This window comes from Triticum urartu, chromosome 2A, assembly GCF_056163025.1.
Source record: "Triticum urartu cultivar PI428250 chromosome 2A, HENAU_Tu73, whole genome shotgun sequence".
NCBI classification, from domain to species: domain Eukaryota; kingdom Viridiplantae; phylum Streptophyta; class Magnoliopsida; order Poales; family Poaceae; genus Triticum; species Triticum urartu.
In genome coordinates this window covers 10,293,026-10,365,114 of record NC_141874.1, presented here as the reverse complement: position 1 = coordinate 10,365,114, position 72,089 = coordinate 10,293,026, and the positions used below count along the sequence as shown (strand labels likewise).

Below are 72,089 nucleotides of genomic sequence, written 5' to 3'. Positions count from 1 at the left end.
AAAATTTATTTGGAATTTAGAAAATGATCCCATATTAAAAAATTTCATGCACAAATACAAAAAATGTTTGCGGAAATTCAAAATAATTTGGTTCCATATTTTTGTTCATATTTTCCTTTTTTTTTTCAAAAAATGTCTATGTTCAATATTTTGTTCTCTCTTTGTAAAATATGTTTGTGTTATGATATTTGAGCAATTTTGAAAGAAACGAACTGTTTTCTAACATATATAAATTCTTTTAAATGCAGAGATTTGTATATTATTAATAAAATTAAAAAAATTGAACATTTTTTGAAAAAGAAAAAAGAAACTAGAAAAACGAATAGAGAAAATAAAAAAGAAATAGTGATAAAAGGGCCGATTCAACAATGGGCCGGCCCAGCCGCGAACTCAAGTAGAAGAAAACGAAAAAAAAAAGAAATAAGTACGCAAAAGCATTGGATGTCCTAGTTGGTTAGTGTGGTCCTCCTTAGATCAAGATGTCTTGAGCTTAATTCAAATTACCTGCACTATTTTTAAAAAAAAAAGAAAGTGAAAAACAGCTAAGGGCGCCGCGTATCGGCGCAGGTGGAAAGACTATCGTACCATTTAGTATTAAGGGGTATAAGGAGATATCATCGGTCAATGCGTTTAGGGGTTGTACCGAAGCAAAAGTGAACAAACATTAATTACCAGGAACCGATTCTCGCAATCAACCTAGATTGGCACCTCCCCTCCCTCCCTCCTCGAACTTGACATCGGCGACCACTATTGGTCCACATGAGGTGCGGCTGGGAGGCCACGTGATGGGCGTCAGCACAGCATGCCTACGGCCCTGGGCAAGCACGAGGAGCCTCATGGTTTCCGTCATGGTGGTTTGGGGAAGAAGGGAGGTTCAGAAAGGATTCACTGCTGGTAGGCAATGACGACAGGTCCCAGACATCAGTGACACATGAAGTTAGTTCACTATTCTCTCTGGGATGACAGGACGGCTTGTGATGTGCCACCGTGGATTCAGTTTTTGTCGATCGATCTAGATAATTAAAATTTCCTCCAAAATGTTAATGATTTAAATTTGAGGTATAGATGGTGTGGTTACTCGGAGTAACATCAACAACCACCTGACCTGTGGGAACAAGAATCCTAGCACTCATCCTAAAACCAAGAAAAGCTTTCACAAATATACAGGCGGACAAAATCAATTTCATGTAGGCAGATTTGTTGTCACTCAAACTATTTTTGAATCACCACATGAGAATGGGTCCCTGGTGTGACAGGCGCGGAAACAAATAATGGCTGTTGTTAAAGTTAATAGAGTTGATAGGTACTACTCCCTCAGTTCCTAAATATAATCCTAAACTTTTTAGAGATACCAATACGGACTACATATGGACGTATATATATACATGTTTTAGAGTGTTGATTCACTTATTTTGCTTAATATGTAGTCCATATTTAAATTGCTAAAAAAGCTTATACCACTCCCTCCCAAAATAAGTGTGTTAACTTTAGTACAACTTTGGCGTGTTAACTTCAGTACAAGTTTGCACTAAAGTTAGTACAAAGTCAAGACATTAATTTTGAAACGGATGAAGTATTTAAGAATGGAGGGAGTACTATTCTCCAGCTGTGTGGCTGGAAAACCCAGGTCTCTAAGCTTATCTTACTTGTCGAAAATGTAATCATTATGCAATTATGTCCTTCCTGTTAAGAAGCAAGGCGCGTCTATTCAGCTCCCCGTGCATAGGCACAAACCCCTCTTGGCCCTCCCACCACTCCCTACCGCTGCAACGGGACCTCTCCATGTTAGTCCATGCGCAGAAGTTTCTTCTGTTTTATTTGAATTGCTTTTGTTCGTTGGTTCTTTAAAAAAAGGTGGTCCTCGCAGTTTTGTTGTTGTTGTTGTTGTTGTTGTTGTTGTTGTTGTTGTTGTTGTTGTTGTTGTTGTTGTTGTTGTGTTGTTGTTGTTGTTGTTGTACATCAACTTTCTATAGAATGGCAATTTGACTCGCAATGTTGTATGCAGGGCCGGCCCTGGGGCAGGGCGAACGGGGCGGCCGCCCCGGGCCCCCTCCCAGGGTATGCATATGTAGTACTAGGGCCCATGTTTAGAACCATTTTTTTGAAACCCAGCCTTGCGTTTCCCTGTTTGTTCAGATCACGTTCGAAATGTGGAGACCCAGCAGCCTAGCGTACATAGAAGGAAGAAAGAAAAAGGGCTGGCCCATGTTCGCATGTACGCAGAGTAGAACGTGGAAATCAAACCCCCCGTTTCCCTGTTTGTTCGGATCACGGGATCGATCAGACCCTGACCTTGATTCCTATCGATCCTTGACTTCCCTCCCTTTCTTCTTTTCGTTTACCTGTTCGAGTGTTTGTCGTCCCCTGGTTCAACTCTCTTGGTCTTCTCGTCCTGAGGAACGGCGGCGGCGCCGGCACGCAGTGGTATGCGGCTATGGTAGGTACGAGCACGTCTCCTTGCGCAGTCGCGCCCAGCGCCCTATGCCTTCGTCTATACTGTTTTGCTATTCTTCTTGTTTCTTTTCTAATCATAAATTCTCGAATCTCGATTGATCGAACAAGGAAGGGAATTGTCGCATACTCGCATTGTTGGCGCTCGCGCTTGAATCATTGCGCACAACGCACGGAATAAAATTGTAGCCACATTAAATTAGAGAGAAGGTACTATACTATGCGCTAGATTTCTATTATTGATCTTGTATCTAACCTAGCTTTGCACTAATTTTTAAAGCTAATTGTTCCTTTTAATTTCAGCACCATCATGTTAGGCTTAGGCAGAAACTATCCACAAAGAATTGGTTGATGGAATTGATATTCATGCAAATCATTAGCGATTTTGCATCTCGGAACATTAAAAGGAATTTTGAAGGTATTATGTAATATTTTATTCGATATGCACGCTGATTTTGCTTGATTGTTTTCTTTGATACAATTTTATGTCTACATATGTTAATTACTATTAATAATTTACACTAAGGGCCCCGAAGGGCTCCGGATTATTGTTTCGCGGGCCCCTGAATTCTCAGGACCGGCCCTGGTTGTATGACACACAGTGTGTTGACCGATTACAAGGCGACATGTTCAATAATTAGGTGTAACATAGATGCGCTTTGTTGAGATCACTAGTAGAAAAAGGGTCAAACGTGAAGCACATTAGTGCCGGTTTGTATTTGAGCCGGTACTAATGTATACATTAGTGCCAGCCGGCACTAATGTATACATTAGTGCCGGTTCCAACGGCTAGCCGGGCCGCTTTCATTAGTACCAGTTCGTGGCGAACTTTTAGCACCGGTTCGTGCCACGAACCGGTACTAATGAGAGTGGTGGCAGGATGTTGTCAGACTGGGGCCCCTCCAGCCCCTTTAGTACCGGTTCTTGGCACGAACCGGTACTAAAGGTCGTCCTACATAAACCCTTCGTCCGCCCGAGCTCGCTCTGTTCTTCCCCTTTCCCCTCTCCTCTCTGTTCTTCCCCTCTTCCTCTCGAGCTCATCACACATTTTGCCCAAAATTTGTCAAGATTTCAAGGCCCCCACCCATTCAAATGATCACAAAGGTTAGCAACTTTGTCCTTTCATCTCTCATTGCTAGATTAGCTCTTGCAATGCTTTATATAGTGATTAATTTGTGAGTTTACTTAGTGCCTTGTCCATGTGCTAGTATTTGATTTATATGCAATTTGAGGTCAAAAATAACACTTAGTTTGCATATGTAGGTGTGGTTTACTTAGTGCCTTCTAAATCTCCGTCGTAACCACCGTCGATCGCCCGCACCGTCCCGTCGCCGGCACCACCTTGTGGTGAGCCTCTTGTTCATGAAATTTTATATAAAAATTGATGCTTGTGTGATTTGGATATATAGTTACTCGTATAATAATCTTACCCGTACGTTGTTTGTTATACATATAGTGCCATGGTTTTGATATCCGTCCCCGTCGGCCTTCGTCCTTGTTATGATTCGGGTGTGGTATATATATTCTCTTTTAAAACTAGTTGCATTTCGTGTTTATGACAAATTATGCCCATCAAGTTGACATAGAAATTTTTTCTAGGAGGTATGTGAACCGGAAATTCCAACCGACCCTATTATCGAGAGGTTAAATTTAGTTGAAAGAGAAAACGAGTACTTGAAAGAAAAATTGAAAAGAATTGAGGGGGAGAAGATGGAATTGGAGTTGCTTGTTGCCGATGTCGTCGATGATCACAAGATCAAGATGGAGAAAATGCGCTTGAAGATTAGAAAGATTAGAAAATATGCCATCGATAGTGAGGCTTGGTATCATTATGCTGTTGGATCAATTGTTACCTTAGTTGCGATCTTGAACACATTTGTTGTTGCATTTAAATGCTTTAGCTAGAGAGTTATTTGTTTGTTGCATTTAAGTGTTGTATGAACTTTATGTATGAACTTGTATTAATTTGGTCTATTCGGTGTTGTGTAATGAAGATGAGCCGACAATGGATGTACGATGACCGATGCTCTCCCCAGTTCGTCGAGGGCGTGCATATTTTTCTGCTTGCGGCTGAGCAAACAAGCGGGCGGATGGTTTTATGCCTTGTCCATGTGCTGGCTGTAAGAATGGTCACAATTACTCTACGTCAAGAACCATTCACGTTTGAGTCCGGTTTCATGCCCCACTATAATGTTTGGACCAAGCACGGAGAAAGAGGGGTTATGATGGAAGACAATGAAGAAGAAGAGGACGACGACAGCTATCCTGGCCATGGGTTCCCTGAATACGATGATACAACAATGGGGGATGAAGATGAGCCGGTAATGCGGGAAGAAGCTGAGCCGGCAATGCGGGAAGAAGCTGAGCCGGCAATGCGGGAAGAAGCTGAAGAAGAGGCATCAGATGAGCCCGTTGATGATCTAGGTCGGGCCATTGCCGATGCAAAGAGAAACTGCGCAAGTGAATTGGAGAAGAAGAAGTTGCAGCGCATGTTATAGGATCATAAAAAATTGTTGTACCCGAATTGCGTAGGTGACAAGAAAAAGCTGGGCACCACACTGGAATTGCTGCAATGGAAGACAGAGAATGGTGTATCTGACAAGGGATTTGGAAAGTTGCTGGTAATGATAAAGGATATGCTTCCAAAGGATAACGAATTGCCTGAGAGTACGTACGAAGCAAAGAAGGCTGTCTGCCCTCTAGGGTTAGAGGTGCAGAAGATACATGCATGCCCTAACGATTGCATCCTCTACCGCGGTGAGTACGAGGATTTGAACGCTTGCCCGGTATGTGGTGCATTGCGCTATAAGATCAGCCGCGATGACCCTGGTGATGTCGAGGGCGAGCGCTCCAGGAAGAAGATTCCTGCCAAGGTGATGTGGTATGCTCCTATAATACCACGGTTGAAACGTTTGTTCCAAAACAAAGAGCATGCCAAGGCGATGCGATGGCACAGAGAAGACCGTAAGAAAGACGGAAAGTTGAGAGTACCCGTTGAAAGGTCGCAGTGGAGAAAAATCGAAAGAAAATACGGGAAGGAGTTTGCAGATGACGCAAGGAGTGTATGGTTTGGTCTAAGCGCAGATGGCATTAATCCTTTTGGGGAGCAGAGCAGCAACCATAGCACCTGGCCTGTGACTCTATGTTTGTATAACCTTCCTCCTTGGTTGTGCATGAAGCGGAAGTTCATTATGATGCCAGTGCTCATCCAAGGCCCTAAGCAACCCGGCAACGACATTGATGTGTACCTAAGGCCATTAGTTGAAGAACTCTTACAACTGTGGAATGGAACAGGTGTACGTGCGTGGGATGAGCACATGGGGGAAGAATTTGACCTAAAGGCGTTGCTGTTCGTGACCATCAATGATTGGCCTGCTCTCAGTAACCTTTCAGGACAGACAAACAAGGGATACCACGCATGCACGCACTGTTTGGACGATACCGACAGTATATATTTGGCTAATTGTAAGAAGAATGTGTACCTGGGACATCGTCGATTTCTTCCGAGCAGGCATCCCGTAAGAAAGAAAGGCAAGCATTTCAAAGGTGAGGCGGATCACCGGACGAAGCCTCGCAACCGTACTGGTGCTGATGTACATGATATGGTCAAGGATTTGAAGGTGGTCTTTGGAAAGGGTCCTGGTGGACAACCTGTTCCAAATGACGCTGACGGACGCGCACCCATGTGGAAGAAGAAATCTATATTTTGGGACCTGCCCTATTGGAAAGACCTAGAGGTCCGCTCCGCAATCGACGTGATGCACGTGACGAAGAATCTTTGTGTGACCCTGCTTGGCTTCTTGGGCGTGTATGGGAAGACAAAAGATACACCTGAGGCACGGGAGGACCAGCAACGTATGCACGGAAAAGACGGCATACATCAGGGTCATGCAAGCTACGCTCTTACCAAAGAAGAGAAGGAAATCTTCTTTGAATGCCTGCTCAGTATTAAGGTACCGTCTGGCTTCTCGTCTAATATAAAGGGAATAATAAACATGGCAGAGAAAAAGTTCCAGAACCTAAAGTCTCATGACTGCCACGTGATTATGACGCAACTGCTTCCGGTTGTATTGAGGGGGCTTCTACCGGAAAACGTTCGATTAGCCATTGTGAAGCTATGTGCATTTCTCAATGCAATCTCTCAGAAGGTAATCGATCCAGAAATCATACCAAGGTTAGAGAATGATTTGGTGCAATGTCTTGTCAGTTTCGAGTTGGTGTTCCCACCATCCTTCTTCAACATCATGACGCACGTCCTAGTTCACCTATGCGAAGATATTAACGTTTTGGGTCCTGTATTTCTACACAATATGTTCCCCTTTGAGAGGTTCATGGGAGTCTTAAAGAAATATGTTCATAACCGTGCTAGGCCAGAAGGAAGCATCTCCAAGGGTCGTCAAAATGAGGAGGTCATTGAGTTTTGTATTGACTTTATTCCTGACCTTAAGCCGATTGGTGTTCCTGAATTGCGGCATAAGGGCAGACTGGATGGAAAAGGCACGCTAGGAGGGGAACAAATAATATGTATGGACGGACATTCTCTCACTGAAGCACACTACACAGTTCTACAGAATTCCGCCTTGGTGGCTCCGTATATGGATGAACACAAGAATTTGCTACACTCCAAACACCCGGAGCGGTCTGATGACTGGATTACACGTGAACAAACCAGGAGTTTCGCCAGCTGGTTGCAGACACGTACCATGCATGACACCTCTATTGAAGATGACCTGTACTTGCTGTCCCAGTTACCATCTTCGAATATAATGACTTTCAAAGGGTACGAGATAAATGGTAATACATTTTACACGATCGCCCAAGATAAGAAGAGCACCAACCAAAATAGTGGTGTCCGCTTTGATGCAGAAACCAAGACAGGAAAGGAAATATATTATGGTTATATACAGGACATATGAGAACTTGACTATCGACGTGGTTTGAAGGTCCCTTTGTTTCGGTGCAAATGGGTCAATATCACACGAGGCGGGGTAACGGAAGACCCGCAGTTCGGAATGACAACAGTGGATCTCAACAATCTTGCGTATGCAGACGAACCATTCGTCCTAGCCAATGATGTGGCACAGGTTTTCTATGTGAAGGACATGTCTACCAAGCCAAGAAAAAGAAAAGATAAGGAAGCGAATGCATCGTACAATGAGCCAAAGCGGCACATAGTTCTTTTTGGGAAGAGAAACATCGTGGGAGTGGATGACAAGACAGACAAGTCAGAAGGTTATGAAAAGTTTGATGAAATTGCTCCATTCACAGTGAATATTGACCCGAGTATCCCGTTAAATGATGAAGATTTTCCATGGTTACGGCGCAAAGGGACACACGCGAAGAAAAAGTTTCACACCCAAAGATCTGGGATGTGATCGGCTTCACTATCATCAGTTTCTTCTGTGGTTCACACCCAGAAGGGAATCTCTATAATAGTTAGGGTAGTTAATTATGTGTTTTGGCATTTGAAACACGAAGAAATTTTATGTGCAAACAAATTCTTTCATGCCTTTACTGATTTCAAATAATTCAAAATTTAAACTATTCAAATTTGAAAACTACGGGCACTAATAGAAAGTTTGTAATTTTTTGTACCTAAAGCAAAATTATTCACAAAGAAACTCTAAATACACAAAAAAACAACTCAAAAATAAATAAAGCAAAAAAAATAAAAAAGCCCGCCTACTAGGCCAGAGCGGCCTGCATACGACTAGAAACCCAACCTGTTGTTGGGCCAGGATGCAGGCCCGCAAAGGCCGAGTAGGCCCACAGGGCAGGACAGAACATGTAGGCCCAGTAAGCCTGCTTTGGAGAGGAGCTCGAGGGGTTTATAAACCAGTGCGGTCGCCCCTCGGCTAGCGAGGTGGGACTAAACTTGCCGCACCGCACCTGCGCTAGCGCACCCCCTTTAGTACTGGTTCGTGGCACCAACCGGTACTAAATGGGGGGCCTTTAGTACCGGTTGGAGCCACCAACCGGTACTAAAGGGGGTCGCTTCCCGCCGCTTGGCCTGGCCAAAACAGGCCTTTAGTACCGGTTGGTGGCTCCAACCGGTACTAAAGGTGCCTCCTATATAAAAAAACAACACTTACGAAAATTTCAGTTTCTCATCTGCTTCTTCTCCTCTGCACCGTCGACGCCCGCCGCCCCCGTACTCCATCGATCCCTCGTCGCCGCCCCGTCCCCGTCGTCGCCGCCCCGTCGTCCCCGTCCCCGTCGTCACCGCCGCCCCGTCCCGCGTCGCCCCGTCCCCGTCGTCGTTGCCGCCCCGGCCCGTACGTCCCCGTCCCCGTCGTCGCCGCCCCGTCGTCGTCATCCCCGTAATCGCCGCGCCCGTCGCCGTCCCCGTCGCCGCGCGCCCCCCGTCGCCGCCCCCCGTCGCCTCTCGCCTCGCCGGTGAGCACGCGCACACACACACATATACATTTCTGTTTTATAGAAATTGTTAGAAATTTTTCTGTTTTTTAGAAATAGTTAGAAATATTAGAATTGTTAGAATAGTTAGAAATGTTAGAATTGTTAGAAATGTTAGAATTGTTAGAAATTTTTCTGTTTTTTAGTTATAGAAATAGTTATAAAAAAGTTAGAATTGTTAGAAATTTTTCTGTTTTTTAGTTATAGAAAAAGTTATAAAAAAGATAGAAATTTTTCTTTTTTTAGTTATAGAAATATTAGAAATGTTATAGAAATGTTAGTTATATATAGCATTGTTAGAAATGTTATAGAAATGTTAGAAATTTTAGTTATCAAAATCCAATCATTAAAAAATGTTACTTTTTGCGGGCATATAGCTAGTATTTGTTCTCGACGATGCCCGGCCCGCATCCTCGCCGTCGACCCGTCCGCGACGACGTCTTGCTGACCCATGTTCGGGACTGGGCTCCGCCGGGCTGGCACTGGGAGGTGCTGCCTGGAGGGGCGCGCCGCTTGATGAGGAACCCGGCCCCGGGTCCCGTCGTCGACCCTGATCTCGTTTGGTGGCGTTCGCGTGGGCCAGTTTCGGTGCGGAGGGAGCCGGCCCCGCCGGAGGTGGTACCTCGCCGTGTCAGGGAGGAGGACGAGCACGTCCATCGCTACATGGTTGCGTTAGAGGGCGGCAGGTTCTCCAATACCTGGCAGTTTCTTCAGGGATCTCACTTCAGCTATGATCCTGTGAGGGTTCCTTTTCTTTGGGTGTCCACCGCCCGCGCCGCAGGAATCGCCAGTGTCCTAGATTCTTCTGTAGTATTCGATCTTTAATTAGCTACCTAGTCAGTGATGTACTATTCAATATTATATATTATTCGAGACGATGTATTCGAGATTATATCTATTATTCGAGACGATGTATTCGAGATTATATCTATTATTCGAGACGATGTAATTTGAATACTAAATTGTTTTATATTTCTTTTGGATTAGTTAAATAAAAGCTATGGCGGACAATACCGACAAAGAGGGAGAACAGACCATGTTCGATATGATACGCGGGCCAGATGATGATCAGAATGAAGAAGATTATGACGGCTCCGAATTTCTAAACAACACCGGAGAGGGTGATATGATATTCGATCACGACGACCGAATTGATGAAGTCATGAACTACGATTATGACGATGACGAAGAACATGTTGATCCTGAAACAACAAAGACCGGCGAGGTATATATATCTATATAAGCAGGCATCTGGTGATCATCACATGTTTTAAATGAGTTGAAGATATATTAACGAATCGATCTTTCTTCTTTCAGCCATCTGGATCGAGCAAATCTTCAGACAACAGGACGAAACGAGGCCCGAACAAAAAGTTGAAGGAGGGCGTAAAGTACAATATCGAGGCAATCAGACCTAATGGCGAACCATTAGCGCCTAAGAAGATTGCGGACAAGTTCGTTCGTCAGTGCGGAGTTCTTGTGAAGGACCAACTTCCGATCTCCCTTCAAGAATGGAGAGAGCCAGCAAAGCCACGTCCAAATGTTACTTTTGTCGACGACAGACAAAAAAAACTGCTTTGGATACTCTCATGGAACATTTCACCCTACCAGATCATTTCACAGATGCAGATGTGGAGAAAGTCAAGGACGCCGCTCTTAGGAAGATGGCGGTTGCATTCAAGAACCACAAGAACAAAGTATGGGACAAGTACATCAAGGATGGAAGGAAGACTCCAGTATTCGAGGGAACACTAGAGAATCAAAGTGCTCATTGGGACGATTTCGTGAAATTCAAGGATTCAGAATTAGCTAAGGAACGGTCGAGAATAAACAAGAAGAATGCCGAAAAAAAGGATAAGTTCCATAAGCTGGGGCCAGGTGGCTACGCGGTGGCAATGCCTAAGTGGGATAAGTCTGAGAAAGAGATGGAGGATGCAGGTGTCACTCCGGTTACTAAGAGCTGGCCCCCCAGGTGCAGGAGTTGGTTCTATGCGCATGGGGGGAGTTGGACCCGAAGACAGGCAAAGTTTCGACGAAGGCATGTCTGAACGGAGCCGACGATAATATACTTGCTGCAATAGAAGAGGCTCGAACGGGGGTGTTCCAGCCCAACAGAGAGAATGACGAGCTTACGCGTGCCCTGGGAAATCCTGAACACCCGGGAAGAACACGAGGCAAGGGCGCTATTCCGTGGTATGAGGGGTTTTCGGACTGGAACGCCGACTACAGAACCTGTGCGAGAAGGAAGATTGCGGAGGAGAAGTAGAGGAAGATGGAGGAGGAGAAGAGGAAGCTGGACTATGAACGCCTTCAAGGCCTAGAATCAGCGCACGCGGACTTGGCAGTCAAATTCCAGCGGCAGAAGGAGCAGATCGACTCACTTAGCCAGCAAAGGGGGTCTCAGCAGCTGCAGCAGCTAGCGGATGATCCAGCATTGGATACCACCGCCCCATCCATGCCGAGAAGCAGCGTGGGTTCCGCCCCGTTTGACGCAATGCTGGATAGATACCCCGTGGATGACATCACGGATAACACTAACTGCGAGCTACACTTCAAAATTAAGAACATATCCTTGAAGGTGGTGGACGTGGTTGCTTATACAAATTCCCCCGATGCAACCTTCCATTGCAACCCGATTCCAGCAGGCTATACTCGTGTCATGGTTGATGAGGTGGTGGACCAATATTCGGGGCTAGAGCTTGACATTCCTGGAGGTGACGAGGAGCACACACTCGGAGAGGCCAAACATCGTATCATCCTATGGAGAAAGGATTGCATCATCTTTCGAAGGCCACCGACACCGCGTCACCCGACTCCTCGTCGAAAGTCCGCCACCGATTCAGCAGACTCCCGCTCCTCCAAGTCCACCAACGCGTGAGGCCACTCCTCCTCCTCCAAGTCCGGCAAAGTGTCAGGCCACTCCTCCTCCAAGTCCGACACAGCGTCAGACGTCCACTCCTCCTCCAAGTCCGGCACAACCTCAGGCCACTCCTCCTCCAAGTCCGGCACAGCTTCAGGCCACTCCTCCTCGTCCAACTCAGCCTCGTCAGCCGTCTCCGCTGCCTAAGCAATCGCAGAAGAGACACCCCGCAGCTATGGTGCGCAGCGGTATGAGTCGAGGTCATAGTATAGGAAGTACAGGCGGAGGCAAGCGATATAAATATGGTCCAAACCTCAATACTCCTCTTCCTGAGAGGGCTTACGACAGGACCAAGGAGCAAACCAATGCCATAGTGCGGGCAGAAGTTGACGCCCATTTTGGACCGAAACCGCCACCACCGCCAAGGGAGAAAGTGCCTGTGGAAGTAGTTGACCACTTCATTCATATGGCTCAACCACCAGCTCCTAAGCCTGTTGACACAGACTATGAGCGCCACATCAGGAAGTTACATCGACAACGTCTACAGAAGGAGGCGAGCTTGAGCTCGAGCAAACAACAAGCAGCTGTCAAAAAATGCGGGAAATCCGTTGCCCAGCTGGGAGAACAGGCGGCGCAATCGATCGAACCGCTTGTTGTTCCGCCAACAACACGTGACAGTACGCGCGCCCAATATTATTGTGGGCAAACAGTTTACGTTCCCGAGGTGGGCGATGTGGTAATAACCCAGGAGCATATAATGCAGGCTGAAACTCTCAACATCACTGTTGGACAACTCCTCGAGATCGAGGACATACCTGTGCTTACAGAGGAGGAAATAAAATGGAAATATGCCGGGGGCCAACCTTTGGTCAAGCCAGAAGAGGTCAAGAAGCTCCCAACGAGAATGTATGAATTGCATCAATGGTACATGGACATTACCAAGAGATCCGATCGAGAGTCCCTCATGGTGCAAGTCTAGAAGGATCATTACTACCATGAGAAACCTGTGACCGTTGAGTATTCTGAACTGTTTCAGTTATACAATCAAGACGCACTCGACAAATCTATCGTCAGTTGCTATTGTCTGTAAGTGATTTCTTTCTGTAATTTAAGTCTCAAGCTAGCTGTAGTCATCCTTTTGATCAATCATTACCTGTAATATTATCCTCACTATATTCTTTTCTGTGGTATTATGCAGGATGAAGATGTATGAAATGAGAAAAGGTGGACGCTATGGCATTGGGTTCATTGACCCAAACACCGTTAATGAATACACATGGAAAATAAACAAGCATCATGAAAAGCAGGTAGAGGACAGCATGCTAGAGTTCTTGAAGCGCTTCAAATACAATGAAGATATACTACTTCCTTACAACTTCGAGTGAGTCACACTTTCTTGTACTACAAATTCTCTGTTTTTGCCTACTAGCTAGCTACATGTTTTTGCTTACATATGCCCGCTTAATTAAGACATGCAAACGTGTGTGCATGCAGATTTCACTGGATCTTGTGTATCATTAAAGTTGACGCCGGAACAGTTGAAATACTGGACTCACTACTCAAACAAAATAAAGACTATAACATCTTGTTTGGGATAGTCAACAGGTAATTTCAATCATTATTAACTATATATCTCGGCCTATTTAGTTCGTCATTTCATGATATGAACTATTTAATAACCCCTTTATTCATTTTCTTTGTCGGCGGGCAGGGCTTGGGCAAGGTTCATCACCGTCACGAAAGGCGAATGGAAAAAACAGCTGAAATGGTTTCGACCCAAGGTAAGTAATTAAGTAGTACTAGCTAGCTAGCTAGCTGCCATCTGTTTAATTATCATGCTTGATTAATTATTATCTGATCAAATTAAATTCCATTCTCGTAAAGGCCCTGAAGCAGGCGCAGGGGACTGATCTGTGTGCATTCTGCGTTTGCGAGAACATTCGCATGATGGCGTCCGAAAGGAGCAGATCTCAAAGACAGGCATGGGTACGCTTGTCAGAACACTATTCACAATTTTTACACCATTATCGATATCTAGTCACACAACTAATACACATGCATATTGATCTCCTTCTTAACAGTTCACAGAGGTGCGGGACAAGCTCCTAGAAACGGAGCGCGTAGAAGCATTTTAAGAGGAAATAGCGGGATTTTTGTTCGACCAGGTCATAAACCCGAAGGGAGAATACTATTACCCGCTACCGCCCCCATCGACCAGGTCATGAAACCACTTCCAATTGTCATCGTGCTCCGAAGGCACCAATTAGGCTAATGCCACTGGCTCCGAAGGCAACACGTATATGTAGGAGAAATTATATATAGCTATACATGTGTGTATGTGTGAATTAATATGGTGGTTTGTGAGACATTGATGATATATATATGATTGGTTCTACTAGAAATTCTATTTATATATATATGCATAACGTGTACAATATGTAGTATCGTAAAATACCAGCAAACGAAAAAGAATTAAAATGGAAAACACAAAATTAAATGAAAAAAAAAATCGTAAAACCAAAAACCCCCCAAACATTTTAGTACCGGTTGGTGTTACCAACCGGTACTAAAGGGCTCCCGGCCCCCGGAGCTGGCTCGTGCCACGTGGTTGCCCTTTAGCACCGGTTCGTGCTGAACCGATACTAAAGAGGGGGGGGGGGGCTTTAGTGCCCACACTTTAGTGCCGGTTATGGAACCGGCACTAAAGGGCCTTACGAACCGGTGCTATTGCCCGGTTCTGCACTAGTGGATGGATGTATAGCCACACAAGAAATATCGGATCTGGGATGATGATATATATGATAGATTTGGGGTACCATCAATTTAAGAGAAGCTTGTCCAACATCGTCTGAAGTGGTTTGGGCATATACAACACAAGCCTCAAGAAGGTCCAATGCTTAGGGGATGGCTACAGGGTGTTGATAATGTCAAAAAAGGTCGGGGTAGACCAAACTTGACCTGGAAGAAGTCCGTAAAGGGACATCTGATGGACTGGAATATCACCAAAGAACTAGCCATTAATAGGGGTGCGTGGAAGTTAGCTATCTGCGTGCTAGAACCATGAGTTATTTTCGAGATATTATGGCTTTCAGACCTTCAGACGCAGGAGCTCTCTGACCTCTTAGAACAAGAAGCCTATCCCCTCTTGCCGCCTCTCCGGGGTGCGCCAGGGGCTAACCCTAGCGCCACCAAGAGCCGCAATCCATCGCTTACTCCCCCTCCATCAGTGCGGCTGGCATAGGCCACACTGGCAGTAGGCACAACATCATAGGGGCCTGGGCATTGGACGCGGCGGCGACCACTGGATCTACTGGGGCGGGGCCAGGGGAGGGCGCGTGCATCGGCCAGGGCGGCGTTCCTAGCCGTGCAGCGGCGACACTCGCCTCTGTCTTCCACGGGAGCTCGCGTGCTTCCCTGGCGATGGTTGGTAGCCATGTGCAGTGGATCTGGTCCAGACACCGAGATCCGTCATCGCTATGGCCCATTGCTGGCCGACGGCGTGTACACGGGTTGGCGAGGAATGTTGGTTCCCTGTCGGTGTTCCGGCGGCTACGCGTGGTATCACGGTGTAGCTCAGCATGGATCCGGTCAACTGTTGTTTCGGAGTGGCGCGATTGCCAGTGAAAACCTCTTCGACTTCGGTCATGAGTCATGACCGACGATGGCAGTGTCTTGGGCGTCGTCTCCTTGTCGAAGGCATCATCAGTTGCATTCGTCGCCACTTTGTTTCGCCTGCTCCGTGGGAAACCATAGATCCGGGTAACCGAGGTCGGATGATGGATTGATGGCGGTGCCTTCGGGGCCATTATCCCTCTTGGGGGCATCGTTATGGAGTAGGTGCTTGCTGGCGAGAACTTAAGTAGGAGAGATGTTCCATCTACCACATCGGCGACGGCAGGTCTCAGCGACGTGGTGCAGCCGAGGCTCAGCGGTGGACGCATGTTGATGGGTGTGCGTAGGAGGATGGGGCTTCCTGGCTTCGATGGCAGAAAGGCCCGGCAAGGTGAATACATTGATCCGACGGCAAAATGGTAATCAATACTAGAATTTGATAGGAGATGATTGTTAAAAATATCACCGAGCTACTAGTAATAGTATCTGTTGGAAGTGAAGAATAATATGGTAGCGGGCAAACAAGAACAAGATAACCGAGGAGCACGCACAAGAAAGGAAAACTGAAGCGACTACGGTACTTGTTCATGGAAAGCAAAGACAGAACAACTTGCAGTTGATACAACGCTGAGACGTCGCTGAATACTTATCTCGGAGCAAGGGTGTGCATCTGTCATTATTGATGGGACAGAGCATAGGGTCTGTATGGCTTGGTTGTGAACGCTCATTAGCCATTCTGAAAAAAACACAAATGTAGGGAGCTTCTTCCCCAAAGGCCCAGTAGCCTAGCCGCCGCCTCCCGTACCTTCCTCAACCTCTCCTGCCCCACCGCTGTTGGAGGAAGCCGACGGGCAAAGCTTGCCTTGGTGGATGGCAGCGGCTAGGCGCGCACCTCCCGTGGCGAGTGCGATGTCCCTGAGCAGCACGCTTTCTCAGGGAGTGTGCGCAGACTCTGAGGTGGCAGCCTTCGACTGTTCCGGTGGCAGCTTTGCTCGCCGGGACGGTGAGATGGTCCGGTGCGATGGGCTATGGGGCGGCCCGACATGTTTGGGATTTGGGCTGCTGCGTCCAGATCGGCCGGCGGCGGCAGCCATTAGCCTGTTGCTTGGCGCACATACTTTTCAAATGTAGCGCCCCAACGCCCACCCACAGCCACCAAGTGACAAGAAAACTGGATAGGCACGGGTAAAAGATACATAGGCAAGTGCTCATTTTCAGAAAGCTTGAACATACAAGTAATTGTCAGACTTAAGAAGCAAAGTACCAAGTTCTTCAATCCCAAGGTCAGACCACATACCCAACTTGTCACTTAAAATGTTAGATACAAATACGCGTAGGTTAGAGTTATATGGATATACTACATTAATTAACACAAGGAACATACAATCATCACAAGGATGAAAAGCGACACATCCTAAGTTGTGTTTGGCATTTAGGTGGATTAACCTAATAATGCTTTAATTTTCCAACCAACTCTTGCTTATTTTTTCGTTTGGCTAACACCGTATATTTTTTGCTTTTAGTACCATTTTCTGATAGCAGGTTACATAATACATTGAGCAGTGTAACAACCGCAAAGCATGGACGGGCAAACTTACTTATTGTAAACAAATGAACACAAAACAAATGACAGATACAACAAAACATGAAGAAGTGACCGGTGATATTTCCAACCATTTGGTTTTATCACTGATATGCAGTGTACCTTGTCGGCACCAATATCAGCGGCGTCTTCTTTCGAATGGTCAGAGCGCCTTCCTCCTCCATGCTTAAATCCTCAATATTCATTCCAGGTGGAAGCTCCCAGTTGAAGCAGTAAAGCATGTTGGCCAGGATGAATTCTACATTGGCCACACCCATGTCCATTCCTAGGCAGATGCGCCGTCCCGAGCCAAAGGGCAAAAGCTCGAAATGTGCCCCACTGAAGTCTATATCCGTGTCCTCAAAACGTTCAGGGTAAAACTCCTCCGGGTCCTTCCAAACATTGAGATCCCTAGCAATAGCCCATGCATTTACGATAACCCTTGTCTTAGCTGGGATTTCGTATCCTGCAATCTGAATCTTCCGTAAGGTCTCCCTTGGAACCAGCAAAGCCGCCGGGATACGCAGCCGTAGGGTCTCCTTGACAACCATTCTCAAGTAGTTTAGCTTGGACATGTCTTCGTTTTGCACCCTCTCTTTCTTCCCTACCTCAGTTCTGATTTCTTCTTGTACCTTCTTGAGCACCCTTGGGTGCCGACACTACCGGACTCGCGGGCTATGCCTACGGCCCAGGGCCGTCGGCATAGGTCCTTTGCCGTCGGCATAGATCTATGCCTACGGCCGCCGTCGGCATATCCCCGTCGGCGTAGATCACGTCAGCGTAGATGTGTCAGACCGTCGGCGTAGTATAGCCGTCGGCATAGGTGCATATGCCGATGGCCGTGGGATAGCCGTCGGCGTTGTTTTCCGTCTGACGGCAACGGACGGCGCTGTCAACAGCGCGATTCAGGAGACGACACGTGGCGCAGGTATGCCGACGGCTTGGCCGTCGGCATAGATGGAAATCTATGCCGACGACCTAGCCGTCGGCATACCTGCGCCACGTGTCGTCCCCCGGCTTCTCCTGGCGGCAGGGCTATGCCTACAGCAAAGCCGTCGGCATAGATGGAAATCTATGCCGACGACTTTGCCATAGGCATATGTCTGCCATGTGGCAGCTCCTTGTTTCTCCTGGCAGCAGGGCTATGCCTACGGCAAAGCCGTCGGCATAGTTTGCCACATGGCAAGCCCTGGTAACTCCTGGGCGTATATATGCCGACGGCTTTGCCGTAGGCATAGTTTTTTTTTGTTTTTTTTATTTTCCCTGTTTTCTCTTTTCCAATTCATTTGACAGCATTTCAAAACAGAACAATATGAAATTATGCAGAAATATGACAATTCATCATGTGAACATACTCAAGTTCATCTAAACATACTCAAGTTCACCATCATCATCTAAACATACTCAAGTTCATCACATCATCTAAAGATCATCACCAATGGAAGTTCATGAACATAAAAGTAGTGCAAGACATGAAACATGATAAAAGTAGGAATATGAAAGGCATGGCACGATGGCCACATGCACGGAATCATCAAGCAAGAGCACCCCCGCCAAAACCACCACCTCCGCCATAACCACCACCACCTCCGCCAAAAGCACCACCTCCGCCAAAACCACCACCACCACCTCCGCCAAAACCGTCATCGCGACCACCACCAATCTGCCAGATCGGAGTGACTAGGGTCGACGGAGCAGGAGTCGAGCCACCAGTCCCCTACATGTTTCAGAAAAGATTCTAATGGTAAATATGATATGATAGTGTTTCATGAACGAGAACTAGTTTGCTAGTATTTAGGCAAATGTACTAACTGAACCATCACTGCCTAGTGCCACCCATTCATCGAACGTGGGCACATGTGGGGGTTCTCCCGCAGGTGGTGGTGGGGGTCCCATTTGTGGTGGATCCGTGCGGTTAGTCCAAGACGCCAACATAGCCTGAATGTTAGTTAAACAAGCAAACTAGAAGATCAGAAGGAATGAAAGTGCAAAAATTTAGGTTGGTTTTAAGAGGGCAAAACTAACCGTCATCATCTGACGGTTGTAATCATCGTTTGCCTTCACTCGTTTCAAGTACTCCGGCACCTCGAGATTCCTATGCTCGACAAACTCCTTATATGCCTACATAATTTAGGTTGTTTCTAAGTGAGAAATGCTGAAAATAAACTGAGAATGCAAGATAGAAAAAGATAAAGAGGAAGTACTTACAGCATGCTGGCGGGCTAAAGGAGTCTGTGAACGCCCCGTACTCTCTAACTGGCTCGGGTTGCTAGCCCGAAGCCGTGTGTACGAGATCGAAGGAGTGATCAAGCCATCGAAACACGGATACCGGCCATTCTTCTTCCCTTGGATGGCCACCACCGCCGTGTCGTCGATCTGAGACTGGGCAACCTCAGCAACAGGAACATCCGGATGCAACTCCTGATAGTGATGAATGTAAGACCCCGGGTGCTCCTTGGTCTTGCCGTAGTACTGGCTCTCGCCCTCCTTGCGATGACTCCGCTCGCGGGCCAACTTCCACGACTCCATGTCTGAGAGCGGCCTCTTCAACTTGTCCTCCTACAACGTCAAATAGAAGTCAGCCATACATAAGAACATGATGTAAAGAAGAACAAAAATGCATCATGCACATAGATATACCTTCATGGCCTTGAACCCCCAGTGGTTCCTGTTTCCTTGGCCGTGTGTCCCGTCGTCTCCACGGTTAGCCCGGGCCTTGATGCTCTTGGCAGCAAACTCTGCATCGGCGCCGAGCCACCTATCCACCAAACTCGCCCATCCGTCATGCCTTCCATAGCACCAACGAGGAACAACCTATGCAAATTTTGGAAGCATGACATGTGAGCACGAAACATATAGTTGACTGCTTGAAACAATGAAAAGTTAGTAATAGTTACCATCATGAACTGCTCCTTGCTCAAGGTAAGTCGTAGCTTCTGCGCTTGAGTTTTGGGCATCTTTTGGTGCAGGTAGTAGTGGTAGTACTGCGAGACGGCAACCCATCGCACCTCGTACTGCAACTGACGAGCTTTCTTCTTCGCAGCCGCAAGCAAGACCACGTCGGCTCTGGCCTTGTGCTCGTCAAGAACTCTATAGAGTTGCTGCAATCATGCAAAAACCAGAAGCAAACAAGGCATGAGCTGAGTGATTCAATGATAAACTATGAACGAAACTGAAGACAAGTGATTCAGAAGAGAACTTACCCAAAATTTGGTGATCACGACCTTAGCGGTCGTCCCGTACTCCGCGTTGCTGCAAGCCTCGTAGTGGGCCCAGCTCGTGGCCAAAACCCGCTGCTGCGGGTCCCTGTCTGGCCGCAGGCAGAATAGGCCAGGCCAAAACTCCTTCAACATGACAGTGATAAGGCCGTTCGGTTTACGGCCCTTTCCGTGAAGGATCCAGTTTCTGCAAAAGAATCAAATGATTGCCATGTGTACAATAAGAAAATGTTGTCATGTGTTGAAAATATGATTGAGAGACACTTACTCTGTCCCCACAGGTTCAATGAGCCACTTGTGCTCCTCGATAGAAGGTGGTGTTGGTAGTCCGGCATTACCACGCAGCCACCCCTGCGAAGAACCCGGTGGCAAGTCACCCCACAACGCGGGATCAACCTCCCCTCCACCCTCCTCGGCCTCCTCCTCACCCTCCTCCTCGGCCTCCTCCTCCTCACCCTCCTCCTCGGCCTCCTCCTCCTCGCCATCAGGAACATACTCCTCCTCCTCAGACTCAGAAGGTGCCTCTGTATAGGAGGGCATCGAAGAAGACCCTCCTATTTCAGACACGGCCCGGAGTTTTTTGCCTCGGTTGCCTCCCCCCCACCTCCTCCTCCTCTAGGGGCTCTCCCCACACCGCCTCCTCCTCTAGGGTCTCCTCCCCCGACCCCTCCACCTCCCTGTGAGGTGTCATCCTCGCATAGTCGGGAGGGAACCTTGTGGGCTCGTCCACTCCGAGTAAGTCCTTTAAATTTACTGAGGAAACTAGCGCCGCTGGACTTGCCCATGATTATTAAACCTGCATTGAGAAGAGAATAAACAATTAGTAAGGATATCAATTAAACAAGCATACAGGAAAAACATTAATACCAGAAGAGCACATTAAGCATACTATTGTAATGATCATTAAAAGAACTTACATTTTCTAGAACCCATATGAATCATCACTATTGTAATCTATTTGTGGACCGGTCTCATCATCACTATCACGCATATCTTCTTCGTTGTCTGATGGAGGTGGAGGCTCTTCCTCATCGTCAGCGTCTTCATTTAACTTTTCAAGCATAATTATGTCTCTTTGATTCACAACTGCCTCACCATCAATCCGTGCATCGTCGTCGTTTGGGTCCAGGTCAACATAACCCAAGTCATCATCCTCGTTGTTTCGGACCACGTCATCATGTTCCTCTTGATAGAACACTCCCTCGTATGTCATGGGGTTTATGTTGTAGTAATCATCATCGTTCGGGTCCGGTAGCTTACCATGCGGCGACACCTTGAACACAACTTCCCAACCCTTTAGGTACTCTTTCTGGCATGGGTAAGGCAGATAATATACTTGTGTGGCCTGGGTAGCGGCGATAAATAGATCAGCTCCGGCATAGACGGTTGATGGTTTAACTTCAACTAAACCAACAGAAGGCGTATGTCTCAGACCCTTTTTGGGGTCGAACCATCGGCATTTGAACACAGTGAGACTTAGGTGTTCGCGGCCACGTTTGAATGTAAGCTCATATATTTTTCCTACCCTTCCGTAGTAATCTACTTCATTATCTCCTTCAGTGAAGACTCCGGTATTTATGGTTTTGGGATCAGGCCGACTATTCTGGTGCTCCTCTGTATGGAAGAGATACCCATTCAAATCATACTTTTCGCATGTCATGACGACAGGATCAAAACCCATGGAAACCCATCTCAATTCTTCATCCATTGATTCGGTCGGATCATTTCCCTACAAGTTTAATTGAAATTATAGGGTGCATGAGTTTAATTGAAATTATAGGGTGCATGAGTTTAATTGAAACACCTTATTGTGCAATGTGGGAACATGGTCCGGATAGTAGGCTGTCCTGAGGTCTGCCACCTCCTCTAGGATAACTGCCTCAGCTATGGAAGCTTCAATCTTAGCTTTGTTTCCACATTTCTGTCTCAGATGCTTGTTCTGTCTCTCAGGGCCGTACTGCCAACGATTCTGCACAGGGCCCCCCAACAATACCTCGTTCGGGAGGTGCAAAAGGAGATGTGTCATCGGAGTAAAGAAGCCTGGCGGGAAGATCTTCTCTAGCTTGCATATCAACTCCGGCGCCTTCTTATGCATTTCTTTTATCTTCTCAGGACATACTTCTTTAGCACAAAGCGTGCGGAAGAAATGGCTTCACTCCGCAAGCACACGCCAGACACGCTCGGGAACATAGCCCCGAACCATCACCGGCATAATCCGCTCAATCCATACATGATAGTCATGACTCTTGAGCCCGGTCACTCTGCCCGTTGAAAGATTGACCCCCTTACTTATATTCGACGCATAACCATCAGTGAACTTCACGACGTGTTTCAGCCACTTGAATGTCTCCATCTTATGATCCTTTTTAAGTACGAAGTCAGCATCTGGCTTGAACCAAGATTTTCGACTGCCTGTGGGAGGCTGCATGTGTAGACGTGGTCTATCGCAAATATTCTGTTGATCAACTCTAGCATTAACATTATCCTTTGTCTTATCAGGAATGTTGACGATCGTGTGAAAAAGGGACTCTGCGACATTCTTTTCGGTGTGCATCACGTCTATGTTGTATGGAAGTTTGAGGTCCTTAAAATAGGGAATCTGCGTGAAGGGGGTAATGTGAGTCCAGTTGCTACCCCCCCAGGGCCCCCGACCCGCCTAATCCTGTAGCGTTTGACCACGGGATCTAGCCCTTTGACTTTGCACGGACGGGATTTGACCAGTAGACCTCTCCACCCGGTTGTGTTAGGTCAGCCCATAGGAACACTTTGGAGCAACATCCGGGCCAGACCCACAGCAAGATCCCCTCTGTGTACACCCGACGCGTCCGTTTCCCCCCTCCAGGTGCTGGCGGTGGCGCCGTCCGTTAGGGGGGCCAAACCCCGGAGACGCGTGCCGCCTCTTCGGACATGCCACCACACCACCCCGCATGTATGAGGGCCCGGTGCGACGCTCCGGTGGCATTGCTACCCCCAGGGCCCCCGTCCCGCCTAGCCCTGTAGCATTTGACCACGGGATCTAGCCCTTTGACTTTGCACGGACGGGCTTTGACCAGCGGACCTCCCCACCCGGTTGTGTTAGGTCAGCCCATAGGAACACTTTGGAGCAACATCCGGGACAGACCCACAACAAGATCCCCTCCGTGTAGACCCGACGCGTCCGTTTCCCCCCTCCAAGTGCCGGCGGCGGCGCCGTCCGTGAGGGGGGGCACACCCCGGACACGCGTGCCGGGCGTTTGCAACCACCACAACACTTCCAAACTCGTGAGAGGCCGCCTACGCAAGATTTGGCGGCATGCTAGCCCCCGGAGGCCGCCGGCCACAGCCGTAGACGCGCGAAGGGCAATCCGCGTAGAGGGAATTTTTCGGATACTTCTCCATCACCAAAAATTATGAAAAAAATATTATCGTTCCTATAGCACATGTGCCCACGTCGTGCAAAAAAACTCATGATTTTATCGCGCTCCGAGTATTTAATAATATTCACGCCGCATCGTTACCGCAGAATGGCTACTACCGTGTCATCGCCGTCCGTGAGGGGGGGCACGCCCCGGAGACACGTGCTGCCTCTTCGGACATGCCACCACACCACCCCGCATGTATGAGGGCCCGGTGCGACGCTCCGGTGGCATTGCTACCCTCCCAGGGCCCCCGTCCCGCCTAACCTTGTAGCGTTTGACCAAGGGATCTAGCCCTTTGACTTTGCACGGACGGGATTTGACCAGTGGACCTCTCCACCCGGTTGTGTTAGGTCAGCCCATAGGAACACTTTGGAGCAACATCCGGGCCAGACCCACAGCAAGATCCCCTCCGTGTAGACCCGACGCGTCCGTTTCCCCCCTCCAAGTGCCGGCGGTGGCGCCGTCCGTGAGGGGGGGGCAAACCCCGGAGACGCGTGCCGCCTCTTCGGACATGCCACCACACCACCCCGCATGTATGAGGGCCCGGTGCGACGCTCCAGTGGCATTGCTACCCCCCCAGGGCCCCTGTCCTCCCTAACCCTAGAGCGGTTGACCACGAGATCTTGCCCTTTGACTTTCCACAGACAGGCTTTGAACAGTGGACCTCTCCACCCGGTTGTGTTAGGTCAGCTCAGAGGGACACCTGGGAGCAACATCCGGGCCAAACCGACAGCTACATCCCCTCCGTGTAGACCCGATGCGTCCGTTTCCCCCCTCCAGGTGCCGGCGGCGGCGCCGTCCGTGAGGGGGGCACACCCGGACACGCGTGCCGGGCGTTTGCAACCACCACAACACTTCCAAACACATGAGAGGCTGCCTACGCAAGATTTGGCGGCATGCTAGCCCCCGGAGGCCGCCGGCCACAGCCGTAGACGCGCCAAGGGCAATCCGCGTAGAGGGGATTTTTCGGATACTTCTCCATCACCAAAAATTATGAAAAAAAATATTATCGTTCCTATAGCACATGTGCACACGTCGTGCAAAAAAACTCATGATTTTATCGCGCTCCGAGTATTTAATAATATTCACGCCGCATCGTTACCATAGAATGGCTACTACCGTGTCATCGCCGTCCGTTAGGGGGGGCCACGCCCCGGAGACGTGTGCCGCCTCTTCGGACATGCCACCACACCACCCCGCAAGTATGAGGGCCCGGTGCGACGCTCCGGTGGCATTGCTACCCCCCCAGGGCCCCCGACCCGCCTAACCCTGTAGCGTTTGACCACGGGATCTAGCCCTTTGACTTTGCACGGACAGGATTTGACCAGTGGACCTATCCACCCGGTTGTGTTAGGTCAGCCCATAGGAACACTTTGGAGCAACATCCGGGCCAGAACCACAGCAAGATCCCCTCCGTGTAGACCCGACGCGTCCGTTTCCCCCCCTCCAGGTGCTGGCGGTGGCGCCGTCCGTGAGGGGGGCCAAACCCCGGAGACGCGTGCCGCCTCTTCGGACATGCCACCACACCACCCCGCATGTATGAGGGCCCGGTGCGACGCTCCGGTGGCATTGCTACCCCAGGGCCCCCGTCCCGCCTAGCCCTGTAGCGTTTGACCACGGGATCTAGCCCTTTGACTTTGCACGGACGGGCTTTGACCAGCGGACCTCCCCACCCGGTTGTGTTAGGTCAGCCCGTAGGAACACTTTGGAGCAACATCCTGGACAGACCCACAACAAGATCCCCTCCGTGTAGACCCGACGCGTCCGTTTCCCCCCTCCAAGTGCCGGCGGCGGCGCCGTTCGTGAGGGGGGGCACACCCCGGACACGCGTGCCGGGCGTTTGCAACCACCACAACACTTCCAAACTCGTGAGAGGCCGCCTACGCAAGATTTGGCGGCATGCTAGCCCCCGGAGGCCGCCGGCCACAGCCGTAGACGCGCGAAGGGCAATCCGCGTAGAGGGAATTTTTCGGATACTTCTCCATCACCAAAAATTATGAAAAAAATATTATCGTTCCTATAGCACATGTGCCCACGTCGTGCAAAAAAACTCATGATTTTATCGTGCTCCGAGTATTTAATAATATTCACGCCGCATCGTTACCGCAGAATGGCTACTACCGTGTCATCGCCGTCCGTGAGGGGGGCCATGCCCCGGAGACACGTGCCGCCTCTTCGGACATGCCACCACACCATCCCGCATGTTTGAGGGCTCGGTGCGACGCTCCGGTGGCATTGCTACCCTCCCAGGGCCCCCGTCCCGCCTAACCCTGTAGCATTTGACCAAGGGATCTAGCCCTTTGACTTTGCACGGACGGGATTTGACCAGTGGACCTCTCCACCCGGTTGTGTTAGGTCAGCCCATACGAACACTTTGGAGCAACATCCGGGCCAGACCCACAGCAAGATCCCCTCCGTGTAGACCCGACGCGTCCGTTTCCCCCCTCCAAGTGCCGGCGGTGGCGCTGTCCGTGAGGGGGGCCAAACCCCGGAGACGCGTGCCGCCTCTTCGGACATGCCACCACACCACCCCGCATGTATGAGGGCCCGGTGCGACGCTCCGGTGGCATTGCTACCCCCCAGGGCCCCTGTCCTGCCTAACCCTAGAGCGGTTGACCACGAGATCTTGCCCTTTGACTTTCCACGGACAGGCTTTGAACAGTGGACTCTCCACCCGGTTGTGTTAGGTCAGCTCAGAGGGACACCTGGGAGCAACATCCGGGCCAAACCGACAGCTACATCCCCTCCGTGTAGACGCGATGCGTCCATTTTCCCGCTCCAGGTGCCGGCGGCGGCGCCATCCGTTAGGGGGGCCACGCCCCTGAGATGCGTGCCGCCTCTTTGAACATGCCACAACACCACCTCGCATGTATGAGGGTCCGGTACGATGCTCCGGAGGCATTGCTACCCCCGCCCCCCAGGGCCCCCGTCCCGCCTAACCGTGGAGCGGTTGACCACGAGATCTAGCCTTTTGACTTCCCACGGACGGGCTTTGACCAGTGGACCTCTGCACCCGGTTGTGTCAGGTCACCCGTAGGGACACCCGGGAGCAACATCCGGGCCAAACCCACAGCTACATCCACCGTGTAGACCCGACGCGTCCGTTTCCCCCCTCCAGGTGCCGGCACCGTTCATGAGGGGGGCACACCGCGGACGTGAGGGGGGTCACACTCTGGAGACGGGTGTCGGGCGTTTGCAACTGCCACAAAACTTTTGTCGGCATAGTTGTTTTTGATTTTAATAAAATATAATGATCTATATTCAAAAGAACATGACCGCACATTATTAACGTGCTCGAAAAAATACAAACCATATATATATTCATAATATATGAAAAAAATACAAACTACATATATATTCATATGTATGTTTATATTTAACATGCTACATGTTAGTTTATATAATAATACATAAAAAAGCTTAAAAAATACATATGAAAAAAAAGCCTACCTATGCCGACGGCATAGCCGTCGGCATAGAGACGGCCAGGTTTTAGGCGGCGGGCGGCGTGCCGCGGATCGCTGACGTGGCAGGTATGCCGACGGCAGCCGTCGGCTTAGCTCATGGACGGTGCGCCGCGGATCTGTGACGTGGCATGACGATATATGCCGACGGCCGGCCGTCCAGGCCGTCGGCATAGATTTGACGACGTTAGCCGCTGGTCACGGGCGGGGTCGCCGGGCCCACGGGTATGCCGACGGCCTGGGTATGCCGATGGCTGCTGTCGCCATGTTCGCAGCTGGGCCGACGACATATGTATGCCGACGGGTGCCGTCGGCTTAGCTCGTGGTAGCCCGACGGCCAAGATACGCCGACGGCCAAGACATGGCTGTCGGCATAGCGCAAAGTAGGCCGATGGCAGCCGTCGGCATTGATTTGGCCGTCGGGGTAGGGCCAGTTTCCGGTAGTGCGAATTAGCTCCGCCATTGCCCAGTTTATTGTTATTGCACTAGTATCATTGCCAGCGACAAAAGTGTCCTGAAACATATGTATTCACGAGAGAAAAATATATTTGAGTACTAGTTGCACAAGAAGATGAACCAAATAATAATTCTTTTCTTTCCAAAAATGATTCGTATGATGAATCTTCTACAACAAATGATATAATTATTATTACCATGAGGATAGCCTTGACATGATCCTTAGTGATCTTATTGCGCTTCTTCCATAAGTCGATAAGTTCTTCCACTAGTGCTGATCCGCAATTGTCATCAAGTTTTTTTCTGGTGGGGTCTTCATTCACGTAATGCTCGATGACCTGTTCGAAGAATCCATCGAGCTTCTTAAAGATCCTTTGTCGGTGGGCCTTGATGCCCGTAACATGGTCAAAGAGGCATCCAGCGGCGTTGGCGAAGAAGTCCTCGGCAGAGAAGCTGCTCAGCATGTCCACGGCCTCGTTCATCACAGGGACCAATTGCCCCTTGAATTTCTCCGCAGCACGGTTTCCCCCAAAAACAAAAGAGCCAAAGATCCCATCCAACGTGGCAGAGATGTAGTCAGGAACCAGCACCGGTTTTGTCCCGATACTGGTGAGGTTCTTCACCAGCTTTTCTGCCTAATCATTGACATGTAGAAATTAATAGGAGTGCCACAGTTAGTCCCTATTAATTCTCAATATTTTCTTACCCATTGACTAATAATTTATGTTTAGTTCTCTACATGGCAAAAGCTCTAACTCTATGTACAGTACTGGCTAGTATTAATTCTGAAGAAAGCAACCGTACTTAACCATCAGATGTGAAAATCTGCAGCTTGGTTGAACATGAGATTAGTTTATTTTCCGCATTTAGTTGTGATAGTTTAAAACTATCTACCAAGGATGCATGTCTCACACATGCATTCTGTCAAATGGGCTCAAGGAACAAATGTAATCCATCGCACAACTATTAGGTAATTTTACTTAGGGACATGATACAAATGTAACTAACATGTGTCCCCTTGAAAAATTATAACACGTCACATCTCCAAAAAAAATCTTTTATTTTGTATTAAAAAAAGATTATAACAAAAGTTATACCATGAGTGGTTTGATTAAACTTTACGATCGAAATGTTGGAAGACTATAATTTTACTAACATATGTTTATAGTTGTCCTAAAAATAGACATATCCTTGAAAATTCTACGTTGGCAGTAGAGAAAAAATATCTAGTGCTGATAATTATGCCTAAAATAATCACACTCATAAATCTCCATAACTTTCCAGAGAGAAAGTTAAGTTATCTTCAAAATTACACCAACATGTACCAGAGAAGATAGATAATTAACTATATCGTTAACTAGTATATATTTATATTTGCGGATGGAAACAACCTCTAAAATTCGGCAGTACATGAAAATATATAATCATGGTCTTCATTTAAATTAATCACACATGATAGATCTTAATAATTTTCCTGCAAGAAAACCTTGATATAGCCATATACCATAAAGTATCAGAGACACTAAATCACTATAGACACACCTGCACAAATCAAAACTCCTAGATCATCACGAATGCATGCCTCAGGTTAGAAGCAAATTTGTATCTCTCCTATTTAATTTCTCTCTATTATCTAGAGTATCATGTCATTTTATATTTTTTACTTTCATTTTTAACTCTAGAATATGAACAAGCAGAAGCAATCAATGAAATACATTTCCACTTTAGATTTTCTTGGACATACTTTCATACAAGTAGAATCATATTTCTTCTGTGTCTCTTCAAGTACATATGTAAACAAACATCTAGTATCAATGAGCATCTGTTTCTTAGCGGACTAAGGACTTGTATTGCTAAGTTTTTTCACATTTAGTATTTATATAATAACTAATTGAGTACACATGCACAAGTCTGGGAGTAGCATATTTGTAGACCTAATGTTGCACAAAAGTATGTATTGTAAATAAATAAAAGCATATGGTCCATCTAAATAAACCGCAAACACTTGCAGATTTAATGGACCCTTTTGATACCACATACGAACAATCGGATGGCTCACCATCTTAGTTATGTGTACTGAGTTAATATCATGTACTATGAATATGCTAACTTGGTATAAATAATCTAGTAGCAGACACATCATCACAATTTTGAAGGCACAAACTGATCTAACATCAATTACAATTGGTCCATCAATTAGTTTCAATCCAAACTTCTAGTATGCATTATCAATATACCAATGTACAAGGTTGCTCTCAGCCGACAAAGTTTCTTATTAGCTGCTGTTGGTGTACATACAGGACAGTTTTTATTGTAATAAACTCCAGAAGGTATTTGTATTATTTTCAGTTTTCTAATATTATGGTATATAGATTCTTGAACCGTAGGACTGGAAGGCTTAACTTTAAATATTAAAACATTTCATGGAACCACTTTTTTAAGATGAGCACTGGTGTATTAAACATAGTTTGGATGGTGGATATAAAACCCAGTATTTATAATCTCATAATATTAGTGTCTATGTCACTCTTCATTTCTTAGTCACTCAAAAATTTCTTAGTGTCCATATAGTAATTCTTGGTGCACATATGTGTGCGAGTAACCCAGCTAACTGTCCTTGTTTTTCTATTACACTTCTGACAAATTTTATGTCGTGCATAAGTTCATATGGAAAATGTAGGATCGATCTATATAGTAGGAAGTATTTTTTGTGTGCGCTCCCACATGGGTGATAAGTTGATGACAAATATAAGATATCGATAAGATTTATTCGTTCATTCACAAAACTAAGCACGCATGTACCTGGGCATCGCGAGCATAGCAAGCGGCCTGCACGCGGCGCCTGCTGAGCAGCTCAAGGATGAAAAGCTTGCGCATCTCCTGGACGTACTCGCCGTATGGGGAGAAGATGACGTCCTTGTAGCCATATGACAGCAACCGTGGCCCTGCCGAGGGGGACCGGCCGGAGCAGTCGACGTTGTGGGTCTTGAGAGCCTCGTGTGCGGCCTCCGGCGAGGACAGCACCACCGTCTGGACCATGCCCAGCCGCAGCATCATCACCGGCCCGTGCCGCTTTGAGAGCGCCAACAGGCTCCGGTGGGCCAGTGGGCCGATCTGGTGCAGGTTGCCCAGGATGGGCAGCTGCCAGGGCCCTGGTGGCAGCCTAATGCTACCGGACCTGTTCCGGCTCCTGTGTAGGAGGAAGAGCAGGGAAACGAGTGGGAGGATTACTAGCAGAAGCTGCCATTGTTGGGGTAGGAGCTCTAGAAGCTGAGAAGCCAGCATTGTTCTAATCTTGCGTGATGTGTGGCTTTGGCTGAGGTCTCGGGTGGTTTAAATAGAAGGTTCCTAAGCCCATTCTTAGTTGGCGTTTTAAAGGACCTTTGTATCAGTTGGTCTTGGTCAAGTCATTTTAACCCCAATCATTGAAAGAAAAGAAAAAACATTGGTTGGCGAAGTAGAAGATGGCTTAAGACACCCATTAATGGAACCTGCCACAGTTCTGTTAAACAAAGAAGCAAAAAAAGACAGTAGCTAGCAAAGTAGTTAGAGGGGAGCGTAGTACTAATAAAATGTTTCAAGGACTTGTCACTTGTGCCGTCTTGATGTGATGATGCCCACATGCACAAGAAAACAAACAAACAACTAGTGTCGACTGAAACTGGCATTTTTAATTTGCACAATGCTTAAACCGAAGGTGCACATCTCAAAGAGGAAAAAAATTGAATGTAACAAATTCTTGCAAAGATGTTCAATGCTTAAAAGTTAACTCTTTAGGTACTATAAATTTTTCCTTACAAACACATATTTATTCAGCAAAATGGTTTTTAACTTTAGTTGAACCTGCTGGCATATAAAAAACTCAAATATTTGTGTGTATGTTTTTTTAGAGGGAGGTATATTGCAAAGATATCAATTACACACGGACTCTGCACCAACAAGATGTTACAAAGACAACTAGGATTCACACAGTCAAAGAAGAAAATAAAAAGAAAGGAAAAAGGAAAGGACCCGCCAAAGCGATCGCCTCCTCAACAGCAGCATAGATACCACCACTTAATACAACACACGAAAAATAAAGAATGTCACCAAAAGCAACGCCTCCAAGAAAGGAACAGTGCACAAGCACTGTCGTTGCCCGATGCAAGATCTTATGTTTTCATCCTGAAGAAAGTCCGCGCACTCAAAACAATTCCTTCAACAAGGCAATCGCCGGGCACAACCAATGACCAATGAAGGTCAGACCTTAGGTTTTCACCCAGTAAGCCACAACTCGACACCTGATCCAGATATTCTGAGCAAGATCTCCTGGGGCCATTTCGGAACTTGTCGATGGCTAGATCAAGTAGGATCTATATATCATGCAGGACGTTATCGTGATGCGAGAGAAGCATGATGACCACCACCTTAATAATCATGAAAGCAGGCTCGCACGCCGCCCCGATCCAGCCTGCCACCGCCAGGCCGGGTGCTTGCACCACCATGGTGCCTAGTAGCCAGCGCCGCCAGGCACCACCGCGCCAGCATCTAGGCACGTCCCAGAGTTGTCGATCCGTCCAAGCCCAACTAGGCCGCGTGAGATAGGCTCTCACGTCCATGGCCACACGGGCGCCCTGTCGTGGAGCAGCCATGCATCCATTGCCAATGTCGTCTCGCACTCGCCTTGAAAACCCACTGCTCCATGTAGCCGGATCACCACCAGATCACGATCTACCATCTCCATAGAATTATAGCACCTCCACGCGCGGGAATAGGCCCCTGTCTCGCCCCACCTGGCCCGCGATCCCATGTGCCCGATCCGATCTGGCGGTAAGATCGTCCGGCTCCCAGGACCGGCAGCCATCATCCTGCCACTGCGCAATGGGCCGCGAGGCAGCAGATCCCCGCCGCCCCCTTCACTGGCTACGCTCGGCTTTGCCCAGCGGCGGCCTCGGTGGCGACAAGAGGCAGTAGCAGTGGGAGGCGGCACGGGGCCTGATGACTACACTAATAGGAAAAGGCCTGCTAATGATGCACCTGTTTTGCCTACTAATGGCACACTACAGGTGCGCCACTAGCATCATGCCATTAGTATTTTTTACTAATGGCGCATCACGCAGTACGTCATTAGTATGTTCCATGGTGCGTCATTAGTATGCCTCCCAGGGGCCATATTTACCCATGTGCTCTGGCTTACTAATAGTGCACTAGTTGATGATGCGCCACTAGAGAGCTCTGGCTTACTAATGACGCACTAGTTGGTGGTGCGCCACTTGTATGAATATTAGAGATTTTTTTTTCTTTTCTGATATTTGTACAGGTTACAAAATATATTACTGGACAGAATATAGACGGCACCACACATCAACAACAAATTCATCGAATACAATAGAAGATTAGTCTCCGAATACAACTCACCATATTAGTCTCTGAATTCAAAAGACCCAACAAAGATAGAACATTACAAGTCTCGAGACCGCGAGTAGCGAGTTTGTCTTCACATTACAAGTCGATATCGATCATCTAAACTAACATCACATAGAAGAGAGCTGCGGTCATCACGATGAGCATCATCGCGATGAAACTGGCCTTCATCCGGTTCCTCCTCCGCTCCCTCCTCTCCCCGGCTAGATAGCGCGCATATCTAGATTCCGCCTCCGCCCTAGTGGTGTACCCTTTGTAACTGTTACCGCTGAAACGGTGAACTTGTCTCCGACACTCCTCCCAGTTGTCATAGACTCCGGAAACCTTACCCTTGTACATGACATACGACGGCATCTCTATGCCATAGCCAAACAAAACGTTAATAACAATTCACAGACAATACATAAGCAATATATAAGTATGCAACAAAAGGATCGGAAGAGAAAAGCAAGACATTAATAGCACGATTCATGGTCCTACTAATAAATAGCATCGATTACATCTAAGTTGGACGACTGTCCAAACCAAAGAGACATACAAGTTCATTAAAGTTTAATTACAACATGAGCTAATCGATATTCCAGAACTACACATAGCCTCACTACTTTCGACTCGACTCAGGGACCGAAGCGTGGATGAAGCCGTCGTCTCTCGTGATGGTCATGAAATTACGGGCGTTGTCAGCCTGCATTTGTAGCGTTGTGTCTATCTCACTGTTGGACGGTTGATGTTTGAGGTAGAACTGCCCCGAGGTATGAAGGACATCTTGATGAATGATTTCTACAAACCCTGACTGGATGCGAAAGAATTCTTGTCTGATGTCCGCGTCCTGGATTGCCGACAATCTTGCGGCCCAATCTTTGAGATTATTTGGTAGCAGAAGGTCATTATGGTCCCGTACGATCGTCCGCATGTGATGGAGGGCGTAGTAGGCATCCTTCTGACCGCCAGGCGGCTGCTTGACGCAAGGGAACGTCGTATTATGGGCGAACACGTGCTTGCCGTACTTACGAATTGGCCTAGTGAAGGTGCCTCCAGATCTGGCATAGCCGGGGAGAACATCATCAAGAACTTTCTTGATATTTGCGCAGTCTTTCTTCGACTGACGGTCTGAGTCGAAATATGTGGCCATGGAATATTTCGGTCTTAAGAGGATGAGTGTGCAATGTGTGTCACTACACAAAACACGGAATGCTAGAAAAAAAGAACGATCGAAATCTAAGAAATCATATGTTACGGGGCGGTGAGGGGATGACTTACTCGGGAAAGTAAGGCACGAGGAAGTTATCCTTATCTGGATTTGCCAGAATGACGCCTTCGAGGTATGAACTCGCGACTTGCCGGTCCCCAGCGCTACCCAAGATCTTGGCACGCATGTAGAAGGGGTCGACTATCATGATGTCCGGGGTCTTGTCTCTAATGATCCGCATCTCCATACTCAGCGAAAATAGCCAAACGAAGGTGTAGTGTAGAGGATGAAGGTCAAACATAGCAAAGATGTCATCAAACCGCAGGACGATCGTACCCCCAATGGCGTTATCCACAAAGCCCTTGCCCTCTGGCACCTTGGCCTCGAAAACCGGGTATGCCACATCATTCTCGAAGAGACGCCACTTCTCCAAAGAAAGAACACTGTCATGCAGACTCCGCAGAGCACCGGTTGCAGCATTGAGCAGATTAGTCGGTAGCATCGGCCTACCCGCCACATGCACCCTCCTCGAGATATCCTTAGGTGAAGGTGGACCGTCCTGAGCACGGATCGTACTCGGTGCCGGATGGCTGGCACCCTTGTTATTCTTTCTTTTCCGTCCCTTCTTCTTCTGCTGTAATGGGATCGAGTTCTGCTCACAGACTGCCTTCTTGAGTGTGTTTGGGCTAATAATATTTGGCACCTAGGCTATCTGAGGCTCGGTGAAGGCGGCAACTGGAGGCGTCTCCTGAGAACTGAACGCCAGACTACCACTACAAGAAATATGTCAACTTATGACCTTCTGTCAGTGACCCTCGAAGAATTGGTCATAAATTTATGACCATTTTAGACCAATTGGTCAAAAGCTGTTCAGGGGGCTCCAAGCCCTAAACCATTGCGACCATTTTGGTCAGAAAGGTCGTAATTTCCTTACACGAAATGGTCACAAAGCAAATAATGCTAGTCCGCTGCCTTATTTCTAGTTGTTAATGACCAATATAGATGGTCATAGCCTTGTAGATTGTGGTGGGTTGTGATGACTAGGCGCCATCTCATCAGTTTTGCCTATATGTCATGTCCATGTGGCAGTTTTTGCCCTAGGTTGTGAAGCAACCTATATTTCTATCATTCCCAAAATTCCCAAAAAAATCCCATAAATTCTTTGGGGCATATCTTCATCAAATATGTAAAAATCCTTCCTTGCCTAGTTCAAAACTAATTCAACAATATTCATTTTCCTATTCTGTTCACAACAACACTTTATGAAGGAAGTGCTATTTATTTATTCTTGATTGCCCTCGGAATGTTTGGGACTCTTTCCTATCCAAATCATTACCGCATGACAAATTCAGCTCCATTTGCCTAGCAAATCTTCCTCGGCAAATTTCCAAAGTTTTTGTCCACCTAGAAGCATTGTGAAGGAAGTACCTTTTTTATATCTCTAAATGACATGAAATTTATACAGTTCCTTCATATGCCCAAATTATCACCCTCCTCCAAATTGCAGCTCAGTTAAATCATCTATGTGAGCCCAGGTTCAATTTATATTTTATGGCCAAATTGGCACGTTGCAAAGCAAGTGTTATATAGATCCCTCCTATTACCCTCAAACTTTTCGGGCACTCTTCCATACCTAGATCATTGCCACATGATAATATTCAGCTCAATTTTCCTAGCAAATCTTTCTCGGGAAATTTCCAAAGTTTCTACCTCGAGAGAAGCTTTGTGAAGTAAGTACTAGCTAGGCTTACCCAAATGATCTGAAAATTTACCAGCGCATGACCATACCTAAGTAACTTATCTACACCAATTTTGAGCTCATTTCATTCATCCAATCTCTCTCACTAGTTTTCCCAAGTTTTTGTCCATAGAAAAGCATTGTGAAGGAAGTACCACTTTGGCATGTCCAAATAGTATCCATTTTTTACAGTGCTTTCCTATGCCCAAATAACCATCCTCCACCAAATGCCAGCTCAATCCATTTATTATTTTGACCCGAGCTTCAACATTCGTAGTCATGTCCAGTGTGGTAGTTTGCAAAGCAAGTACCACCTCGGCTCCTCCTTTTGAGCTGAAAATTTGTGAAGACGGTCTCCTTAGTAACTGATCATCCTCAGCCAAAACTCACGCCCATTAGCCATGTACATTTCTCGTATCGCTAATCAAACACTTGGCTGCTAATTCATGTTTGAGCATCGATTGGTCTCCTCGTGAGAATCTTATGTTGTAATTTTCTTCCTAGCACCTACCTGGGGAGTGCCCAAGCCACTAGACATGCCTAGGCCACCCAGAACACATGGCAACACCACGGTCACGCGGTGACCACGCGGCGGGCATGCGAGTTTACGCGCTCTAGAGTTCGGGCCCTCGGCCACCACCCAAACCTCGACGTATCGCCACCAAACCATGTATTTATGATTAAATAGGTACTTATGTAACTAGAAATGATTTTTGTAAAAAATAAATAGCAAACTATGAGGCAGCTGCAGTTCAAATTTGACCCGCTTCCACCTGAATCGGCGGAAATTTGTCTTTTTCACGAGAGGTGGATAAAAACATTTTACACCCAATCATCTTGTCAATTGTACATTAAATATGTCCTAGTATTTTAGAAAAATGATTTGGTCAAATTTTGCAACAATTATTTGGTAGGTCCTTCACAAAAAAACCCTCCTTTTGGGCACTCAAAAATGGAAAATGGTTTTTTCGTCCAAAGAAAATGAAAACTTACTTAGGCAACATTGTTTGCCATTCCAATATGCACCCTTGTGCACAATATGAGATCATTTGAACAAACTATGCCATGGATGTGGCCATAAGATTGATCATTTGGCCTGAAAGCCATTGATCTCCACACGTGATAGCTCGTTTCTGATAACACTTTTTTAAAATAATTGCCGTATTACAAGTTTGTTATTTTTCCTAGGAACTTGGCCACATATAATGACACAATGCGAAGGTTTCCCAATTTTTTGATTTTTTTGAATTTTTTATGCCCGTTTCAAAATACGATCAAAACGGCGGGAATGACCGTTCCTAGCTAGTGGTTGAATCTTGAATTTTTTTTTGGTGTTTCTCTAATTAAATAGATACTTATGTACCTAGAAATGATTTTTGGAAAAAATAAATAGCAAACTATGAGGCACCTACAGTTCAAATTTGACCCGCTTCCAGCTGAATCGACGGAAATTTGTCTTTTTCACGAGAGGTGGATCATAACTTTTTACACCCAACCATTTTGTCAATTGTGCATTAAATATGTCCTAGTATTTTAGAAAAATGATTTGGTCCAATTTTGCAACAATTATTTTGGAGGTCCTTCACAAAAAAACCTCCTTTTGGGCACTTGGAAAATGGAAAATTAATTTTCCGTGCAAAGAAAGTGAAAACTCCCTTAGGCAACATTGTTTGGAATTCCAATATGCACCCTTGTGCACAATATGAGATCATTTGAATAAACTATGCCATGAATGTGGCCATAAGATTGATCATTTGGCTTGAAAGCCATGAATCTTCACTCATGACAGCTCATTTCTGAGAACACTTTTCTAAAATAATTTCCGTATTACAAGTTTATTATTTTTCCTGGAAACTTGGTCACGTATAATGACACAATGCGAAGGTTTTCCAATTTTTTGATTTTTTTTGAATTTTTTATGCCTGTTTCAAAATGCGGTCAAAACGGCGGGCTTGACCGTTCCTAGCTAGTGGTTGAATCTTGGAATTTTTTTGGTGTTTCTCTTATTAAATAGATACTTATGTACCTAGAAATGATTTTTGGAAAAAATAAAGAGCAAACTATGAGGCAGCTGCAGTTCAAATTTGACCCGCTTCCAACTGAACCGGTGGGAATTTGTCTTTTTCACGAGAGGTGGATCAAAACTTTTTACACCCAACCATTTGGTCAATTGTGCATTTAATATGGCCTAATATTTTATAAAATTGATTAGGTCCTATTTTGCAACAATTATTTGGTTGGTTCTTCACAAAAAAACATTTTTGCCACTCAAAAAATGATTAAAAATAGCTAGAAATATGAAAAATGCATACAAATTGGTCCTAATCCATAAAATGTGGTCTAACTCTAGTGAAAGTTTGTGTGGTACCCTTTTGCAAAATATTTTTGATAGCTACTTCATAAAATCCCTCTATTTTTAGTATTTAAAAACTATTTTACATCACTGATTTTCTGAACCAATCGTAACTCTGTCCACAGATTGATGACATGGCGTCCATCCATCCATCCATCCATATCTCCATCCCACATCCATCCATCTATCTACAGAAAAAAGAAAAAAGAAAAGAAAAGAAAAGAAAAGAAAAGGAGATACCCCCGCCCGCAGGCCAAACCCTAGCTTAGATCCCCCCGTCGCCCCCTTCCTCCCTCGTCCCCATCTCCTCGCCGCCGGCCCCTCCCCGATCTCGATCTGCCGCCGCCCCCTCCCCGATCTCGATCTGTCGCCACCCCCACCGCCACCATCGACGACCCGCCGCCCCCACCGCCCCCCCGCCCTCTACTCCACAGCCGGCGCCCCTACCCTCTCCTTCTCCCCTCTCCCTACTTCCCAGATCCATTCGACCGCGGCGACCACCTCCTCCACGGCCACCTCCTCCCGCTGGCGACCGCATCCACTCCGCAGCCGGCGCCACCTCCCCTCCCCTCCCCTCCCCTCCCTGGCTAGAGGTCCCCTCCCCTCCAAGGGCCCGCCGTCGATGAAGGCCGGCAAGGCCAGCTTCAAGGGCTCGCAGGAGGCGCAGCACCGCATCCGCGTCACTCGCAGGAGGCGCATCACCGCATCCGCATCACCCAAGCGTCAAGAACCTCGAGAAGGGTGATGATGATGGGTGGATCTCGTCGATCCGCACCTCCTCACCCACCACATCGCCAGATCCGCGACATGGGAAGGTGTCCACGAGCTCCGCAGCTCCCCTCTGCATCGACTACGGCCACCAGTTCAAGCTGGGCGCCCCCACATCGCCGGATCCGAGCTTCTTCCCCGTCGGCCGCCGCGCGCCTTCCCCCGTCGATCCGCGTCGCCCTCGCTGCTCCGACGTCTCCGGCCTCCCCGAGCTCGTCATCCGCACCGCGGTGAGCCCCTCAGCCGATCCCCCTGTTTGGCATATCAATCGATCAACATGTGGAATTTTGGGCTCTGATTATTCTGAGAGAGGGATGGTACCATCTCCAAAATACATTTGCTTTCCATTGATTTGAACACCTGTTATGTGCCATGATCTTAGTGCGTATCCACCATTTTTTTCTTCAAATTTCTATTCTTCTACTTACAAACTACTAAATCTGTGAAGTGACCTAAAATGTCTTGCATTTGATTACATAGGGAGTAGCAGACAAGTGGATATGCCAGTTTGATAATTAGTACTTGACCATAATATTTAGGTGGTTATATGCAGCTTTGTTTTCTGACTTGTTTCTCTTAGCAAGTAATCATTTGTAATGATGTACCAAGTTGGCTCATTCAATTTTTTTACATTTCATATTAACCCAGATGGACATGGGTCAACAGAGATAATATTATTACAGCATGTTGAGGCAGAGAACTACATCTGTTATAGTTCTTCTCTTGGCTCTCTGGTTAGAAACAGAGATGTAGTGTTTTATTTTGATGAATTTATGTAACTTATTTTATCCTTGTAAGATTCTTCGACTTATCTCAGGTTCATAATTGTTTTAGTAGTTACGCTTCAAGTGTTGCCGAAGATGGATGTTTGTATGCTGATCTAGATTGCTTCCAGTGCACTTGTTTAATCATTTCAAATGGTTTATGTTGGTGACCTATCTGCAGGTCATGGGGAAGCAAAAGCTCAGTGTCAAGACCGAGGAGGACTCCAATCCTCGTGACTAGATGGTGGCAATGGTGGATCTGCAACTGCTCACTGACTTTCCACATGATTAGATGGATCTGCAACTGCTCAACTGTTCAGTACTATGATATATCTTTTATTTCTAGTTCTTATAATCATTATAGGGCAGTAAATTGGCTATATGGGCAATTCTTTGTTGTTAGCTGTTAGCCAAGAGATCAACTGTCCTGGTTGAAGTCATAGCCCAGAGGATTTTAGCTGTTAGCTGTTAGCCAAGAGATCAACTGTCCCTCTTCCATGCTTCTGCTCTGCTATTCCAATTTTTGCCTTTTGTGTTCCCTCTTTTACTAGTACAGTAGTTTATTAGTACATGTATATATGGTAGCCGAAGTCCACTCTTTGATACTGATGTACTGAGCAGTAGCAGTAGTAGTTCAATTTACATGTATATATGTTGGTCTGCTAGTCTGAAACAAACAGAAATTGAGTTGCATGTCCAACACAACCAACAGAAAGAAACACTAGCAGCACTACTGCCTATGCTTGATTTCTGCAGTAAACAGAGCTTAAAATTTGCGTGCTCTCTATTTTTTGTTCATTTTCTCATATGATCTGATGCGTGCTCTCTTGCTTGGTGTGTGTGCAGTTTGGTACCATCCCGTGGGGAGGGCCAGGGACAAGCTGCTCCGGTCCGGCAAGGATGCGCACCATCTGTTGTTGCCAAGGCGATCTCTCTCTCTCTACATATCCTGTTATGCATTCAGAAGATACATTCTATAGTAAAGTATGGTTTTGTTGATTAAACTGCTGCTATGTTCACTTCAATGAGAAAAAGTGTAGTTAATTCAGGTTGTGAACATTTTTTAGGAGTTATGTTAAGACACATACATCACAGCACTTTGTTGAAACCAATTGGAAAACAATGGAATAGCCTAACAGGTCATGTTGGCAGTTTTTTAACATATAACAATACTTAGGGATATATGTAACTGTTTTGATTCTCCTTGCAGCACCCACCCAAGTCCTTTATTTTTGGGGTACGGTCCGTCACATATGGTTCTGGACTATCCTGTTTTGTGTACTATTCGTTGTCTTGATCATTGTTTCAGTTAAATTCAGTCCAAATTCAGTCCAAGAGTAATCCAAATTTAGTCCAAACACAGTCCAGATATTGTTTTGGTTTCCTTGTACTCCAAATTCGTTCCAAACACAGTCCAGGAGTATAAACAAGTTTACAGATTCAGTCCAATTTCACTTGTGCAGGAAATTCACCTGTGCGGCGGCGGCGGGGAAGGAGCAGCACCGGCGGCCCTGACAGAGGAAGCCACGTTGCCGTTTTGTTTGTTCCCAGCCTTCACTATGGTTGTCCAGCGAGTCCGGCATGTCGTCATTTTCTTGTAAAGCAGTATTGTATCACACTTGTAGAGCTTGTTACACATGTAGATCTTGTAAAGTACTGTATTACACATGGTCATATGTATTGGCAACGTGATCTGGTTTCTCTTATTTGAAGTATCATGTGTGCTTTTTTCTGCCAAGTTAAATACTAGTTGAAATATGAAGAATATGAGCCTGATAGATGGGACTCACTTACCAGACCCAAACCTGACAACTGGGACCCATCTGATTGGTGGACCCATTTAATAAAAAAAGGAAATTAAAATTATTTAGATGAAAAGGCCAAGGCCCAATAATAAAAAAGGCTGCAATGCTGGGCCAGGCCCATGAAGTCGACCAAAAATTGACAGAAAAAATATAGAAAGGCTGAATTAATGGGCTAGGCCCATGTAGAAAACTGAATTGGATCGGGCTGAATCTTGTGCCACATCAGCTTGCCACGCTGGATGCCTACGTGGACTGGGGAGGTTGCTAGTGACCAAAACAGAACAATAGGCTTATTTTGGTCATAAACGTTTGCGACCATTCCAGAAGAAAGGTCGCTATAGTCAGTTTACGATGGCCAGCTTTTGACCTTATGTTTTTGGTCACAAAAAGGTCACAAATGGAAATTTGTGACCATTCAGTGACCAATAGTGATGGTCACAAGTTGACATATTTCTTGTAGTGTACGCCTGTTGCAATTTGGTTTCTCCGCGGTACCAGCATGATAGTGGTCGTCTTTTTCAGGGTTGGGTTCTTGAGAAGGAGGCCCAAAGTACTTATCGACGTTGGTAAATGTACCGTTGTCGTTGTCGTCGTCGTCCGGATCCTGTGCCATATGCATGTTCGGATCATGTGCCATAGGGATGTCCGGCATGTCCGGTAGCGTTGCGGTGGTCTTGCCATGTCTTGGCGCCGGCACGACTGGCGGTGTTGTCTGTGGGGTGGTGTCCCCCGCCCCCAAACGAATCTGGCTCTTCGGCCAAAGCAGGGGCCAGCTTACGCAGGCACTGAGGGTCATCACATCATCTTCGTCGGCCCCAGCAGGTCGAATCGGAGGTAATAACTCATCGCAGCCTGGCAGCACCCGAACCAGTTCAACCCTATACACGGTGGGTGGCATCGGATTAACGTGGAACACGGGGTTGCCCAGTTGAACGATTCTGCCCTTGGCGACATCGATCAACTCACTGCCTACGAAGTGCAGGAGAGTGCATGGAACGTCGGCGGCGCCCCGCGAAAACATGTAGGGCGTTAGGGATGCCCAGTCAAAGGCAAGGAGATGAAGTCATCGGCCGAGAGGCTTAATTAGTTACCGTGATGGCGTCGAGCTCGGCTAATGTCGAGGCACCGCCAACGGCGGGCATGCAACTGACGGAGGGGCCGCTTGCTGCCGAGGTGCCGGCCGGCGTACACCCGGGTGCATTAAGCTCCAATGCCCGTGCCGGCATCGGAGACACCAATACTGCCTCCGCCGGAGACACCAATGGCGCCCCCTGCGCGTTGTGCGAGTTGCTGGCCGTGAAGCTGGGAACCGGTGGCGGCCCCTGTTGGCCGCCCACAATCTACGTCGTCAGCCCCTTAATCAGGTAGGCACAATGGCGGTGAGCGTCGATCCCAGTTGTTGTTGCACTTGCTATTGGACAATCTCCGGAATCCGTGCCACTTGTGCCTTGAGTTCTTGAACCTCGCGCGACTGGCTTTCCAAGCTGGTCTTTCTCTCCTTTTGCCCACCAGCGTTATAGTATGACGACCATTTCATGGACAAGCCTTTGCCCCCACACGACCAGCTGACGACGGCTTACTGAGCTTAGCCTTGTTTTTCATTACGTTCAACGCCCTATTTAGGGTGATGTCCCAAGGGGTGCTCTGAGACGACCCCATGCTACTGCTTTCAGTCGCCTGCGGTAGGAATGTGAACCATTTAGAAATTTGGCTTCATTAATTAGAATGCAACCATATGGAGCTAATTACGCGGGGGTGTATTCCTTACCAGAACACGCTCAAGCGCCCTGGTCTTTCGGATCCATGGTAAGCTCCTTCGTTACCGGGTCCTCCATGTACCGGGCCCTGACATAGTTCCTGGTCTGCTTGTCACGGTATTTCTTGAAGCGGGGCGGTAGGCCTTGCTCGGCACGCTCCGCGTCCTCCTTGTCCCACATAGGCTCCGCCACTCTGTAACCGCCGGTACCGAGTTTGTGTTCCCCTAAGTTCAACTCCCGCATTTCTTTCCCCCACTGACTTGATTCAGAGGTTGTGCTGGTCTCGCAGTTGATCTTGAATTCCTTGTAGTCATCTTTGCTGATCGAAGGATTTTTCGCCTTGATCTTCTCATAACTATCACCTTTGTCAATCATTCTCTTCACCGCGCTTCTCGAAGTAGATAGGGCCGTGCTCATCGTCGTGAGGGCGGCACTTTTCACTTTATTCCCTGAGAGGCGTGTGTTTGCAAAGTCAGCGGGGAACCTGTATCGTTCGTGCAGCTTTGTGAAGAGGAGGCTGCGCAAATTCCCTCGGTCCTTATGCCTTAGGTTCTCGGTGTTGATCGAGACGGTGCTCCAAAGAATGCACCCGAGCTGAAGCGAGTACCCCTTGACTAATTCTTTGGGCGCTGTTGGATGCCCGTCGGAGTTCACTATAGTAAATTCCTCCTTGACGGTGCGGAGCATGTTCGGGCGCCGGTCCTTCCATTGCCTCTTCGGTTGGCTGCCATCTGTGCGTGCGCTGCCATCATCAGTGGTGGCATCCTCGGCGGCACCATTAGTTGTGTCATCCCCGACACCACTAGGGGTTGTGTAGTCAGGATCAGTGTCTTCCGCGGCGTCCTCATAGCGGTGAGGTTCTTCCTCCATCTCCTGGGACAACTCCCAGAATTGCTTGCCCGAACCGCCGGCCTCATCATTGTGGGCCATGTTTCACTCTAAATAGGAAAAAAGTTTGGTCAAAAAGTTGGTTATTGTCAAGGAACAAGATCATGGTCTCATCATTTAGGGTTTGTCGACACCGAGGCATCCTAAAAGCTAAGCTTTTATCATTTAGGGTTTGTCGACACCGAGGCACCCTAAAAGCCTAAGCTTTCATCATTTAGGTTTTTATCGACACCGAGGAACCCTAAAAGCCAAGGTTTTATAATTTATGGTTTGTCGACACCGAGTCATCCTAAAAGCTAAGCACTTGGGCCTAATCACTTGGCTCTATTGCCACCTATGGTTTAATGTAGCAAGAATAAAGGGGAAGTTGATCCTACTTAATTAAGTACTAAGATACCCCGGCCCATGCATTAGTCACAAGTACCCCATATGTCCTATTTTTTTAGCAAAGTCATGCTAAAATTCACGGAAAATTTCAGCATGACCTTTGCTGAAAATAGGACATATGGAGTACCCGAATTTGCCGGAACGGAAGTTAATCGACATTCCAGCAAACTGAAGGGCCTCTCGGGGTACCTGCAAAATCATCACGACACGATGGTCGGAGACAAAACCCAGCAAACTAGAAAAGTTACTGACGTGTTTACAGAAATTGTTTTCTGTAAAAGATGATCATCATCTTTACAAGTATTTCTCAATGTGATCATAAGTAAATCAGAGGCATCACAAGTAATTCAGAGCATCACTAGGCATTAGTAGTTCAGTACATGAACATGTTTTACAAAGCACATCAGTATGTACTGTATTTCATTGTGGAGTGATATACACAGTATGTTACAGCAAAGAAACAGCTTAATCCATGCCCCAGCTTATCAATAGTCATTACTTGTCAAATACAGAAGAAGGAACGATTTATTTGTGACATAGTTACAAATGATGAAAGAATAAAGCAACACCCTGCACTAGCCTAAAAACAAGTGATGTTTCACCCATATAAGAACAGGTGCAAACAAAATAATGACACTCAATTTAGATAGCAAAAAAAGTGAACATCAAGGGTTCATGGGAATTCAGCAAAGGTGCACAAGAGACAGTGTAAGCTTCAGACCCAGTAGACCAGTACAAATTTGCTAGGCTATAAATTCCTGAATTCTAGTCACATTGACACTCCTGGTTTTCTGCAAACACCAAGTACTAGGGCACACAAAAGTTCTGAAATTTGTGTGCCTAACTGAATTAACTGAATTTTCAGTAACCGAATAAACTGAATTTTCAAAACTGACAAATATTAATAGGTTGACTACAGCAAATCCAATTTGCAAGCTTGACTACATATAATTTGAGCAACTTGTTGAGCTAAGTTTGAGCAGAACTCCTTGAGGAACTAGCAGCAAGGAGTGGCTACAACTACAAACAGTGGCTGGGACTGCAGATTTACACATTAAAGGACACAAACTCAAGCAAGCTTCCTGAACAATACGCTGGCAGAAAACATAGGACAAGCAATGAATTTCTATAACTAGCAGAGATCATGTGCAGCTGCAGTGACTATCATTTGTATTCTTGTTTGTAAAACTTGCCAAGTTTATGTCTAGGTAAGCAGCAGAAAGAAGAGGAGCTCATTTGACAGTGCTGCCTTGATTCAAAGGAGCCTAAATTCCACAAATAGCAATTCATTTGTATTTGACATAAACAAGCCAATTCATTTGTATTCTCTTCTCTTCTCTGAATGCACTCCCCTCTCCACAAATGGAGTATCTCACAGCTAAGCTCATTACTGAAGGATCCTAAACTAAGATAATTATGTCCCATAAGTACTCCATTATTATCAGAAGAAAAAGATGATCTCACTGTTCTTGGCGATTCATTGACTATACTCCAACCATGTTTAAGTTTCAGTGTAGTTCAGCAGCTGTGTGCTTTGTTTTTGTGTTGTGTTATGTGAGCCCATGGTTACTGAACCTAATTTTACCTAAATTCGAGGGGGATTTGACCTAAACCTAGCAAAAGAGACAATAAGAGGGCATGGCCAGGAGGGAGGAGAGGAGAAGAGAGGCCGAGGGAGGAGGGCAATGAAGATTACCTGACCACGATGAGGTGGTGGCCGGAGCGGAGATGACGGAGGGCGGAGACGGCGAGCTTGGTGGAGGCGGGGATAGACGGCGGGGAAGTCGCGAGGTGCTCGGGCCTCCTCTCGAGGTGGACGTGGATGGCCCTCCTGTGGATGAGGGGTCAGGGGTGGGGTGGCTACGAGGCTCCAAGTCTCTGGCGGCGCAGTGGGTCTTGGTCGGGGCGGCGCAGTGGGTCTGGGCGCCGCGGGTTTCTAGGGTTTCGAGGGCTGGGAAGGCGAGGGAGGGGGTGGGTGGGGGCGGGGAGCGAGGTCGCCGGTGGGTGGAAGGGGATCGACGACGGTGGCAAGAGGCGAGGGGCGAGATGGCTTGGCGCAGTGGGTGGGGGGGATTGGGGGAAGAAAGGGGATTGTCGATTTTTGTGGGGGAGGCTTAGCAATGGCGCACCCCCTAGCGGTGCGCCATTAGAATTTTTTTTGGATAGCAATGGCGCACCGCCCAGAGGTGCGCCATTAGTAATCTTTTTTTATAGCAATGGCGCAACCCCAAAAGGTGCGCCATTAGTAATCTTTTTTTGGATAGCAATGGCGCACCCCCTAGCGGTGCGCCATTAGTATTTTTTTTAGGATTTTTTGTTGCCTAGCGGAGGGCCAGCAGTGGCGTCTTGAACCCTAGGTCTTGCTCGGGGGGGAGGGAGGGGTGGGTGGTCGTCGGCGGCGGTGGAGTGGGGGAGGGTGCGGGGGGTCGTCGTCAGTGGTGGGGCCGGGGAGGATGCGGGGGGTGCTCGGCGGCGAGGGGGATCTAGCGAGGGGGATAGTGATCGAGATGGAGGGGGATCGAGATCGAGTGTCCTCATGAATATTCATTATTTTTAAATATTGAATATGAAAAAATATCATCAAATTTGAATAAAAATTCATGAATTCAAAAAGTGCCCATGAATTAAATTTAAAAATATTCGTGAGTTCAAAAAATATTAACAAACTGAATGCTTTTTGTGAATTATAAATTCAATACCATAATAAACATAAATAAATATTCATCATGACACTAGAACAGAAGAAATATCATTTCAATATGTCGAAATACAATCGAGAAATGAAGGCTACAATTTAACTACAATCGATCTTAGCTAGCTATCTGTTCACAATCTTCTTGCCCTTCTTTTTCGCAAATGGAGTTCTTCTGTGGAACGGACATCCTTTAGGTAGGGTGGTCCTGCTTCTTCTTGTGATGTATGGCACTTCATCGTCGTCGTCATGTTCCATCTTCGGGTCACTGTACTTGTCGAAGTCTTGCTCATTGGCGACTCCATCCATTCCGATGATCTTCCTTTTGCCTCTCCTCATGACAACACGACTGGGCTTTGACGGGTCGGTAATGAAGAAGCATTGGTCCACTTGGGAAGCCAGTACCCATGGCTCATTTTTCACGGTGACGTTTGCGCCCGCAGTCTTGGATTTGGCTTCGGGTATAACCATGGTGGTGAAATACCTGTCTTCTTTTAGGACACTCTTGGCCCATCTGACACGGAACATCGAGACCTTCTCTCCAGCGTAGCTCAGCTCCCAGATCTCCTCGATCCTTCCGTAGTATATGTCCTTGTCGTTACCGGTGTAGGATTCCATCGTTACCCCGGAGTTCTGATAACCATCGCTCTTCATGTCCTTGTCCTAGGTGTAGAATGTGTAGCCGTTGACATCGTACGCCTCATAGGTCATCAGGTTGTGCTCGGCGCCCTATCACAAGGTGAATATGAGTTTTTCTTCCGCGGAAGAATCCTCATGTAAAGGGTACGACATAAGCTTCTTCTTGAACCAACACGTGAAACATGAGTTTTGCTCTTTGATTATATCTCCGTCCGTCCTCTGTTGGCCTTGGTCATTGTACGTCTTCTCAATAAAGGTTTTGTGCTCTACCACCCAAGGATCGACCACGTCTATGTGTTGTAGCGCGACTAGGTTTGCTCTTTCAAAGTCGACGAGTCGACCCTCGAAGTCTACATGCATTTCGCGGAGACCCTCATGGTGACCCCATCCAGCGAGCCTACCGAGGTGCCTGTTGACGGGCAGACCAACGGGGTTCTCGATGCCTAGATAATTCGTGCAGTAGGAGATGCACTCTTCGGTCAGAAAGCCCCTGGCTATGCTTCCCTCTGGACGTGACATGTTGCGAACGTATCCTTTGATGACACCATTCATCCTTTCGAACGGCATCATGCGGTGCAGGAACGTCGGCCCGAGTTGGATGATATTCTCCACGATATGGACCAGCAGATGCACCATAAAGTCGAAGAATGCGGGCGGGAAGTACATCTCAAGCTCGCATAGTATCACCACGATCTCTTCCTGTAGCCTTCTGAGTTGCCTCACGCCAACCAACTTCCGAGAGATGACGTCGAAAAAGTTGCATAGGCCAAATAGCATTTCACGGACGTGCGCGTCCATGATCCTAGGGATTGCAACTGGAAGTATCTGTGTCATCAGCACGTGACAGTCGTGAGACTTCATCCCGCTGAACTTCTGCTTCGCTGGGTCTAGGTATCTGCTTATCTTCCCCGCATAACCGTAAGGAAGTTTTACTCCTACGAGGCAGGTGAAAAACTGCTCGATCTCCTCCTGACTTAGAGTGAAGTACGCAGGAGGGTAGTCATTTTCGGTCTTCTTGGCCTTTTTGCCTTTGCGACGACTTTCCGTGTCCTGCTTCGCCTCATCATCATCATCATCATCATCATCATCATCATTAGCGTGAAGCTCCTCCCTGATGCCCATTGACTTCAAGTCTGCTCTTGCTTTCGGCCCATCTTTGGTCCTCTCTGGCATGTTGAGTAGGGTACCAAGCAGACTCTCACACACGTTCTTCGTGATATGCATGACATCAAGGCTGTGAGGCACACGGTGGATCTTCCAGTACGGCAAGTCCTAGAAAACATACCTCGTTTTCCATACCTTCAGCAGCGGCTCTGGCGCCTTTCGCGTCTTTCCCGACCCTGGCGCCTTTTGCTTCTTTCCTGGCAGTGGGAAATCTTTCCAATTTCTCAACAGCTCGTCTATTTCCTCGCTGCTCCTCATACGCGGGCGTCTTCGGGGTTCAGTTTCACCATCAAACAGATCCTTGCGTTTTCTCCATGGGTCATCATCGCGAATGCACCTTCTATGTCCCATGAACACGGTTTTCAAAGACCCAGGATCTCTATCTAGCTGGCGATACGTTATGTCATCCATGCACCTGACGCATTCAGAAAATCCGTGGACCACCTGCCCCGCGAGATATCCGTAACCGAGATAGTCGTGCACCGTCGTGAGCAGTGTGGCTCTCATAGGGAAGTATTCTTTCTCTGCAGCGTCCCATGTATTGGTTGGCGTTTTCCACAACGTGTACACTAGTAGAAAAAGGGGCTTTGGTTCGGCCAGAAAAGAGCATTAGTACCGGTTGCATTACGAACCGGGACTAATGTGAGCATTAGTCCCAGTTCGAGCGTCTAGGGCACCGTACATGCATTACTCACGATTCAAATGGGACCTTTAGTCCCGGTTGGTGCCACGAATCGGTACTAAAAGGTGCGATGCCCATTATTACCGGTTCGAGGCACGAACCGGTACTAAAGGTATAACCTTTAGTATCGGTTCGTTCCACGAACCGGTACTAATGGGGTTGATCCATTAGTAACAGTTCATGGCACGAACCGGTAACCTATAGTACCGGTTCGTGCCACGAACTGGTACTAATGGTGCAATTTTCAAATCCTACCCCCCCTTAATCGCCTTTTCTATTTTGTAAAAAGCAAAAGAAAATGATAAAAACTTCAAAAGTTAAAATCGTGCGAGATGTAGTTATGTTACTACATCTACTAGTTAGGAAAATTTAAAAACTTAAATTTGAACATGTTTTGCAAAAAGTGTAGGGAAAATGTAAAACAGCTATAACTTTTGCATATGATGTCAGAAAAAACATATAATATACCAAGTAGCTATCGGCTGGTTTGGTCATCCCACGCGATGTCACTGCCAATCTTAGCACCAACCCCTCACTGGATGCAGCACCATCAATGTCGGTTGTTGCAGTTTCCGGATGCAGGTTGCCCATAAGCCAGTTAAAGCTCTCGCTGAAGACCATTCCTATATTTCGTGTGAGGTCACCACCCATAGCATCACCCTGTCGCCGGATTCAGCTCCCGTCATGCTGGGTGCCTCTCCCACCGAGGCTGTTTCCAGCATGTTGCGCGACATCACTACCCATAGGGGACTGGTACTAGCGTTCCGTCAGCCGACACCCACCGGATGCAACTTTCACCGAAGCCAGTTCTAGCCCATCATAGCATGACATAACCGTTGTTCCAGCACAACAGCATGGGATTGCAGCAGCCATGCCCCCGATTCTAGATTTAGTTGAGGGCAGTTGCAGCAATATGCCTTGCCGATTCTAGCATGACCCTCCTTCGCTTCAAGCTTGCAGTGCGGCATGGCGGCCGTCACGGCACCGACCAAGTATCCAACGGGGAAACACCTCCAACTGAGAGCTATCGCATCTGTGGAGCGTGCAGGCAACGATCACCGACTCCTAGCACCATCATAGATCTCCAACTCGTCAGATCCATGGTAGACTTGCTGCGTGAACATGAAGGAGGGGCGAAAACTTGTGATAGAGGTTGGGACGAGAAAGAAGAAGCGTGAACGGGGCGGAGAAGAAGTGGACGCCTGCCTCACAGTCTCCTTTTGCAGATAAGGTAAGAGCACCTCCAGCCGTTGGCCCCCCAGGAGGCATAAAAATCGCCGCCTAGGGGGCGAGCCGACGGTACAATCGGCGTTGGGGACAGTTGGGCATCCAGCCGTCACCCCCAGGTCGCCCCCAGGCGCCGATATTGGCCCAGTTTTCGGCCCACTTTTGGCGAATAAAGGCCCCATATGGGCAAGAATCGGCCCATATTTTGGCATGGTTCGGCGTGGTTCGGCGTTGAATTCTTAACATCAATATATTTTTTATCATATAGTTCATCACAGAAAATCAAACAGTTCAACAAAATAGTGCAAGACAAATAGTTCAACGCCGAAACCTCTGCTCTTTTTCTGGCGGGGATGGGCTATCTAGCGGCGGCGGGCGGTGGGCGGCGCCGGGATACAGCCGGTTGGCGGCCGAGCGCGCGGGGAGTGAGAGGCAAGTCTGGAAGAAAAACTTGACTTTTCGCCTGACGATGTGGGCCAGATGTGCTTTTCCCTTGCGCCGGAGCAACCGAGCGCCCCCAGAGCGCCGGGTTCGGCCTGCGATTGGCAGGCCCAAAAACGGGCCGAGATGGCGGATTTCGGCATCCTAGGGGCGCGACTGGGGCGTTTTTTCGGCGCCGGCGCCGAAAAAGTCGCCTGAGGGGGCCTGTTGGGGGCGCGGCTGGAGATGCTCTAAGCAGTGGTAAAAGCGGTGGATGGACCCACCACGCATGTGCGACGCGGCATGAGGTGACTAGTACTAGCGTTCCGCCAGCCGACCCAATTTAATCATTTCCCTTGTTGGAAACAAATTAGTGTGTTCATCCCTATATACGAAAAGGGTTTCCCCCGTTTTATATTATAAAGCACAGAACCAAGCATCCAACATAGCAGTACAAAGTACAATCAAGTCATAGAATCATGATGGGGGCACAGCAAGACAAGCCCCATAAAAAGCTAAAAAAGAGAAGCTAATCCGGCTCTAGAGGCGGTCGTGGTGGAGGTGGTGGAGGAACAAAATCCGTGACCAAGGAACGAAGACCCGCCATGATGTCGTCAATGACATCTCGGTCGCACTGCTTGCTAAGCGGTCTCCAGAGCTGTAAGAAGCCTCACATTTTATAGATCACATCAGTCACACGAGAAGGGATAACGCGTTCGATGACTAATTTATTGCGAGTACACCAAAGGGACCAAGCGAGGGTACCAAAAGCCACCCAAATAGGGGCGCACCTAGACCAGGGGAGTCTAAGGACCTCCCCGAACAAATCCGGTAGGTTGTCATGGCACCAACTGCCACCAACCACCTCCCGGAAGCAACTCCATAAGAACTGTGCTGCCGGGCACCGGAAGAAGATGTGGTTGCAATCTTCCGGTACCAGACAAATGGGGCAAAGGCCATCCCCAGGGCCATTACGTTTACGGAGCTCTGTGCCCGAGGGAAGGCGACCCCTAACCCATTACCATAGAAATATGCGGATCTTCAACGGGAGTTTGATCTCCCAAAGCACCGCTAGTTCCACTAGACCCAAGGTGGGCACAATCGCCTGGTACAGGGATCTAGTAGAGAATCTGCCTCTTGGCTCGAGGTGTCAAGATAGCGCATCGGGCTCTAGAGAAGGGGAGTGGAGGGCAATACACTTGAGCAATTCATCCCATTGCTCAAGTTCCACCGCCCCGAAGGTACATCAGAAGGCAATCGCGCCTAAGTTGGCCAGGGCCACAGCCACGAAGATCTGTGGGCGGGCACAGATCGAGAATAATGCAAAGAAAGGTTCTGCGAAGGGCCGGGTACCAGCCCATCTATCCAGCCAGAATAAGGTGGCTGATCCGGTACCTACTCTGATGGAAGTCCCAATGCGCAGGACTGGCATCAAAGGAATCACCGATTGCCAGAATTGGGACCCTCCAGACCTAGGTGCGAAAGCTAGCGGTTGCCCGCGAAGGTACTTCGCATGGATAATCTCAAGCCACATGCCACCTTCATCAGTCTGGATCCACCAAATCCATTTGGATAGGAGGGCAATGTTCATCCGCTTGGAAGAAATGACCCCAAGGCCTCCTTGGTCCTTAGGCTTACAGATCTCGGACCATTTCACCATATGGTACTTCTGTTTATTGTTCTCTCCTGCCCAGAAAAATCGGGAAAGGAGTTTAGTGACCTCATGATGGAGGGATCCATGTAAGCTATAGAATCCCATGAGATACATCAATAGGCTGATAAGGGAGGAGTTCATCAAGATCACGTGTGCGGCTTTGGAAAGCTACCTTCCTTGCCATGGCTCCATCCTAGGTTGGAGCTTGGCGATTATTGGACGGAAATCCTTCTCCAGGAGGCGCATGTCACTAAGTGGCATGCCAAGGTAAGTCATCGGGAAGGATCCCAAGCGGCAATTTAAACGATTAGCAATCTGCTGGGCCTCCGACTGAGAATATCCCAAGACCATTACCTCACATTAGGAAAATAGATTGTGAGGCCCGACATTTCCTGAAAGCAGAGGAGGAGGAACTTGAGGTTCTGAATATCCTCATCCGAACCCTCCACCATCATAATGGTGTCATCAGCATATTGGAGGTGAGTCAGACCTCCATTGGCCACCAGGTGGGGGCAGATCCCCCTAATGTGGCCGACGCGCTAGGCCAAGTCAAGAATCGAGGCGAGCACATCAACCACAAGGTTGAAGAGAAATGGGGATATCGGGTCTCCTTGACGAACCCCTTGGCCCGTTCCTATATAAAAGACTATAGGTCTATATTTCTGCCCTTAATTCTGACGTGCACCAGGTCCATTCATCCTGTGATGCTTAGCGCCGAAGTGAGGCCACATGTGGCTCCTCGGAGTCGTTATGCTAAATTTGGTAAGCAAGCACAATGCTTGTTGAAAAGGCCTTGTAGTATTTTCCATTGGCCTCACATGGTTATTGAAGATGTCATATTCCTTAGGTAAAAATTCTAGGCGATAATGGTGCTGCTTATTTCATTTCTAGACTTTTTCATGCCAATAAGAACTTTACATACTTAAAATGACGTTTTTAAGCACATTTTTTTTTCTGAAGGTGTGTTGTTGTTTTAACTGATCGCCGTTTTATGCCCGTCAGATTGTGAGCTATTTTTTTGCTCCCATAGATGATTTCCTCTCTGGTTCATGGGATTCTCAAAATGCACGAATGTAAAAAATATACGCTTGCAATGTCATAGTCATTTGAAGCCCGTAGAACATATTTATTTGATTGCATTGCGTGAAAAAACAAATGATTCTTTAAAAGAGATTTGAGTGGATACACAATTCCATGTGAAATGTACTGTAATGGAATCCATATTGCTCTTCGTTAACATGCTACACGTGTTCGAGTGTTATTTATGTATTCTGGTCAGTTCTTGAGACATATATAATCTTTAATTGAGGAGGCTCTCCATGCATGTCTAGGAGTATTTCATGTCGGTGTTATTTTAGCATTGATGACGTGTTAACACTTAGCTGGATTCTTTTGGAGACGACACGACTCACTTCATGTTTTCTCAAGCACCAACAAATTTTCCTTCTGAGCATAGTTATCTTTTATGGCGTAACTCTTCACAGAAAACAAACATATGCAATTTTTCGTCGTGATTTTCCATAGCGTTTCCCAATTATCTTGGTAGCTGTTAATTTGAAATTGTCCTTTGTATTTCCTATGCCCTTTAAAGAACCTTGTCAGCTACCGGGTTGTAGTGATTAGAGTTAGACCGGTCTTGTTGTATCAAGCCTAGTCTTTCACAAAAGTACTGTCGACGGGGTTGCGATGGGTGGGCAGCACTACAAGCCACCACAAGAGACAAACAACTTTTACAACCTACCACACTTGTGTCACTTGCACTGCTCCATATATTATGATACCCACGGGCCACCTAACCATAAAAACACCACCCAACATCTACCTTGATGTGTCAACTGAGTAATACAATAAATAATCAGAGTCACACTTCTCAAAAATGAAAATTCGTGAATGTAGCTAACTCTGACAAGAATGACTGCACATCACTTGATGCAGAGGTCAGGAGCCTATCCTCCTTTTCAGGGAAAAACTTAATTCTCGCCAAGACGTTTAATGCTTCAAAAGTTTCTTTCATGCACATAATTTTTCCTTAAGGAAGGCACATGTATTTATTTTTAAGTTGGCAGTTTAAATCTCCAGGGCATGTAAAAAACTCAAATATATGAGTGTTGGTCAGTTTCCTATCAGAAGATTTTACCTAGGTACTTACGAATGTATTTGTTCTATCAGTATTTACTACACCAGCTCACCAGACATTTTTCTACGTGTGTAGATATGTTGCAACACTCTCATGGAGAGTTATATTTAGCTTAAAAAACGTCTTATATTATGAGACGGAGGGAATAGTTAGGTTTTGTGCTACTCCTGTTCTTGATGAAACTGGTGTCCATGGTAAATCCACATCTAGTCTCTCGCAGCTCGCCTGAGTCATCATCTTAAATTCTTAAATTTAGCTAGCAGCTCAAAGCTTGCTGAAAAGACAGGATTAGTAGTTTACGATGGCCTTACGTGCTTACCGATGCCGTGGTACTGCTTGTTTGAGATGACGTAGCTCCTCTATGCATTTGCTAGCTGACAAAGCAAAACTGACATGCACGCTTGTCTTTCAGCCGCCACAATTTAATATTCTAGGACACAATGGACAGAAGGACTAGCAAGTTTGTCATTATTTTCTAGTATTTTCTACCAGGAGCTTCCGTCCATGGATGTTTTCTTAATCCTCGAATGTCGTCAAGTGCCCACTTAGCGGCATATTGTGCCAAGTTTGTAATAAGAAACAAAATTGTAGCTATATGTCCCAGCGGTCACCAAGGAACTATATTTTGCAGGTCAATCATACGCAAGTTGGCATGATCAATCATCTCTGCAAATAGTAATTGGAGAAACAAACAAGCCAGCATGTTTGCACTAAATTTTGTGGGCCATATTTCTACTTAATTATAGTTGCCCATGAAGACGTTGGGCGTCAAATTTTAATCCATGTGGTCTGAGCTGCCAGCCCTAGAAGCAAAATATATTTGTGGTGTCATGTGCTTCTCTTGTCTCTGTGTTGCTTGCCGTCCGTGCCTTCCGTTCCTCTCTTCTAGCGTATGCCGGTAATTTTGCCAATGCAAGGACCTTGCCACTAGGCATGTTTGTAAAAGGAAGGTGAATGAGTTCATTCAGTCATAAAAGCTACTCCCTCCAGCAGTGGCGGACCTAGCCCACTGAGCCAGGGTGGGCTGACAGTGCTATTGTACATATTCATTCATTTATTTTCTTTCATTTTTTAACCTTTCTCCTATAGTATAAAAGCTATTTCCAAATCTCAGGGTGGCCATGGCCCATCCTGGCCACCCTCTACCTCCGCCACTGCGGCCTCCAGTCCTAAATATAAGTCTTTTTAGAGATTCCAATATGAAATACATACGTGGAAAAATGAGTGAATCTATACTCTAAACTACGTCTATAAACATACGTATGTAGTCTATACTAAATCTTTAAAAACACTTATATTTAGGAAAGGAGGGAGTACGTACTTACCATTATATCGATTAGGGATATAGTGTTAATCTCTTTCCACAACATATTAAAATACATATATACCTAAAACATAAGTGCTGTCGTTACTCTAGCAAAATTATATAGCCCCTCCATTTTTTTATTAGGTGCATTGAAGAAGACACTTATCAGACGATAATTTCGGACCAAATTCCCCTGGTTACAATATTGATTAGAGAAGTAATTACCAGTGGCAAATTAATGATAAGTACGGACAATTGGCATGTAGTGAACATACCTATAAAAATTCAATATTTACTTACTAAATACATCTAATGGAAAAAATGCACAGAGTATATTGTTGGCCAGTTCGATTCTAAAAATAATGAAAAGCAAAGTTCAAACTAAGTAAAATGTAGACCGCAAAAAAGAAACAAAATGTTGGAAATCACAGAGCTGCCTCAGGAACGGTTCCCAGACTGTGTGCTTAGAACAACTCCCTCCACATGGCTCCCCCAAGGACGCCTATTTCCTAGTGGCCACACCAAAAATATTCCATGACCCCCTTTTCGAATTTAGGTGCAAAATATTAGTGGCTCTGTTTCAAAATAGAGTTAAATACACCGAGAGGTGCCTCAACTTGTCTTGTGTGGTCAGTTCAGTGTCTAAAGTTGCAAAATACATGAAATTAGTACTCAAACTTGTCTAGGCGTGCAAATACGGTGCCTCCGTCAATATTTGGGCGTACGCGTCCACCCCGCGTGGCAGTGGCTGAGAACTGGGAAGGCGCTGGGTGGCCAGAGTGTGAGGAACTTTTTGTACAAAACCCCCTCATATTTTATTTAATCATGCAGGAAAACCTCACAAACATGCAGGAAAACCTCAGAAATTAGAAAGAAAGATAAATGTGTGACACAATATTGAATCTGAGCCATCGTTATCATGGATTGCATTTTACGCATAAGTTGTCCGTCATGCAATACATTGCTCAGTACATATTGAAGAGGCCGAACTTTATGGATTGCATTGCTATCCAAAATGTAACTTTGGAGCACGGGCACATTGTGTCCTTTTTTTATGTTCAAAGAAAGAGATTTCTAGAGCTAAAACAATTCTGAAATTTTTTCTACATGCACACATGAAGTGTAATATACCCATGTGAATTTTCATCAATATTTGTGCTTGTATGTGAGAGATAGAAAAACCAAATACATGAAAATATCAGCTTGTTTTTTGGCCAATTTTTTTTTCCTTTTTTGCAGGCTATAATATAACATAATTTCTAACAAAATTTGGAAGTCACTAAGAGCACATGCATACATTTTTGTGTGAGAACAATCAACTCCTTCTGAAACTATCAAGTGCTAGTTTTTAGCCTTAGAGAAATGTGTGCAGTGGCCACCGTCCTCCAAAATTCTGATTTGGTTGCTATGCACGTCTTCAAGCGAATTTTATTTATATATTGCACTTCTACGGACCCGCAAAAGTTTTATTTTCATTTTTCATATTATTTTTACCATTCAAAATAAAAGGAAATGTAAGAAAAAATTACAACTTCCATAAACTTAAAGAAAGTGTTAGTGCATTTGAAAAATGTTTAACATGTTCTTGGAAAATCTTTCACATGTATTAAAAAATTATAATGTGTATTTAAAATATGTTGGTCTTGAATTAAAATTTTTAGCAATATGTATTTAAAAAAGTTCAACATGTATTTATTTATTTGCGGGGAAAGATCAACATGTATTAAAAATGTACTCAGTGAAATTTTGAATATTTTTATTTAAAAAGTTCAACACAATACTTTTAATGCACAATGAATAGTTTATGAAACACAACATGTTCAATTCTTTTAATAATTGGTTATTTCAGAAATACCATGAAGATAAACACTAATAGTGTGTGCTCGTTGTCCAGAATGAACATACATATATTTTAAAAAAAATCTAATATAGGTTCAATTATTTCAATACCCATAAATTTTTCTAAAAGTCCATGTCTACCACCTCGAAGTACGTAATAGTGAAAATAGAAAATATTAAAAATACAAAATAATTGCATATTCTATTTTCTATATGGGGAAATTTACGTCCCATGAAACAAAAAAAAAGGAACTTGGAAAATCTAAAAATAAAAGTGATAGATAACACATTAGGAAAATTGCAGAGTGGTACACTAAAAGAGTCCACATAGCTTTCTACCTAAGAGGTGAACGCAACGCATATTTTGGCCGAGTGGTACATCGAGTCGTAGATGAGAAAGATGTGTTATGTTTTAAACCCATCCATGATGAAATTTTCCACGTTATTTCAAGCTAGCATACTCTTCAAGATACATGCCATAGTTTGCTTTGCTAGGATCAGTCTTTGACCAAAAATAATAATAAATTTATTTTATGTGACTTAAAATTGATGTCATTAGGTTCATATTCAACCATAATTATGCGTTTTATTTGTATCATATAAATGTACATACTAATTTCTACCAATCAATCAAATGCTTGTCCTAATAAAAAGAAGTATGCAGTGTATTTTGAAACGGATCATGTATGCTCACTAAGCTGCACCAAATTCATAGATCCACAACCTTTTTCACACATTTATATGAAAATTTGTACTATGGTTTTGATAGTTTTTCTGTAGCTATGTTTTCCACCGTCACCAAGAAACTATATTCCACGGTTCATTGCAAACTTCTTGGCATGATGGATCATCTCCGCGGAATCTACTACGAACAAACTAGCTAGAAAGAAACATAAATCTCATTGAATATGCAACTGGTGTTCAAGTTTAAATTTACTCTGGCCCAGTTCTCTTCAGACATATTATGCATTATAAACTAACTAAGGAAGCTACTCACTGTTTGCCGACTAGAGGCGTGTCTTTTAGGGCATCTTCGATAAGTCTTGTTGATAAAATGCCGATGTCATTAACCAACAAGATATCATACAACTACTCCAATTGGTTCTATCTAAGTTATATAATAGGGCGTGGGAAATAAATGTGACTGCTCCCAATTTCACCTTCGAGCTTGTGCAAGGGTTGTTGGTCAATCAACATACAGCTTTGCTCTCTTTCCTCATCTATTACGTACTACATCATCACTAAGTCATATGCGACAAATTTACCGATACCTATCTTACAGCTATTGGAGTTGCTCTTAGTGTTTTATTTTGGTTGTGGTACCATTGATGTCATGGTGTTGATTAGGTGGACTTCTTTAAAACGACGTATAGCTCACTTCATGCATTGCCTAGTCTTTGACAAAAATATAAAAATCGATGGAGTGCAGATGGGTGTGCTGCACTACATGCTACTAGCTCAAGGGAGAAACCCACTGATCAGATGACAACCATGATGTGTTAATTGGTATTACTCAAAGGTGCACTTCTGAAAAGGGCAATTTTTAAATATGACTAATATAGGATAAAGATGTCTAATAATTCAAATTTATTTTTAAGCATATCTTTTCCATATGGAACAACATATTTGTTTTCAAAATTCTAATTTGAATTTTCACGCATATGTAGAACTTAATATTTTTTATGTATGTGTTTTAACTATTCACTGTGCCAGCACATTACTACTTTTTGCTGCAAAATGTTGATACGTTGCCTGCTCTAATGGGGTGCAGCTAGCAAAAGGAAACTCCAGGGCTGGTCAGCATATCACCTGCAAATGTATGAACCGGATGGTCTAGACACTTTAATCCATACGGCGAGAGTCGTCAAATTTGTCCGGCCGGTCCGGCGTCAGAAATCCCCCAAACCAGCACTAACCCGGGGGAGATTTGGGGGAGTCTGTACGTCCACCTAACTAGCCCATTGTTAGTAGGACCGCATGTCCCCACAATCCATGTGTCTCATTCTCACCTCTATTTGCTCTCGGTCCACCTAGCCCACACAGTCAGCCATAGCCCGGCTATGGTTGGACGACTGATGCCCCCGGCCATTGTCCACAGAAACATCAGGTCGTTTCCACGGACATTTGTTGTCGTCCGTTTAGTAGTCCTCATTGGAGTTGCCCTAACAATTACAGGATTTTTGTTGCTCCTATTTGAGATGCAGCTCCCCCGAGTCATTCCCATAAATTTAGCTAGCAGCTCAACAACTCAAGGCAGGCTGAAAAGGCAGGTTTGGTATTTCCGTTGGCCTTAGGTGGTTATTGATGATGTCCTATTGCTTCTCAGTGATGACGTAGCTCCCATATGCATTTGCTAGCTGCCAAAGCAAAACTCACATGCATGCATGCCGTTCAGCTGCCCTTAAATATCCATTTATGCTGGAGTTTTGTTTATGCATATCTTCTTAATCCATGCAAGTTGACAATTTGTTAAGTGCATCAAGTTTGTAAAACAAAATACTACTATGAAGAAACGGATGTGAAGAAACTATATTCTGTAGTTCAATCATAGACAAGTTGGCACGATTGATCATCTCCGCAAAATCTAGGAGAAACAAAAAAATTAGCGAGTTTGTACTATATTTTGTGGGCCATATCTACTTATATAAATAGTACATGAAGACGTCCGGTGTCCAAACTTAATCCATGTGGTTTGAGCTACCAGCTCCCTACAATCAGAATATCTACTGGGTATCCTTGTGTGATCATTGCTATGTACTTGCACTTTATATAGAGGTATGACGTTGAGTGCGGTGATTTGGTGCCAAGGTGCAGAAGTAAATTCAAATAAAATATTTTTTAATTAAATCTGAAACTTTTTGCATCAAAGAGGAACCAACGCGCTAGGAGCTAAAAACATTCTTGTTAAAATGACATTTGAGGACCTCTCCACAAAAAACAAATTTCTGGTCCGAGAGAAACTTTGAGAAAGAACACTATTTGGAGAAGATTTTAACTTTTTTTTTTTGGTGTAGAGCCCCTCGAATGTCATTTCTACTCGAAAATTTGCATGCACCTTGCCTATTGGTGCATCTTCAATGCTAAAAAAAAATCAGATTTGTTGAACATTTTGAATTTATTGTTCATTGGGTGCAGATGAGCCTGGACTTACTATATGACGCCAATCCCTTTCCACAACAAATGGAAAATGGAAGCTCTACCTTTTTTTAAGAACAATGAATGCAGCCATTTTATTAAGAAGTCTCGAAGCATCACAAAGTCATAAAAGTATTACAGCTCGCAAGCAGAGCGAAAAAAAGGAAAAGAAATGCGAATGCTCAATATTACAGACGGTATGACAATGTAAAGGACAACCTCCCTAGACTCCTATCCTGTTATGCAACCGCCATCCGAACAGGTTGAATATAGTCCGTGCTTCCATCTCCCACTTGTTGCACCCAGTAACGAAAGACTCTCTGGATTCCGTTGGAGTGAGTAAGGACCACGTACAGATCCAACCGTAGCTCTGAAGATGACCTGCAAGAAAGTTAGATTATGTTGTCTGTTAAAAATCATATCATTCCTGCAATTCCATATAGCCCAGAGAAGCGTGCATATTCCATTCCGAATACGAGCCGTAGTAAGACGCTCCACCGCAGTTAACCATATCCCATATAACAATTCAATGTCAATTGGAGGAGTTATGTTAAAGGCTATATGGATCTTTCTCCAAAGTAATTTCGCGAGTGGGCACTCTACAAATATGTGTTGTATCGTTTCATCATGATCACAAAAACAACACCGTGAACTACCTACCCACCGCCTCTTTATTAAGTTATCTTTGGTTAGGATCACTTGTTTGTGAACGAACCACATAAAAAATTTAATACGCAAGGGAACCTTAACCTTCCAAATATGTAACGATCTCGAGATTGGGCAAGAATTAATTAGATCCATGTAAAAAGATTTCACTGTAAACACCCCATGTCTAGCTAACTTCCAGTGCATCAAATCGGGTTGGTCGGATAATTGAACATCTATCAATCTCCAGACCAAGTGCATCCAGGCCGTCCATCGCTCATCAACTAACGCACGTCTGAATTGAATATTGAAGGGAGTCGATTGAAATACGGTGCCTACGTAATCTTCCTTACGTTGCACAATGTTATATAGGATGGGGTACCGTATGGCTTGTGGCGTCTCCCCTAACCACATATCCTCCGAAAATCTTGTTGACATCTCATTGCTAACCAAGAATTTGACCCTATGAAAGAACAAATCTTTCGTTCGCATGAGTCCCTTCAAGAATGGCGAGTCAGTTGGTCTCGTGGTGACCTGGGCTAGCACTTTCGATTGTAAATATTTATTGCGTAATATATGCGCCCGCATACCCTCTGGCTCTGTTCCTAACCTGTAGAGCCATTTACTCATAAGACATTTATTCTTAACTTCCAGGTTTTCAATACCGAGACCCCCCGGTCCTTGGGTCGGCATAGAATATCCCATCGTGTGAGACAGTATTTCTTCTTGGCCTCATCTGACTGCCAGAAGAATCAAGATCTAAAGAAATCTAGTCTCTTCTGCACCCCTATGGGTACCTCGAAGAAAGATAATAGGAATATCGGCATACTAGTAAGTACTGAGTTGATCAACACTAGCCGACCACCATACGACATTAGCTTGCCCTTCCAGCAACTAAGATTTTTTTCAATTTGATCTTCGATGCACTTCCATTCTTTATTAGAAATCTTCCGGTGATGAATTGGTATGCCAAAATAGCTGAAAGGAAAGGAACCTAATTCACACCCAAATGTCTATATGTGTCTTGCTCTTCTTTGGCCTTACCAAAGCAGAACAACTCGCTCTTGTGAAAATTTATTTTTAATCCAGACAATTTTTCAAAGAGACATAATATGAGTTTCATATTTCGTGCTTTTGCAATGTCATGTTCCACAAACATGATAGTGTCGTCAGCATACTGTAAAATGGAGACGCCCCCATCGACCAGATGAGGTACTAGCTCATCCACTTGAACATTTTGCTTGGCCCTGCCTATAAGAATGCTCAACATATCGGCCACTATATTAAATAGGAGAGGAGACATGGAATCCCCCTGTCTCAACCTCTTGTGTGTCTGGAAGTTGTGAACGATATCATCGTTAACACTACTAGGGAAAACCCTAGTAGTAGCGCGGGTTTTTAGGCTATCAGCAGCGCGGGTGGCCGCGCTACCAATAAGGCGCTACAGCTAACTCTTAGTAGTAGCGCTGTATGTAACCGCACTACTACTATTGACTATAGCAGCAGCGGTTTTACAGAACGCGCTACTATTAGTTAGCTGTAGCGATTTCCTAGCCCCGCGCTACTGCTATATCTTTCATCATTTGAACCCCGTTTCAGCTTCAATAAACTATAATTTCGAGATACTAGGTACTACTAGATATCAATTTCATAAAGCCATAAAGCATTATAGGTACTAGGTAGTATTCCCTCGGTTCCAAATTACTCGTCGTGGTTTTACTTCAAATTTGAACTAAAACCACGACGAGTAATTTGAAATGGAGGGAGTACTAGATAACAATTTCATATATTCTCAACATGCATCCTCAAGCAGTAGTAGGTGATATCGACGACGATCCTCATATGTAGTTTTAGATGATATCGAGGACGATCATCATACGTAGTTCTACATGATATCGACGACAATCATCATATGTAGTTCTAGATGATATAGCCACACACACACATATATGTAGTTCTAGATGATATCGACGATGATCATCATCCTCAAGCCTGGGCGGCGGGTGTTCCTGATAGTAATTAGGATGGCCTATCCAACACGAAGATTCTTGCCAACGAGGAATCTCTTCCACCCAACCGAGTTTAAGTGTGTGTGACCGTCGTCTGTGTCCATGTGGTAAGTACAGGTGGTGACGGAGCCGCTTGCGGTAAGGCGTAGTCCAGCTAAGCCTTCTTCATCAGGCTCGGTACCACAACTCGCAGATAGGTTCTTTGGCAATTTCTCAATAAGAAAAACATATCAATTAATAAATAGCTTTGCACATACTCTTACAAATATATTTCTATTAAGTCTATATTTCTACACTAGATTCCACATAGCATATCATTGGACTAGATTCCACATAGCATATCATCGACTAGATTCCACATAGCATATCATTGGACTCTACACTAAGCATATCATCGGATTCACTAAGCATATCATCGGATAATTTCCATTTGTAAGTATAACAATAAAGCATATATATATATATATATATATATATATATATATATATATATATATATATATATATATATATATATATATATCATCAACTTACTACAGTTAGTATAACATACCATTTCATGCCAATCGGCCATGGTACTTGTCAGGCGGGTCACGAATGGCACCCCGACAAAGTCATCACGTGGCGGAATTATGTCCCATAGGTTGCGCACCTCCTCCTTGCTCATCCTTATTCTTTGAGCTACGATGGCTTCATGAAGTGGGTTCTCATCATCTTCATCATCTTCGTCATCTTCATCATCTTCGTCATCTTCATCATCTTCCACCAGGTTGAGATAAATGACAGCCATCTTGGGTCTTTCTACTCTGAAGGAGAACCTGATCAACTCACCACCAGTAAGATGCATGTGGGCGACGAAACGGGCCCATCCATCTCCTCCAATCTATGACATATTGCTTCCTTTCTCGACCTCCATAGTGTACGGCCCCCAGGAGCCTCAAATGTCACAGTGTCTCCCGTCAGCTCACATTGCATGGGACGATCTGTGTAAAAAAAGCAAAATGACACAATGCAGTAATGTCAACACTACAAATAAAATAGTTGTTACATTTCATCTAATTTCTTACCGCCGCATGACGAAAACTCGGCTGGAAGTAGATGTCGAACAGCTTGCCAGTTGCAAGGCTGCTGGCGCACCTTGACTTGCACAGTCGACATAGTGGTGGTCGTGGCGGCGCCATTTTCCTAAAGCAATATGAGCAAAGGATTAACGATCCACTTCACATGAAAGAAAAACAGTAGCATGTGATTTTAACTAAATTTGCACCTACATTTTGCCAAAAAATAACTTATTACAAAAAAACAAAAACATCTACATATCCATGTAGAGAAAAAATAACAATAAAATGGTGCATACTAAATCAACTAGCCTACTAAATCAACTAAATCAAAATGTTCTAAATCAAAAAAATCAACTAGCCTACTAAATCAAAATGTTCTAAATCAACTAAATCAACTAGCCTACTAAATCAACTAAATCAAAATGTTGCATATGAACTAGCCTACTAAATCAAAATGTAGCAGGGAGGAGGGAGAAGGAGGGGCGACTCGAGGAGGGAGAAGAGAGTAGGACGGAGGAGGAAGGCGGAGCGAGGAGGGGCCGGCCGGCGGCCAGTCGAGGGAGGACGGAGGAGGAGGGCGGTACCGAGTCCAGCGAGTAGGAGGAGTTGACGGCGGCACAGAGGGAAGAGGGGTAGGCGACGGCGGCTGGCCGAGGCGATGGCGGCCGGCGGAGGAGGACCGGCGCGCGGGGGGGGGGGGGGGGGGGTTGAGGGGGAGTGAGTCTGAGTGTGTGAGTGTGGATCGTGGAGAGGAGCGTACGTGGGGGTGGAGATAGCTAGTTTTAGCAGTAGCGCTCTAAAGGTAAAGGCGCTACTGCTGAACTACCTATCAGTAGCGCGGTCCCAGTAAACGCGTTGCTGCTAGAACTAGCTTCGCGGCGGGGTCGTGGGAATTATAGCAATAGCGCGGCTTAGAGGAGGCGCGTTGCTGATATGTCTATTTCAGCAGCGCGTATTGACGGAGCGCGCTATTGCTACATTGCAGCAGCGCCTTATTTTAAAACTCGCTGCTGGTAAGATCCTGTGTATAAGCTTTTCCCTAATAGTGTAACTTTGGTTCTGACACTACCCTTCTGGATTAGAGAACCCACTTGGTTCCACCAATCCTCACTAAAGCCTTTCATGTGCATTGCCTGCTGAAGGAAAGACCATTTAACTTTATCATATGCCTTCTCAAAATCAACTTTAAAGATAACCCCATCTAGTTTCTTCGAATGAATTTCATGCAGCATTTAATGCAGGAGGACGACCCCTCCAAGAATATGTCTCCCAGGCATGAAAGCTATCAATCTACTTGTACCACCGAGTGGGCAATCTGCGTCAATCTATTTGTGCCCACTTTCGTGAATATTTTGAAACTCACGTTGAGAAAACAACTATAAATCCTCAAACTGAATCCATGTGCTCCCTCCACCCCTTTTATTAGGCGTATCTCTGCATGGTAACCAAGACATTTATTTTAGGGTTATTTGGGACGAAAATGCCCATGCCTGCAAGATTGATTAAATGGCTTGAACACAAAATGTAGCAATATATTCCACCCGTCGCCAAGAAACTATATTATACGGTCATCATGAATATGGTAAACGATAGGGCACTAAGCAAATTTGTGTTTTCCAGTAGTGGTAGTCAATATTTGTGAATTTGGCGGACTCTTATAATTGCATACATATTAAGATTTTCTCGATATATGAACTTCACTAATCTGTATTGATACAGTGTATCACTCACAATCAAGAAGTTGGCTACAAACTATCAAGCGTCTATTTGTACCGCTCCGAATTTGTATGTCATCAAGTAATATAGGATGTCTTGAATTAACTGCCCATCAAGACTTGACATCGATTCTACTATTCTGCTTATATATAATTTGTAGAACATACATAGGAGAGGTGAACTTTATATACTCGTAAAAACCAAAACAAAATATACTAATGTTTATCCAAAAAGTAAATATAATCAATGGTATTTTATGCACAATTGCGGCAAAGCACATGGCTAGTTTGTAGAGTTAATAGTACTATGGATCACAAAGAGGCACACAGTGAAACTGCAGCTATGTTTTCCACCGGCCACCAAGGAACTATATTCTATAGCTCATCATACACTAGTTGGCACGGTTGATCATCTCCACAAAATCTAGGAGAAACAGACAAGCTATCAAGTATATGTACTAAATTTAGTAGGTTATATTCTATTTAATTTTTGTATTATATTTGTGTGGTCAGCGTAAAAATTTAATCCTGCGGTCTGAGGCTCTGAGCTACCTGCTCGCTAGCTGTTCATAGAAAGTGACTAATCATTCAAGCGACTGATTGACGACCTGCTCGTAGCTGTTCATAGATCTAGCAGACTAGTGCTACTAGCATTGCTGTTCTTGACAGCTAGCACTTTTATTTTTTATTTGACTACCTTCGCTGCCTCGTTTGTTAGAGAGACTCTTTGTAGGAAGGTGCCATAGCTAACTGCCAAATAAAGCGTCCGTATTGATGCATGTCGTGATGTCCCAATTAATCAACCATGATAAACTAGTCCAGAAATGTAGATGGGAAATCCAACGAATCACTAACTACCAAATTAAGGAATATACATCATTTGCAACTTCTCTTGGCGATACTTATCTATAGTTGGTTCATGCCCCCTGATACTTACCTGTACAGTCTTCGCATAACTGTTGCTTCCTCTACTAGAGCCTGCACACTTTACTCTATAATAGATCACATGCAGTTGTTGTGCATGCTTTAAAAGAATATTATATAGCTTCGACATTTTTAGCTTTCTCTTCAATCTGGTATGCGGAAATATTTGTAAGCGTTAATGTATGGTTATATTATTTCTTATACCCTATTTATGTATTTTGTAATTAGAATTCGAAAATTATATATTAATTGGAATTGATCCATGGATAAACTTAATTGGCACCCCGCATGTTACTTCTCTCTACAAAGAATTGTGCGTGCGCAATGCACGTTCTTGCAAAATATTGTGCTGAAAATGCAACTGGAATGAAGGAGGTTGAAGAACACCATGCATGATAGTAAAAGTTAGGTGGTGCGGAAAGAACCATATGGTGAGATTTGGAACACTGATCATGGATATAAGGGGCCTTATGATGTTATATTTTAACTATCAATATGTTTTTAGTGCAAATTGGAAATTTCATGTATTAATAGCTGCAGTTCTCTTCTCTTATTTTCTGTTAGTTAATTGTATTTCGATATTAAAAGCTAATCAATCATTGTAAGGTTTATCTATTATTATACCAAAAGAGTAAATAAGTTGCGATGCAAATTGGAATTTTCAAAGTTATACATGCAGATATTCTCTATGAAGAAAATGCAATAGGATAGTTTCGTGTTGAGCAGCTGTGATCAACGTGGCCTATTTCTTTTTAGAGCTTGTTAGATTCAGCTCCCTGGCTTTGCCCATTTATGAGATAGTTACGTTGGCTTTATGTGGCTACCTCATATGACGTCGTACAGATGATTCAGCTCCCTGATGCATTTGCTAGCTGCCAAAGCAAGACTCGTGCATGCATGTCAATGGCTGCAACACTTCTTCTATATTCTAGGGCAGCAAGAGAACAGAACGACTAGCAATTTGTCATTCTTTTTAAGCTGGTTCTTTCCATTCATACATGCAACTTGTTAGGTGCTACCTCAATAAAGCTTCCATGATACCGCGATGGAACTGATTGGCAAGTTTGTACTTGGTTAGGTTAGGGGATTCTGATTATCAAATCAGGGGCGGGGGTGGTATTCAAGCATTAGGTTCATCTGAACCCAATGAAATTCATCTAACCCTCGATTAAATTATTCTATAGCAATGCCGCATTAGGCAAACTGGACATCAAAACCCTTACAGCAACAAATGATTTAACCAATCTCTCTTTGGCCTTGTTCCAACACATCTTCTCCCATTCATAGACGAAATAACTGTCGGTGTAAAACGACATTTATGAGATCACAGGAATCCCTACTACGGTTGGCGCGACGCGGGGTTGTGGGAACAACAGGTTTAGGAGCAAGCACTAAGATCGTTTACCCAGGTTCGGGCCGTGAAGATGCGTAATACCGTAGGCCTGCTTTGATGTGTATTTCAGAGTGTTCTTGGGCTCTCGGACTTGCTATGGAGGATGCGTAGTTCAAAAGAGCCGAATCCTTCTCCTAGTCGCCTCGGGCCTCCTTTTATAGGAAAAAGGGGCTGCCACAGTGGCACACAGGAGGTGGAAAGGTGTACAGTGCGCGAGCTTATCGCCCGGCATTAGGGGACAAAACGCATTTAATGCATCGCTTAGGTGTCCCATTGCTTTATCGGGGACGGGAATGAGGCCCGTCCCGTCCGTTGCCGCCCCCCCTCGCTTCGACACACGCCCTGGCCAGCGATGCATGCGGCGCCATGTAGGCAGGTAGGCAGCTGTGGTGGCGCGGTGGTAGGGCCTTCACGAAGATCTGCATGCCACCACGCAGGTGCTTGCTGAGTCGATGTATAGGCCGCCCGTCGCCACGCAGGTGCCTGCTCAACTGGTCGAGCTAGCAGCTACTTGGGGATGGCGGTGGAGTCTTGGCAGACACGGGCCTGGCTGTGGCCCTGCTGATGCCCTCGGCAAGGGTCTTGCAGGGGGGGCGGCAAGGGTCTTGCCATGGCGTTGCAATCGTTCCCGGCAAGGCGCTTGCTGGGGGTCTTGTGGATTTCCTCGACTAGGATCCCACTGAGGGTCGTCGTCTTCTGGTTCTCATCTAATCTCATGTATTCATGATCTTGACAAAGATCTGCATGCCACCACAGTGGTGCCTCCCGATCCCTGGGTCCAATATTGTCGTTGGCGGCGTTTGGATCCCTTGGGTTCAAGGGTGGCTTGCTCTGCTGGCGTTGGGCAAGTTGCCCCGGCAAGGCTTTTGCCGGGGCCGAGGAGGCTGCCCCGGCAAGGATCTTGCCGGGGGAGTCCACCTCGCCCCTTTGCTCTTTTATGCCTTTGATCTTGGCGTTGTCTTGGTTGTGTTGTGCTTCGGCTTCGCTCCGGCTTCCCTCCTCTGCCCAGCTAAGTGTGGCCGTGGCACGCGCGGCTCTGACTGCCCGTGCACAAGTAAAGGGGTCAAAATGAGAGCCCCTGCTTTTGTACACCGACAGGAGCCCCCGGGCCTGGGCCACACATAAGGGCGACGCGTTGTTGGGCCAGGCCCAGAACGGTGCGCGAGTAGTCGGGGCGGGATTTTTACTATGGTAACTTCTCGTCCGTTGCGCTTCCCCACGACCCACGTTGAACGTGCGACGTGGAGGGTCCTGCGTGACGGGGGGGTCATGCGTGGGGCAGTTCTCACACGCATGCGTCACACCGCAGTTAATCTGAAAAGAAGCGGCCCGCGCCTTCCCTGTAAAAAGGAATAACCGCGGGCGCACTGCTCATTTACTCTCCGTGCTTTCCCCAATCTCGGAACCGACGTGCCCTTCTTCCTCATTCTCAAGCTCTTGCCTGCACTCGCCGCCGCTGCGCCTTCGCCATCCTCCCGGAGTGGCCAAGGACACCAGGGAGAAGGAGCCGCCGGAGAGCGAGTTAGCAGTGCGGGGATGCAGCACGCCTACTTCCCGTCGACGGTCGACGCGATCGAACTCTGGGACTGCTTCAAGCACCTGTGGGGGTGCAAGACGGGAAACGAGACGACGGGGCATCCGCCCACGCGCGTCATCCCCGCCGCCTTCGCCGAAGCCGGCCCGAATTGGTACCGTTCTTTGCTGACTACTTTTCTTGTGGCCTCTCCCCCCCTCTCTGATTTCTTCAGCGACATCATGCACACCTACGGCTTCCACCTTCTAGATTTTACTCCAAATGTCGTGGCGTGCATGGCTCTTTTTGCGCACCTCTGCGAGGGTTTCGCCGGGGTGCATCCCAACACGGCGCTCTTCCGCCACTACTTCTTCCCTCGGATCCAAAAGGGGGGCGACATTTCCGGTTGCATCGCCTGGATCCCAAGAACCTAGGAGAAAAGGGCATATCCGGACGGCGCCCAGAAGGATCCACCAGCATTCTGCGAGGGTTTCGCCGGGATGAGTGGTGGGGCTAGTGGTGCTGGATTGAGGAGAGGGATCCACCAGCATTCTGCGAGGTTCGCTAGGCGCCGCCGGTCCGCAAAAACGACTGGAACGATGTCGATGTCAACGACAAGAAGCTCACGGTCGCCACCACCAGGATTCTTCGTCTCACTGAGGCCGGGCTCACCCTTGAGATGATCGGGGTGGATTTCATCCGCAGTCGAATTGCCCCGCTGCACAACAAGGGGAGGCCAGCCTGGCTCTTCACGAACGTCGCCGACATCATGAGGCTCTGCCCCGGCTTGGACCACAACATCACGGTTATGGGGCACGCCCACTTTTGCCAGAGGCTCTTCCAGCTCGACGTGAACCACGATGGCGAGGTCGAGCGGTCCGGCAAGGCCGCGAAGGCCGCTGCGAAGACCGGTAAGGTCGCCAAGGGGCCCTTGTTTAAGTTGCCGGCGGGGGTGGTCCCGCTGAGCAACAACTCGCGTCGGAGCGACAACATCGCCATGATGCCGGAGTTCAACGCGCACGGCCTCGTCACAAACTGGGCCGAGCTGCCGGAAGATCAGGTGCAGGTGTGTTTTGACACCTTGGAGGAGAAGTACGTCAGCGCCGAGCCGCGGCTCGTCCAGGACACCACACAGGAGGAGCTGGACTACATCGCCGCCAGGGCGCGGAGTCGGAGCTCGCCAAGGCGGCCGGCAGCGCCGACGGCATGGAGGACAAGGCCGCAGCAGAGGCGGAAGAGAAGGAGCTTGCCAAGTGGGCGGAGTCTGCTGGGGAATCCAGTAGCGCCGGCACCGGGGCCCCTCTCATCGAAGATGCGGTTGACGAGTCGTAGGAGGAGGAGGCTGTGGCTGTTGACCCTCCGGTCACGGGGAGAGGGCGAGTCCTACGGCGGGCCACATCTGGCAAGCCAGTCCGGCCCGGCAGGGC

General features: G+C 46.3%; 2 protein-coding genes across 2 annotated transcripts; both read right to left on the bottom strand.

The window, feature by feature from the left end:
* Positions 1-17,023: 17,023 nt before the first annotated feature.
* On the bottom strand, positions 17,024-30,743 carry LOC125534714 (4-hydroxyphenylacetaldehyde oxime monooxygenase-like). Its single transcript, XM_048697855.2, has 4 exons — positions 30,258-30,743; positions 27,653-28,090; positions 27,444-27,513; positions 17,024-17,571 (listed from the first exon to the last, which is right to left on the bottom strand). The coding sequence occupies exons 1-4, from the start codon at positions 30,738-30,740 to the stop codon at positions 17,024-17,026; spliced, it is 1,539 nt and encodes a 512-aa protein (XP_048553812.1). The 5' UTR covers positions 30,741-30,743.
* A 10,395-nt stretch (positions 30,744-41,138) lies between these two features.
* LOC147982828 (uncharacterized) lies at positions 41,139-44,162 on the bottom strand. The gene is made up of 2 exons (XM_087540553.1): positions 43,442-44,162; positions 41,139-41,326 (listed from the first exon to the last, which is right to left on the bottom strand). The coding sequence occupies exons 1-2, from the start codon at positions 44,160-44,162 to the stop codon at positions 41,139-41,141; spliced, it is 909 nt and encodes a 302-aa protein (XP_087396679.1).
* Positions 44,163-72,089: the final 27,927 nt, after the last annotated feature.

Excerpts from the sequence above, each read along its gene's own strand:
- LOC125534714 (XM_048697855.2), bottom strand. The coding sequence starts at position 30,740 with ATGCTGGCTTCTCAGCTTCTAGAGCTCCTACCCCAACAATGGCAGCTT. Across the intron at positions 28,091-30,257 it reads GCTATGCTCGCGATGCCCAG|GCAGAAAAGCTGGTGAAGAA; the intron begins GTACATGCGTGC and ends GTCAATGATTAG. Across the intron at positions 17,572-27,443 it reads AATGGCGGAGCTAATTCGCA|ACCCAAGGGTGCTCAAGAAG; the intron begins CTACCGGAAACT and ends GGTAGTGTCGGC.
- LOC147982828 (XM_087540553.1), bottom strand. The coding sequence starts at position 44,162 with ATGGCCCACAATGATGAGGCCGGCGGTTCGGGCAAGCAATTCTGGGAG. Across the intron at positions 41,327-43,441 it reads CTTAGGGGAACACAAACTCG|TACTTTACAAGATCTACATG; the intron begins GTACCGGCGGTT and ends TGTGTAATACAG.